We start from the raw sequence: 58,344 nt of genomic DNA, 5'->3' as shown, positions 1-58,344 counted from the left end.
GGAACCAGGACCTCCCATCTCTGGGCCTGACTCTCAATCCACTGAGCCACCTCACTGGCCCCCCTTTTTTTTAATCAATTAGGGACACAAACCTGGTAGTGGTATTGCTGGATCTAAGGGCATGCATTGTTTCAAAGCCCTTTGGGCATAATTCCAAATTGTCTACCAGAATGGTTAGATACATTCACAACTCCATCAGCAATGCATTAATATCCCAATTTTGCCTCATGCCCACCAACATTTATTATTTTCTTTTACTATCATATTGGCCTCTCTGCTACCTATGAGAGGGGGTTTCTCAGAATTGTTTTGATTTGTATTTCTCTATTCAGGAGGGATTTAGAACATGTTTTCAGGTGATTAGTGATGGTTGTGATTTCTTCATCTCAAAACTTCCAATTCCTCTCCTTTGACCATTTGTCATTTGGGAAATGGCTTGGTTTTTCATCAATTTGACTTCTTTGTATATTTGAGAAATTAGATCTTTGTCAGAGAAATTTGTTATAAAATTTTTTCCACAGTTTGTTGCTTCTGTTCTAATTTTATTTCATTGGTTTTGTTTGTACAAAAAAACTTTTTAATTTAATATAGTCAAAATGATTCATTTTACTTCTTGCAATGTTCTCTGTCTCTTTCTTGGTCTTTAATACTTCCCTTCTTCATAGATCTGACAGGTCTATGATTTTTCGTTCACCCAATTTATTTACTTATAATATCCCTCTTCGTGTTAATGCCATATTCCCATTGTGAACTTATGTCGGTATAAGATGTGAGAAATTGATCTAAATCCAATTTTTGCTATGCTGCTTTCTAATTTTCCCAGCAAGTTTTGCCTAATATTGAGTGCTTATCCCAAAAGCTGTGATCCTGGAGTTTATCACACCATAGATTGCTGAGGTCATTTATCCCATGTCTATTCCATAGATCCACCCTTCTATCTCTTAGCTAATATCACATTATTTTGATGATCACTGTTTTATAGTATAGTTTAAGATCTGGTACTGCCAGGCCAGCATCCTTCACATTGTTTTTCAATGTTTCTCTTGACATTCTTAATCTTTTGTCCTTTCAGATCAATTTTGTCATTATTTTTTCCAATTCTATAGAATACTTTTTTCTCTTTTGTTAGGTATGGCACTGAACAAGTAAATTAATTTATGTAGTATTGTCTTTTTTATGATATTTGGTCATCCTACTGTGAAAGGGAATTCTTGGGTCTCTTTGTCTATTCTGAGTCTCCACTTGTGAAAAGGGAATCCTTTATTCTCTTTGCCTAGTTAGAGTTGACACTTTAATTAACATTAACTTAAGTACCCCTACTTAATACCTCACTAAACTGAAGACAGGATTAACTCTCCTTTGCCTACCTTTTAAGTGGAATCAACAAAAGATTGAACACCCTACCTAGTGCTAGATGAGAAGCCAGCAAGATATTTAGAGAATTCCATCTTTTTTTTTAACTCAATTAGTCAGAAACTTGTGAATTCTTTTAAGAACCCAAGAATTCACACCCTCAGAAACTGTTCAATCAGGAAACTGTGAACCTTTTTTATTAGAAATTGACCTTCATAAGGTGAGAAATAGATTCCATAGACACTAACAATTTGAAAACTGTGATTAGCCTCCTCCTCAGAGTAGATGGTCTTTGAGAAGGTAGTCTGAAGAGATTGTCTTCTGGAGACAGTTTTCTAACTGGGGAGAGTCTTCAAGGGAGCTTTGTTGGAGACTTTGGTTTGGATCCTTGGCTTGGAGTTCAGCTTCAACTTAGACTCTGAATCTTGGATTACTTTATTGGTTGAGTGAAAGGCTGACAACTTTCCTAGTTTCTTAAGAGATTAGCTTCCATCTTGCAGGAGGCCATGTGATTTCTCAACTCCAGGCTTCCTGGTTAAAAGCTAATTAATCTCTGCCTGGATTAAGATAGGACAGATAACTTTTCTATCCCCTTCACATTTCTCTACTTTATTTTTTCCTCTCTATTTTGTAAATAAATTTCTGACTTGGAAATATAATATTGGTGACTACATGATTTTATAAAACTATTGTCCAACCATTAATTTTCACCTTTACACTACCCAATAGGAATTAATATTTTTTCGTTTATTTAGATATAGTTCTATTTGTGTGAAAAGTGTTTTGTAGTTGTGTTCATATAATTCCTATGCTTCTTTTGGCAGATAGATTCTCAAATATTTTATATTGTCTAGAGTGACCATATAAAATACTTGGAAATTATAAGTTCTTGAAAAATTAGAAAACCATATCACAAAAATTACGTATAGACCAATAGCTCACACCCTGTACCAAGATGTAGTTGAAATGGGCATATGATTTTGACATAAAGAGTGATATTATATGTGAATTCAGGGAACATAGAATTGTTTTCCTGGCAGATCTATGGAGAAAGGAAGAATTTATGACCAAACAAGAGACAGAGAAGATTATAAGATGTTAACTATTTTTAACAAATGAAACCAATTTAACCAAGATTAAAAGAGAAACAACAAAGTGGGAGATATTATTTTATAACAGATTTCTCTGATCTCATTTTTCAAACATATAAATATGTAGGTCAAATTTATCCAAGAATGTAAGTTATTCCCCAGGTGACAAATGGCCATAGGTTATGAATAAGCAGTTTTCAGACGAAGAAATCAAAGGTGTTAATGATCATATGAAGAAATGTTGTAAATGTCCCTTGAGTGGAGAAGTTAATTAAAGTATCACTTCACTGCAAACTAATTAGCCAATATGACAGTAAAGAAAAGTGACACAGATTGGGGGGGGGGGATGTGGCAAAATTGGGATACTTGATACCTTGCTGTTGGATTTGTGAACTGATCCATCCTTTCTGGAGAGCAATTTGGAATGACTCCGAAAGCACTAAACAATGCATACCTTTTGATGTAGTAAAAACACTAGTAGGTCTGTGCCCCAAATATATCAGAAAAAAGGGAAAGGACCTACTTGTAGGAAAATATTTGCAACTGCTCTTTTGGTGGTAGCAAAGAATTAGAAATTGAAGGGATATCTATCAGTTGACAAATGGCTGAACAAATTGCCATATATGAGGGTGATGGAATACTATTGTGCTATAAGAAATGACAAACAGGATGATATCAGAAAGTGCTTGGATGACCCCCATGAACTGATGCAGAGGGAACTAAGCAGAATCAGGAGAATATTATACACTATAACAGTAATATTATGGAATGTTCAACTGTGACAGCTTTGGCTACTCTCAGCAGTACAATGATCCAGTACTATTCTGAGGGACTTGTGACAAAGAATGCCTCCAGAGAAAGAACTGTTGGAGTTGGAATGCAGATGAGAACATACAATTTTTCACTTGTTAATTTGTTTTTGTTTTGAGGTTGTGATTATTACTTCTAAAAAGAAACAATATGGAAATAAAATTTAAAGTATGAAACTAGCTCACAGCCCAATTCTACCTAGCCTAGCACGTTTATCCTTATTCTTCAATCTTCCTTCAAGTAACAGGCCTGGTGATAGGAATGAAAGGGAAGGCCATAAGGATTTAAAAATACTTGCTCTTTGGGCCAATCCTTCTAGTACAATCAAGATAGAATTTTCTGATTAGAAATGTGTTACATGATCTCTGCCCTGCTGTAAATGGCCAAACAATGAATATGACAGAAACCATTCTATAGGCCTTGTTTGTCTGCCCCCTTTTTATTAAGACCACCAAATTTTTTATTTTTCTCTTCTGATCCCTTCATTCTTTCTAAGGGCTTCCAGTTCCAAGAGTAAATTTTATCTCTGTTTTCCAGTGGGGGGGTGGGGGGAATCACCATGGCTGATAGGGAAAAAAGGCTCAAAGATTTCCTGTTCAGGGGAGTGAGGTGAAAGCGGGTATGTAAGGGCTGTTACCCCAAAAGACTTATCTGTTGTAGCAAAGGGAGGGCTAGACTTGGGGGGTTGGCAAACCAACCCTGAATTATACTGTTCATTTCCTGAGAGATGCATGATGGACTCAGTATAGAGTACGAGACATAATATATGAATGGCATATCTTTGCATCTTTAGAGAAAAGAAGAAAACATCTTGCACTTTGAAAACTCCTGTCTGAGAGTTAAAAAAGAAGTTGTTTCTCAGCTTAGCATATAAAATTTACCAAGAATGACCATGTGATAATGCATCCAAAATGTTGGGAAAGAAATATCTGAAGGTTCCCCAAGATTGACAAAATGATAAGATTAATCAATGAGTGACTTTAAAAGGAAAGACAGAAAATGCAATGGACAAAGATTGTTTAGTACTGTGAACAAAGCATGCTTAGCACAGGGTTTGAGTAGTAGTCTATTTGCAAGGAAGTTGGTCTGGTCACTTCTCCAATTTTTACATATGACATGAGTTGTGAAGTATGATGAGAATCTTGGTCTTGTCTATATCACAGATCTGGTGTGAGATTTCATTGTTATCGTATGGGAAAGTATTTCTAAAATCTTCCATCTTGCAGTTATAATCAAATGGTGTATCAAAAGCCTCGTTCTGCTAATTTAAATTTGAAAATTCCTTTTGGCCTTGGGACAATCAAATAAAAATCAGTTTACTTATTGCCTTTAGAGGAAAGAACTTATATTCTGTGTGTGTGTTTCCCTTTTTGGTTTGTGCTTATGTCATTATTTTTTTCTTCAGAAGCAGAGATTAATTTTGAAGTGAAGGAGATGTCTACAAAGCAGAGCCTTTTTGTCGAAGGATCTGGCCCTCCAAGAGTCATGAACAAGCATCCCTGTGACTTCATTTTGAGAGACATTTGTGATGCCAATATCAATGTAAATAATCCAAAGAATGACTGTGAATTTGATGAAGATCCAGAGAAATGCAGCCAACATTCAGTCTTAAATCAGTATAGGAGATTGACCTCAGGAGATGACTGTTGTCTGGACAGTGAATACACCACATGCTTTCCTAAAAAAGGAGGATTTAATCAATCACATGAGAAGCCTCCAGAAATGCCCATATATCAAGATAACCTAGGGCAAAACGTCTATGCCTCAAGTTTAGATCTCACAAAACATCCAAAAAGTAAACATGTAGAGATGCTTTGTATGAGCAATAAAGGTGGGAGACCTTTCAGTCAGAACTCTGAGTTTGGTTCATATGAAATAATCCACTCTGGAAAGAGACCTTATCAACATAAGGAATATGGAAAAGGTTTCCCACAGAGGGGAGATCTTGTTAGACATCAAAGAATCCACACTGGAGAGAAACCTTATAAATGTCCACAGTGTGGAAAGGCTTTCACACAGAGGGACCGTCTTGCTACATATCAGAGAATCCACTCTGGACAGAAACCTTATGGATGTACACAGTATGGCAAGGCTTTCACACACAGAATGAGTCTTGCTGCACATCAGAGGATCCACACTGGAGAGAAACCTTATGAATATACACAGTGTGGAAAGGCTTTCACGGTAAGAAGTAATCTTATTAGACATCAGAGAATCCACATTGGAGAGAAACCTTATGAATTTAATGAAATTGGAGAACCATTCTCTTAATGTTCCACAGTTCTTTCATGTCAGTAAATCCCCACTGTAGAGAAACCTCATAAGTCAGGCTGAGCTTATAGTTGCCACTCTTAGCTTTTATTAACAGAAGAGGATACATACTAGAGAGAAACTTTAGGAATATGATCAATGTGGTAAGGCCTTCAGGCAACTATATCATCTCTTATGCCCAAGCGAGAATTCCTTTTGGATAGAAATCTTATTCCAATCATGAATGAAGAGAGACACTGAAAATGGAGGATCCAGAGATTTTTCAGTAGGAGAAAATGTCTTCTGAACAGATTATTTCCAGATGGATTCTCTGTAGAAAGGCTTTCAACCAGAGATCATCTCTTATTTCATGTCAGAGGATTCATAATGCAACAAAACCTAATGACTGTGCTTGAGTTTGTTTTTTCCTTAGGAGGTGAGTGATTATTATGACCGAAAAGGAAAGTGACAAAACATGGAGGAGATGTGAGAAGATTGAAAAAGGAATGAACTTTTCAGGTTGTTGTGAACTAATTCAACCACTCTGGAGAAGGCAATTTGAACTATGTCCTAAGCACATTAAAAAACAAAAAGGAAAAAAGATTACATATATATACAAAACACTTAAAGATCCTCTTTTGGGGGTGACAGAAATATTGGAAATTAAGAGGAATCTCATCCATTGGAAAATGGCTGAGCAAATGGTAGCATATGATTGTAGTAGAATCTATTTTGCCATTAGTGAGGAGGAACTCCGAAAAACCTGGAAAGACTTGACAACTGATACAGACTTTTAAATTTAATATAATCATAATTATTCATTTTACATTTCGAAATGTTCCCTGTCTCTTGTTTGGTCTTAAATTTCCTTCCTTTCCCATAGATCTGAGTGGTATACTATTTCATGTTCCTCTAATTTATTTATAATATCACTCTTCATTTTTAATTCATAATGAGAAATTAATCTAAATCTAATTTTTCCCATACTGTTTTCCAATTTTCTCAGCAGTTTATAGTGATTGTGAGTTCATGTCCCCAAAGCTGGGATCATTCGTTTTATCCAGAGACCAAGCTATCACTCTTTGCAGATGATATGATGGTCTACTTAAAGAATTTTAGAGAACCAATTAAAAAGCTAGTGGAAATAATCAACAACTTTAGCAGCATTGGTTTTATTTTACATTTGTGTTTGTCTTGGTGGGTAGATTCCTAAGTATTTTATATTGTCTAGGGTTGTTTTAAGTGGAATTTCTCTTTCTAATTCTTGCTGCTGAGATGTGTTAGAAATATATAGAAATGCTGATGATTTATGTGGGTTTATTTTGTATCCTGCAATTTTGCTGAAGTTATATACAAAAGAAATGCATTCAACTCCACACAGTTCAAATCACTACATCCCAAAGTACACTCTGGATCTTCTGGTGCAGTGTGTGGTCTGTGGAGGCATCTTTTAGAATAATTATACATTCCCTCCTGAAGAGGGTGTTGAAAAACACAGGGATCACTTAGGAATACATGGCTGGAGTTATGAGGTGTATGACTCAATTGGCAAGAGAAATAAAAAACATTTTAAAAATCCAAATAAAAAAGATAATTTCTAGATGAAATATAGACTGTCAGAGTCTTATGTGTAAAATTTTTAAGTAAACAAAAAATAAATTTATAACAGGTCCTTGAATCAGGGCCCAATTAAAGTAATGTCTATCCCACAAGTCTGTAGGACAAAATGTAGTAATATTTCACTTACCCATCTGCAGCCAAGACCACAAGAAGTTGCCATACTATAAGAAAGAAAAAATGACTGATAGGGAAGTGTCATTCCCTGGTCTAATTTTACCTTTACTCTCAGGGATAGGGGAGCCAGAATGGCCAATTGTTAGACACTTTCATATTTTTCACAATGGGTGTGGTTCAAGGAGTCCTGTGTCTTAACATGTCAAGTACCTCAACCTCAAGTCTTACATTAGGTCCAAGTCCTTGCACTCTTTGTGCAGGATGTCATCAATCCACATAGAATTGGTTTGGTCTCTTTGACCTTATGCTCTATTGGCACTATGCAAGTAGCTTTGTGCTTCTTTGGCACTGTTCAATGGCTCTTTTTGTATTCTCTTCTCCTGGAATCAGACAGAATCATTAAACAAAGTTCCATAAATTTTTTTAAACAATCAATGCCATCATGTTTATAGTCTAAAGCTTTTGGGGTATGCATTGACATTATAGCAAATATATTTTAAACTTATATTACTGCAAAATCAAAAAAGTTAAAGATAATCTCAAAAGTGGTGACATGTGCTTCAAATACAAAAAGGAGAGAAAAAAAACTGAAACAGTATATTGCACATTCAGGCAAAAACAATAATGAGAGTTTTAAAAATAAAAAATATATAGCTTATTGAAACACTTTGTCAGCTAAGGATAGGTAGACTATAATGATTTCTCACCACAAATGAGATCCATTTCCTCTTCATACCTGGCCATGATCCACTGTGAGTGCAAAGCAAATGATTTTCACAAAGTACCAGTTGTTGTTTTTTTTTTTTATATTAAGAACAGTAGTACGCATGTAATGCACATTCAAAAAGTATCAATATCCCCAAAGTTATAATAGCCCATTTATTGACAATAGCAAACAAACCCACTCATATTTTACATGAGTCTGCTTACTTAGAAGTACTTAGAAAATGTTATAGGTACAAGATGATTATGTTTAGTGATCAATTGGGAGACTAGTCGCTCAAACTTCATGGGGGGGGGGTTGTGAATTTTAGTTTTACTCCACCCTGCTTAGTCTTTAGAATTCTAGCAACCAGGAATGTATGCACCCCCACTTAAGGATTAAGTGTGGGGGAGGAAGGTCTATGACCCACTTGTGCTAGCAAGTGGCAAATCAGAAACAACTGACTGACCCCTGGGCTGTCCAAAGCCAAGTTTAAGCCACCATTGGTACATGTAAGACACAGGAAGTGATGTAAAGAACTGCCTTTATATTTTGCGTTACTTCCTGTGAGAGGGATTTGGCCATGGAATTCAACCCTGGAGGAGACTTCAGACTGCTTCCCTTAGACGATCACATGGTAAGTGATAAAGCTGACTCCCTTTTCCTTGGCTTTTCTGGAGGCAACAGCCTCTAGAAAGGCCCATCTCTTGGGACTCCCTTTACCTTGGCTTTTTTGGAAAGACCCCTTGGCTGAGGCCTTTGAACTCTTGCCTGGCTCACACCAAGCCAGAGCAGATCTTCTTCCCTTTTTCTTATCTAATTCCTAATTTCTTCCTTCTATTGTAAATAACTCACCATGAAATTCCATTCTGACTTGAGTATTTCATTGGGATTTTGGAATTTAAAGTATCTGGTGACCAACTAAAAATATATATATTCTGTCCAACAATAATTAGTATTTTTATTCTGATTTTGAATTTTTTTCTTTCTCCCAAAAGTTTAACTTTCTTACATTTTTCCCTTATGTTTTTAGTTTTGTTTTTCTCTTCTTTTGATAATTGACCCATACACCCCCATAACTCAACATTGTATCCTGAGCTGAACTGGATGTTTTTTAACACCCACTTCAGGGGGGATTGTATTTTAATAAAAATCCAAGATTGTAAAATTCTGTTCAAGAAAAGATCTTCAAGGAAGTAGTTTGCTAACTCCTAAATCCAGAGAATGAACTGTTGCTGAAAGATGCCAGAAAACCTACACTACATCAAGAAGATCAAGAATGAACTTTGGGTGTGGTTGATTGAACTGAAGTGTGATTGAACATTTATTTGAATGTATACACTTATGCCAAAAGGGTACTGCCCCCTAATTGGTTTTTTGTCAATGCACCCAGCAAACATTGGTTTTGCTATCTGTCTTCTATTTCCCTCTTCTATCTAACTATTGTAATTTCCTCTTAGAAACTGAATATTGTATACATCTGTAGTTAGAAATGCTTTAGGACTACAAAATGATTATGTTAAATGATCAATGGGGAGACTAGTCTCCTAATGATCATGGGGGGGGGTGGGATTTGAAGATTGGATTTAGCTATCTCCTGATTTTAACAATGATAATACTTAGTCTAACAAAATCAGGAATGTCTTGGGAACTTTAGATTACTCCACCCTACTTAGTCTAACAAAATCAGGAATGTCTATACTCATACTTAAGGATTAAGTATTTAGGAGGATGGCCTTCAACAGACATGCACAGAAACAGCTGGCAGACCCCTGGGCTGTCCTAAGTCAAGCTTAATCTACCATTGGTACAGATGAGACACAGGAGAGTGATGTAAAACCGTCTATATAGGGCGCGTCACTTCCTCTCTTCAGTCTCTTTCCCCGGACAGGTGGCTCTGGCTGGTCACTTCCTGTGAGCAGTCCTGGGTGCCAGTTTGATCCTGGAACTCAAGCCTGGAGGAGCTCCCTCAGACAGCTTCCTTGAGATGGTCACGTGATGAGTGATAAGATTTGACTCCCTTTTCCCTTGGCTCTCAAAGGAGGCCCCCTTGGCCAAGACCTTGAACTCCTGCCTGGCTCAGCCTGAGCTGGAGCAATTTAAATTAGCTCTTCCCCCCCCCCTTCTTTCCTCTATATTAATTAAAATCACCATAAATTTCCAGCTGACTTGGGTATTTTATTTGTGATATCCCCTGGCGACCAACAATTAATTTAGTTTAGGTCACAAACATAAAATTATCATTACACTAGCTTCTTGGTGGCAGCAATCAGCAGCACCAAAAGGATTAGGAACAGGGGAAGCTACCAGGGGCAGGCCCAAAGACGGAGCAAGAGCAGGACTAGGAGCAAGCAGCAGCAGCAGCAGCAAGGAATAAGGAACATGAACATGGGCTCAAACAGATGGGCAAGAGTCCTCAAACTGAAAACAGCCAGGCCCATAAGGAGGGCAACCAGGCAAAAAGTAGGGACTGAAAAAGGCAGCAGTTCCAGTAAAGAGTTCGGAGTTTGTGAGGAAGGGTGGGTGGGGGTGGGCAAAAAGCCTTGACAGGAGAAACGTGTCATAAAATTGATCTAGGCTATCTTTAAAAAATTGAGAAATTTTCATCTGACTAATGGTTGCCAAAAATTGTAAAAATTAAAATTAAATCTCAATAATGTTATATTTTAGGAGATTTATTAATGATCATTAGAAATCAAGGAATAAAGAGTATACAAAATAAAGACCACCATGGCTGATCAGTCAGTTCAAACTCCTGCCTTACCACCACCAAGCTTCCTGCCTAATATCCCCTGTCTATAGGAAGTGCATAATGACAGGAAGTCAGTGGGCTCCTGGGAAATGTTCTTTTTTAAGGGTAACAGATTTTCAATTATATACTAACATGACAGCAAAGGAAAATAATAAATGTTGGAGGGGATGTGACTGCCAGTAGCCACAAATTAATATATTCATGGGTGAGTGCCCAGAAGGAAGTGGCATGCCAGGCCTATTTAACTTATTCTATAACTTATTCACTTACTACCTAACTCCCTAAAATAATAGATAACCACCACTCATTCACCCCTTCAATCAGTTTTCTATAGCAGTCCCTTGCCCCAGAGACAGACCTCCTGCTCTTTTGAGATCCCAGAGGCAAAAGACCTCCAACAGTCCCTGGCTGCTTCCTTTATCTCCTCACTGAGGAACTCTCCCACCTAACTTCCTGTCAGAGGGCGGCTACTTCCTCTCCTCAGGCTGGTCTCCCTGGTAACGGAATCTTCAGCTCTGGCTCACTGACTCCTGTCAGTTCTGATCTACTTAGAAACCTGCTCTCTGGCCTCTGAGGGAGACACAGGGAGAGACTAAGAAAATCCTTTTAACACAAACTTCCAAGGAAAGGTATTTTGTTGAAACAATCTCTAACTGGAATCGAGGAAAGTGTGACAAAATAGCCAAAATTCAATGAAGAAAATTATGATAATAAGTAAAAAAAAATTAAATTCAGCAATAGTTATATATCACAAGTGAGGTATAAAATCAATTTTGCATTTAAATGTAGCATCACATGTATAGAGTAAATTATATTAAGCGATAGTGCACAAAATGAAAACCTTTTCTGCCAGCATCTTCACCTGTCCTTGAAGGTAAATAACATTTCAAAAGCTAGTTGACTTTTTTACATTATTTCTATTTATCTATGAATATATTTATGTTATATATAAAGTACACCTTTTATTTAAAAACAAAAAATGTATGTTGGGGGGAGGGGGGCAGAACAGATTCTCAGATTCTTAAATAACCATTGAAAAGGGGGACTTGGGAAATCCTCCCTCATTACTTCTTTACAACAGAAGCAGGTCCTTGTCCATACAAAGAAGGTTTCAGTCCAAGCTTTCCCCAGCCTTGTGGCTGGTCCAGCACATTCTCAAAATGGGTCAACGTTCACCATGGCTTGCCAGTCTTACCCATAACCCATTTCTCACAACAATAAAAGGGAGGCTCCCCCTTAATTTAATAACCTCAGGGGAAGGACACAGCAAGTCTGGTGTTTTGACCTTGGCCAGGTTAAAAGGAAATTTATTCCACAAAAGTATCAGAATTTAACATTAGTTTTCAAAGTTTATTTATGAAAAAAAAAACACAAATGATCTAAGCCTGGCCCTGGAAACCTGGAAACCTGGGGAACAAGGGTCAAGAGAAGAAGTGAAGAGGCCAATAAGGAATAACTGGCTGTCGGCCTATAGCGCACAGCACCCAGGCAATGGCTGGCTGTCACCACTCACACAGAGCTAGGCTATGAGCAGGCTCAACGAGCCAGCACAACCCTCACAGCCAGGACCGGTGCTGGCCTCGCCTCGATGCCCGCACAGGGAGCTCCAGGCCGCTCCTCTCTCCAACAGCCCACCTCGCCTAAGCTAAGGCCAGGGCCTCGGGAGGACAATCTTACCCAAAGCCCAGCAGTGGGGAGAGCAAGGGCAGCAACAGAGCAAATGTCGAGAGGGGCCTTCTATTCTAGAACTTTTAAAAAAAGGCTTAAAAAGAGGGAGGATTCTTCTCCAAACTGGGATGCAGTGCACTCAGCACAGGGACACAGCTAAGACCAGGGGATTGCTGGGTGCAGGGCTTCCCTTTAAGAGAGAGAAAATGTAAGGGTTTCCATAAGGTCAAATGGCAAATATTCCTACATGGAAAGATGCTATCTGTAAGTCTTCAAAGATGTTCTCATTATCCTAGTAGCTAGAGGTCCACATAGGGGGTACAGGGGGAGCTGTTTAGGATATGCCAAAAAAATAATACTAAACAAGGGGTCAAAAAAAAAGGATAATACTAAGAGAAATAGGAAAAAAGGGGTAAAACAGGGTAAAATATATCACATAAATAAGCACCCAGGGTGGGAGGGGAGAAGACCAGAACAATGGAAGGGAGGAAGAGGATGGGGACAAGTAATACCTACACCTTCCTCTCACTAGAATTGCCTCAAAGAGGGAAAAACAAGCAGACCCATGGGTGGGGAGGGGAACAGAAATGTCTCTTGCCCTATAGAGAAAGCAATAAGAAATTGGGGGGGGGGGATACCAAAAAAATAAATAAGAAGAAAAGGAAGTGAATGAAATTCTACAAAAATAGAGCTAACATATCTGGAGAAAACTGAACAGGGTAACAAGGAATATTCCTTCTTTTCAGCAGCACGTGGTACCTGCACAAAGACTGGCCATGCACTAGGCCATAGAGGCCGTCTCAACAAAAGCCTTTCCTGGGGAAGGTTGTTTCTTCCTCCTTTTCAGAACATTTTGATAATGTGCGAAACAAGTGTCGTCTCAGCTCCAACCAGGACCTGCTGCAGCTTTTTCTGGCTGTCTCTCTTTTCTAATCACCAAACGTTATTTGGGTTGTTAGTGTTACACAAGGCTGCCACCTAAAGCACTGTGGGACAAACCTCCCCTTCCCCCACCCCCGTTAGCCTTCCTTGCAAGCCCCATGAGAGCAGACAAAGCATCTCTCCCTTCTGGCCTCCCTTCGTGTCTTCCTCTTCCTCTTTGGGGCCTGCTCCTACCTCCAGTTCCTCGTGACTGCAGGTGCTCCTGACCAGGGACCCCTGGATGGCTCCAGAGGTAGGAAATCGGGCTGACAGGCTCTTTGACTTAAGCCTGTGGCCCAAAGTTCCTACCAAGCCCACCACCCCGGGCTGCACGTAGGACAGAAGACAGTCAGGCAGCAATACAGGACGCCCATCTCCCAGGCGCGATGGCTTAGGTCAGGCCTCCTGAGCTGTGGGAGGTGACTGACGCTGACCTGGATAGGGATTGTCAGCAGAAGATCAGACCCGGAAGTCATTGCAGAGGCGTGGAAAGGTCAGTCATAATACCGGATATTGGCTACCCCTCATCGTGAGGATTCCTGCACTTCCGGCTCATTCAGCACTTGGTCAGCAATTCAGACCTGCCATGTGGAAGATTTCTGTTCATCCTATTTTCATTTGACCTCTTTCCTCTGACAGGGAGAGGCCGGCCCTCTCCCAGTAAACCTATTTCTTCTTGGCTTGCAGATTCTGACTCGCTATTAGTGTTTCTGCTGATGGAATTTTCCTCACAAGGGTGATCTCACCTCTGATGAAGAAGCATTTCAGGTAATTATTAAGAGCTTCTTTGCCCAACTACATGGTAATAAATAGGACAATCTAGGTGAAATGGGTGAATATTTAGAAAAATATAAATTGTCCAGATTAACAAAAGAGGAAACAGAATACTTAACCCCATATCAGAAAAAGAAATTGAACAAGCCATCAAATAAGTCCCTAAGAAAAATTCCCCAGGGCCAAATGGATTCACAAGTGAATTCTATCAAACATTTGAAGAACAGCTAACCCCAATACTATACAAATTATTTGACAAAATAAGCAAAGAAGGAGTCTCACCAAATTCTTTTTATGGCACAAAGAGGGTACTGATTCCAAAGCCAGGCACACCAGAAACAGAGAAAGGAAACTACAGACCAATCTCCTTTATGAACATAGATGAAAATACCTTAAATAAAATATTAGCAAAGAGACTACAGTAAGTCATCACAAGGATTATTCACTATGATCAGGTAGGATTTATACCAGGAATGCAAGGATGGTTTAATATTAGGAAAACCATCCACATAACTGACTATCTCACTATACAAACCAATAGAAATCACATGTTTATCTCAAAAGATACAGAAAAGGACTGACAAAATACAACACTCATTCCTACTGAGAAGGTATAGGAGGTACTAGGTATACTAGAAGGTATAGGAATAGCTGAGGCCTTCCTCACAATAATGAACAATATATATTTAAAACCATTAGCGAGTATCATTAGTAAAATTAGGTTGAAATCAACATATCACTCCCTACACCAAGATAAATTCAAAATGGATAAAAGACTTAAATATAAAGAGTCAAATGATAAATAAATGAGGAGAATATAGAATAGTATACCTGACAGATATACACAAAGGAAGGAATTTATGTCCAAATAAGAGATAGAGAAAATTACAAAATATAAAATGAATCATTTTGATTATATTCAGTGGATGAACATCAAATTCTAAATATGCCCTATGAGCAGGGCTATCGATTTATTCAATGGATTTGATTATATTCAATTAAAAAGATTTTTGTACAAACAAAACCAAAGAAGAAAACTCTCTGACCAAGGTCTAATTTCCAAAATATATAAGGAAAGACATCAACTGTACAAGAAATCAAGTCTTCCCCAACTGACAAATGGTCAAGGGACATGAATAGGCTGTTTTTGGATGAAGAATTCAAAATAATCAGTAATCCCTTGAAAAAGTGTTCTAAATCTCCCCTAATGTGAGAAATGCAAATCAAAACAATTCTGAGATACCATCTCACACTTAGCAGATTGGCCAATATGACAATAAAGGAAAATGATAAATCCTGGAGGAGATGTGACAAAATTGGGACACTAATACATTGTTGGTGGAGTTATGAAGTGATCCAACCATTCTGGAAGTCAATGTGAAATTATGCCCAATGAGCTTTAAAAGACTGTATGCCAGGGACAGCTGGTTGGCTCAGTGGATTGAGAGCCAGGCCTAGAGACAGGAGGTCCTAGGTTCAAATCTGGCCTCAGACACTTCCCAGCTGGGTGGCCCTGGGCAAGTCACTTGACCCCCATTGCCTAGCCCTTACCACTCTTCTGCCTTGGAACCAATACACAGTATTGACTCCAAGACGGAAGGTGAGGGTTTAAAAAAAAAAAGACTGCATACCCTCTGATCCAGCTATAACACTTCTGGGTTTGTATCCCAAAGAGGAACTATTGGAAAATACTTGTACACAAAATATTTATAGCTGTGCTTTTTGTGGTGGCAAAAAATTGGAAAATGAGATGGCGCCCCACCATTGGTGAATTTTGGTATATGATGGTGATGGAATACTATTGTGCTGTAAGGATTGATGATCTGGAGACTTTCCATATGAACTGGAAGAACATCAATGAACTGTTGCAGTGAAATGAGCAGAACAAGAAGAACACTGTACACAGAAAGTAAAACACTGGAAAAATCCAATATAATGGACTTTGCTGCTAGTAGGAATGCAACAAGCCAGGATACTTCTAAAGGACTTATGTAAAACAATGCCGTATACCCTGAGAGAAAGAGCTATGAGAATAGAAACGCAAAAGGAAAATATATGGCATCACACATAACATGTATATATGGGATGTGATTTGAGGTTTAGGCCTTAAATAATTGCTCTATAGCAAAAATGAATAATATGGAAATAGGTATCAAGTGACAAGATTTGTACAACTCAGTGGAATTGCTTGTTGATTCTGGGAGGGGTAAGAAAGAGGAGAGGGAAAGAAAATGAATCATATAAACATGGGGAAAAATTTTAAATTAAGTAATTAATTTTTTAAAAGATCTCTCTATTACAAATATTGAAATAGGTTTTGAGCGATAATACATGCACAACGCAGTGGAACTCTTTGTCAGCTCCAGGGCAAGGAATAGGGGTGGGGGGAGAGAATATAAATCATATGACCATGGAAAAATATTCTAAATATTTTTTTATTTAAAAAATAAAAAAATAAAGGAACCAAAATGAAAAATATTAAGAAAGCAACAGGATAATCCTGTTAGGTTCAAGGTAAATGATTTGAATAGTAAAAGGAAAGATGTAAAGCTTCTGTATATTAATTAAGTGCACTTGAAGTTCCTGACATTTTAATATTTGAAAATCTTTTATTCCCTCCCCTGGAATTCCCATCCTTTTTCTCCTACTAAAACCATGCCTTTTCCTGTCTGTGTTCTTACTTGGTATCACCCCAAACTTCTTCCAAAGGCTCCCTGGCAGGCCTGACTGACCTGGCCAAACCCCAGAACCTGGAGGTCAGGAGCAGAGACTGTCCCTGGGCCATCCCTGGATGGTGGGACACCTGGCCATCCCCTCTGATGGAGGGTGTCACACTGGAGGGTGGATGAATAAATGACTGCACTTGGGCTTGTCTGTCTGGAACCTGGGCTGGCTCACTGGACTGGTGCTACAGAAGCCCTGGAAAACCCCAGAACACATTTGGCGATTGTGGGTGACCTTTGAGGTCACCCTGACAGCAAGCAGAGATGGTGCCCCTGGAGGCTGGGTAAGACAAGTCTGAGTTCCTGGGGGAGCTTTGCCAGGGCTGGGGATGGACTGCACTCATCTGGAAAGCGGGCCTCGGGGGCCTGGGGGCCATCCCTTTTGGCTCCAGGGTCTCTGCTTGGGCCAGACTATAATAATCCCTCAGGAGGTGGGAGCCCCAGGGTGGGGAGACTTCCTCTTGTGCACCTGTGGGGAATTGGAGAGGGAAAGGGCTCAGAGGGGCTCCCAGGGCCCTTCCCCTGGCCTCAAGGGAGACTCCTAGGAGGAGAGGTTACTGGGTAATGCAGGGGTAGGAGATGCTGGACAGGCATCAGGTAGGAGTTGGGAGAAAACGTGTTGGCATTTGTTCTGAGCCAGAGATAGAGCTCCTTCCATGGCCTGTGGGTACAGGCTCCTCCCACCCCCACCATATTGGCTGCTTCTGTCCTTGGAACTTTGGAGAAGGGCCTTGACCTGCCTCACCCCCGTCTTGTGACTGCTGCACCCCCTCTCCCAACCTGGGGGGAAGAGGGAGAAAAAGGTGGGGACCTGTTCTCTCCTCTGGGGAAGAACAAAGCCCTACCATGGCTCCTGGTACAGACAGTGCCACTCTGGCACTTCTGTACTTGTCCCTTTTCTATGGTATTTTAAAGCAATGAACAGACACCGAGACATAGCAGAGTCCAACTGTCAGTGGCTGCTTCCTTTATCTCCTCACTGAGGAACTCTCCCACCTAACTTCCTGTCAGAGGGCAGCTACTTCCTCTCCTCAGCCTGGTCTCTCTGGTAACGGAATCTTCAGCTCTGCCTCACTGACTCCTGTCAGTTCTGATCTACTTAGAAACCTGCTCTCTGGCCTCTGAGGGAGACACCAGGAGAGACTAAGAAAATCCCTTTAACACAACCTTCCATGGAAAGGTTTTTGTTGAAACAGCCTTTAAGTGAAATCGAGGAAATTGTGGCAAAACTGCCAAAATTCAATGAAGAAATGACGATGAGTAAAAAAATAGCAATTAAGTTTAGCAATAGTTACACATCACAAGTAATATATAAGGTCAATTTTGCATTAAATGTCGCATTACGTGTGCAGAGAGTAAGTTATGTTAGCGAGAGCACATGGCACGGAAACCTTTAGCACCAGCATCCTCACCTGACCTTGAAAGTAAACAATGTTTCATAAGCAAGTTTATTTCTTTCTATTTTTTCTTCTTGTCTATAAATATATTCATTATATATAAAAGTACATTTCTGATTTTAAAATATTGTAAAACAAAAACACAAAAAATTTGCATCATTTTTGGTGTGAGAACAGATTAATTCTCAGATAAGCACTGAAGAGGGGGACTTACTTGACCTCAACTCCCCCCTCATTACTTCTTTACAACAGAAGCAGATCCTTGTCCATACAAGGAAGGTGTCAGTCCAAGCTTTCCCCAACCTTGTGGCTGGCCCAACACTCAAAATAGGTCAATGTTCACCATGGCTTGCCTGTCCAACCCCTAACCCATTTATCACAATAATAAAACAGAAGCTGCCCCTGGTTTTATATCCTCAGGGGAAGGGCAGAGCAAGTCTGGAGTTTTGACCTTGGCCAGGCTAAAGGGAAATTTATTCCACAAAAATACCACAATTCAACATTAATTGTCAAAATGTTTATTCATGAAAAACAAAGGATCTAAGCCTAGGCCTGTAACTATGGAAACCTGGGGAACAAGAGTCAAGAGAAGAAGTCAAGAGGCCGACTGAGGAATAACTGACAAGCCAGTGGTCAGATGTAACAATAACAGACTACTTGGCAGGACTCTTCTCTTTTCCATATTGCTCCATGGAAAAGGTAGGCTGCACCTGCTACTGAATGCTCTTCTGTTTCAGCCCTTCATGACTCCTTTCCTACTTTTTAGCCTGGAATGCCCCTGGCACACCCCAGGGGAGGAATAATCTGAGGAAAGGCTGAGAGTTTCCAAGAATGGGAGGAGACAATTTCTCCGCCTGAAGCTGGATAGGAGTCATTCCACTATCCTCCGCACCCAACCTGGGGGTATTCCATTCCCCTGCAATGGCTTTTTCCAACCCTATGGCTACACTATGTAGACACTTTCAAGTCTTGAGAAGAATGGATCTGAGCTGCAATTCTTTGGGCCATAATCAGCATTCTCTCTCACACAATAAAACTCTCTCCCACAACAGTAGGAGGGGCAGAGAGCAGCCCCTGGAGCCAGATCTGGGAGGGAGAATTGCTCCTGATCTATCTGAAGGACATTCAAAGAGTTCTGACAGGAAAGATGAGGCCCAGAGAAAGGGCAGCCACCACCACTACTAGCAAGGCAGCCAAAGGCCCTCATTCAGATATACCTAGAACCAGAAGGCAGAAAGATCTCAGCCCCAAAGGAAAGCAGAGAAATCTGGACTCAAGTAGAAGAATGCAGAGAGACCTCAGTTCCAAGGAGAGCAGACAGCTTCTTTTGAACTCTTCTACATGGGATGGGTCCTAGTAGTCCACTTTACAGCACCTGTCCTGCCTCTGAAGTCCCAAGATCACAGCTGTTCTCCAATGGCATCCAAGGTCAGGACTTCAGAACACTGCCTGCCTCTCCATCTCAAGCTCTGCCCTCTATTATCTGGAATGCCACTTGCCAGCAGAATGAAACCTCTTCACCCAAGACTCTGTAAAATTAAAATTAACATATAATAACTCCAAATGCTATATTTTATAAGATGTATTAATAATCACTAGAAGTAATGGAATTAAAAGGTAATTATCTAACAAAAATAAAACCACATGCCTAAGGTAATCTACCTGCTCAAGAGTCCCGATCTGCCAAAGCTATGACAGCAAGGAAGGAGAAAGAGTGGTGAAAAAAGGGAGAATTTATATCCTACCTATGTTAGTACCTAACAAAGGAGGTGAGTTAGATACTGGCTAATATAGTCCAAAGGTACAAGATTTGTAATTACACATTGCCCACTGTGATCTGTGAATCTTAAAATTTCTCAGACTTGTGAATCTTAAAAATTCTCAGACTCTACTTCAGAAGATTTGATTAAGCTAAATCCATTTTAAACAATGAAGGTACTTGATCAGGAATGTGAGAACTCTAACATTACTCCACCCATACTTAGGCATACTTTAGGGGAAGATAAAGTTGTGAACTCCTTACTGAACAATGGAAAGGTACCCAGCCCATACTTAATGTAAAGCTAAAACCCTTAAGCTAGGTCTATTTTTAGATCTAATATAAAAGGGTGCTAAGTACCTATGAAGGTCAAATTAATCACTAAAAGTTCAAGCAAGCTTAGCAAGAAGTGTGAAGTTTTAGTCTACTCAGAGAAGGTGATAACAAGATGTGAATTAAGAATGGTCAGTCCTTTGGAAAACGTCTACTGTGATTGGTAGATGTGAAAACTTAGGGGATGTGACATAGGAGAAAATTCTCTTTAAAAGGAGGTCAGAAGGCCTCTGAAAAGGAAATTCAACTTTGGAGCTGAATTGGAGGCTGGAGCTCTCTCTCTCTCACTGGAAGGCTGAACTGGAGGGTGTCTCTGAACACTAGAATCTTGCTTGGGACAAATCTTGTGGTGAATGATTAAAGACTGACTGTCTCTCTTGAGGCTCAGGCCTAGGCCATGTTGGCCTAGGCCCTTCATACTATATTTCTCTTATTCTCTCCTTTTTCTTAATTCCTTCATTTGTATTAATTAAAATCTCCATAAACCCAGCTGACTTGGGTATTTTATATTTTGGAAATTTTCCCATGGTGACCACTTTGTTTTTTAATAATAAATCAAGACACTAAAAATTATCTTTACAGTTTTGGCAATTCAAAGTAACCATATTTTTGTGGTCACAGTTTATGACAGCCACTCTTTTGTCTGTAACAGATCATTTGGGAGACCAATCTCCCCAAGGGATCATTTTAAACATAATCAACTTAAAAGATTTTAACTAAAGGTATATGCAATACTGCAGTTTCTAAAGGGAAATTACAATAACTTGGGGATAAAAGGAAATAAAAGAGAAAAAGAACAAAACCAATGGTAGATGTATTGACAAAAAGCCAAATAGGGGAAAGTTTCCTTTGGCATAAGAGTGTACATTCAACCCCCCATTGTTCAAAATCACCACATGCCAATGTTCCCTCTGGATCTTCTGGTGCAGCCTGTGGTCTCTACAAGAACCTTAATGGTGCCTTCTCCAAAAAGTTCACTTTTTGGATTTCGAGAGACAGAAAGTTGTTTTTTTTTTATCCTAAAATTACTATCAAAGGAATTTAAATTTTGCGTTATAGGATAATAATACACACACACCCCTCCTAATGAGGATGGTGACAAACACAGGGATCACTCAGAGAAGCATCACTCAGTTGCGAGGTATATGAATCAATTGGCAAAAGAAAATCAAAACATCCAAAAAATCCAAATAAAAGAGAAAAATAACTTCTGGATAAAATATAAAATGTCGGTCTTATGTGTAAAAATTCAAAATAAGGAAAAATAAACCTAGAATAATTCCTTGAATCAGGACCCAATTAAAGTATTATATGTCCCACAATCCTGTAGTAGCAATTATGCACTTACCCAATCAGCAGCCAGAACTACAGAAAATTGCCACACTATGAAAGACAGAAAAAAGGGACTAGATTTTGAAGCAGATGGGAAATAGCATCCGTTGGTCTGACTTTATCTTTTTGCTCAGGTCTATTAGAGTCATGATGTCAGCCAAAGTGCGGTGCTTCATAGAATGTGGGACAGGGAAGACCTGCCTCTGATATATGTCAAATAACCAAAACTTTGAACCCCAAACAAGTTTAAGTCCTCTTGTCATGGCACAATGTCATCAATCCCACTGGGATTGGTTTGTCTCTTTGACTTTGTGCTTAATTGGCACTATGCAGGTTAGCTTTGGGCTTCATTGGCACTGTGCAGTGGCTCTTTTTGTGTGACTGCCCACTATATCCCCCTTGCATGACTTCTTTCATCAATTCCCCTTACCTATGAATTGACATGATTATTATTCCCCCTAGTATCAAAATAAATAATTGTAATAATTAAAATGGTTGATGTCATAAACTGTGGCATTTAAAAGAGTGGATGCAATAAACTGTAAGAGTTAAAAGAGTTGAGGTCATAAACTGTAGTGAGTTAAAATAGTAGAAGATATAAATTGTAGTAGATATAAGAGTGGGTGAGTAAATTTTGACTGCAGAAAATGTTTCCACTACAGTGTCTTGTTTTAAATCAAATATAAGGTGGTCGCCAGGGAAATATTCCCAATTATGAATATGCCCAAGTCAACTGGGTTTTATAGAGAATTTAATTAATAATACAATGAGGAATTAAAGAAAGAGAAAAAGAGAGAAAAAGAGGGAATAATGAGAAAGGAACAAGCCAGCCCTGGCCAGTCCTTGCCAACCCAGGCCTAAGCCCCAAGAGAAAAGATCAGTCAGTCCTTAATCACTCACCAAAGATCTGTCCAAGCAAAGATTCTAGTGACACCAGGCCAGCTCCATCTCAGCTGACTTCACCAGCTCAAGCTTCAATCTGAAATGTCCCCGAGAGAGTCTTGAGAGAGACCCTTCAAGGCAGTCTTTCCCAGCTGACTCTCCTTTAATTCAGCCTTTCCCAGCTGACTGTTCCTTAGAGCCTGTCTCTCAAGAGCTCCTTCTCAAGTGATCCTCATAACAGCTTTTTTCCTCAAGAGAATCTCTTTCTTATATAGGGGGTTTTCTCCTATGTCACCTCCCCTAAGTTCTTCCATCTACCAATCACTGTAGACGTTTTCCAAAGGACAGCCCATTCTGAATTCACAGCTGAGTAGATTAGAATCTCTGAGTAAGTTTCTCACCTTTTTGTCCTGGCAAGTTTACAAGTTGCCTGACCTTTACGTAAAGATGAAAATTTAGGGGAGACTATGGGGAGACTGAGGCAGTTAGAAATTAGTTTCTCTCTGCAAGGAGTATTATATTTTATGAGGTTTATTAAAGTTAAGGATTAAAGAAAATACAGGATAAGGAAAACGTGCCTAGGCCAGAGGCCTAAACAAGACCTCACCTACATTATGGAAAGAGCCATGTCTGCTCCAAATAGAAGTCCAAAAGGAGAGAGAGAGAGAGAGAGAGAGAGAGAGAGAGAGAGAGAGAGAGAGAGAGAGAGAGAGAGAGACACAGAGAGAGAGAGAGAGAGAGAGAGAGAGAGACAGAGAGAGAGAGAGAGAGAGAGAGAGAGAGACAGAGAGAGAGAGAGAGAGAGAGAGAGAGAGAGAGAGAGAGAGAGAGAGAGAGAGAGAGAGCTCGAAAGCCTTTGTAATCAGCTTAAATACCTTCTCAATCTCGCCCACCTCAATTCCATGGGATTACAAAGCATTTTGGGGAAGTGGAGCAAGGACTTGTGGGGATTGAAGTCCAGAGTTCAAATCTCAATTTTACATTTAATAGGTACTTAGCACCCCATTGTATCAATTCTAAAAATAGGCATGGCTTAAAGAACTTTTTGCCTCATTATAAGCATGGGTTTAAGTACTTTCATTGTTTAGCAAGGAGTTTTCTCCCCTAAAGCAGTCTTAAATACGGGTGGAGTAGAGGTCTTCTCATTTCTAATCTAAATAGAATTCTCACTGTCCAAATGGGGAATTTTCCCAGTAGGGAATTGTTCCAATGGAGAATTCCCCAATGTGGAAATTTTTAACATTCACAAGTCTGAGAAATTTCAAGATTCACATAATGCAAGAACAAAACACATGTACCCTAATTCTCCAAAACATCACCAAAAGATCAGACCCTCAAACCCAATCCCAAAAGACTATCGTGGGTTAACTTTTACTTAGGTACATAATTCCCAGCAAAACTGCAGCTACAGGCCAAGCCCAAAACTTTCTCATGAAGCCAGCACACAAATCAATCATAGAGGCCCATATAATATGTACAGGTACAATACAGGTACACTAAGCTTCAATATGCCTCAGTGACTCAATTACACAAATCAGTAACTCAAACTCCCTAGTAAGCCACCTGTGATGAAATCATTTATCTTGTGTGCAACCTTTACTCTGTCTGTAATCACAATACAAAAATATAGAATGTTAATCAAGTGATTTGTTAAAAGTTAATGTATCACTTTTCCAATTATCTCTCTTTGATTTTGTATTCTGCATGCCAAGAATATGGATATAAAAATAAATCCCAAGCCTGGGAATGTCAGAGTAGCTATCAGATGCAAAGCAATCTCATGGCTGTTATGATTAAGCTGTCTTCCATTTGTTATTTTTGTTGACTGATCGTTCACCACCAGTCGGGATACCCTGGAGTCTCAGGCAAGGGTGGACTTTGCCCGTGACATTATCAGGTCAGGAATGTCTGCACCCATACTCAAGGATTAAGTATCTAGGAAAATGGCTTTAAACAGAAATGTGCAGAAACAGCTGACAGACCCCTGGGCTATCCTAAGTCAGGCTAAGCTACCATTGGTATAGATGAGACACAGGAAAATGATGTAAAACCCTCTATATAGGGCACATCACTTCCTCTCTTTGCTCTCTTTCCCCAGAAAGGTGGATCTGGCTGATCACTTCCTGTGAGAAGCCTGGGCACCAGTTCGATCCTGGAACTCGAGCCTGGAGGAGCTCCCTCAGACAGTTTCCTTGAGATGGTCTTGTGGTGAGTGATAAAACTGACTCCCTTTGCCCTTGGGCTCAGAGGAGGCCCCTTTGGCCAAGGCCTTTAACTTCTGCCTGGCTCAGTCTGAACTGGAGCAGTTTAAATTAACCCTTTCCTCTCTCTCTTCTCCTTAATTCCTTCTCTCTATATTAATTAAAATCACCATAATTTCCAGTTGACTTGGATATTTTATTATTTGGTATATCCCATGGTGACCAATTAATTTATATTTTAAGTCACAACTATAAAATTATCCTTTACAAAAGGAGAGTGTTAGACATGCATTCTGGGAATCATTTCTATCAATTTTGATCTTCATAACAACACTGGAAGAGAGGTGCTAATATTACAATCATAATTTTTCTTTTTTTAAAGGGGCCATTTATTTCCCAGATAATCTATTGACAAAGGCCTAGAAGTAGCAGTCTTATATAGGGTTTAACTTTATCCAAACATCCCACTCAAGAGTACTTTTAAATTTTGTTTAAATCTAGGTTTTACAATTTCTAATTTAAAATCCCAGAAAAACTTCTTGATTTCAATGTAGTTCTGACTGTCTATAGTATCTTCCCATTTACTTGAATTTTGTTATAGTTCTCATTAAAATAATCAATGAAGTTTCACATTACCTTCCTATTTAAACAAAGTCCTAACTTCCTTCTAACCTTACAATGTACCCAAACCTTTTCCTCTTTATACATCTCACTTTTCTTATTATCTGTAACCCCAAAAATGTGGGTTTTGAGACTGTGAATTGCCAAAACTGTAAAGATAATTTTTAGTTTCTTGTTTTAAATAAAAAATAAGTGGTCGCCATGGGAAAAAATTCCCAACTATGAAATACCCAAGTCAGCTGGGTTTTATGGAGATTTTAATTAATACAACTGAAGGAATTAAGGGAAGAGAGAGAGTAGAGAGTAAGAGAAAATAGTAGAAAGGGCCTAGACCAAATGGCCTCAGCCTGAGCCTTAAGAGAGACTAATCAGTCTTTTATTACTCACCACAAGATTTGTCCCAAGCAAAACTCCAGTCCTTCACTGAAATCTTCAACTCCTGAATTGAGTTCAGAGACCCAGATCCTCCAACTAACTCCAACCTCCATGGTGAACTCCCAAACTGAACTATGAACTCCAACTAATCTGAACTCCAACTACTCAATTTTGAACTCTCCTTCCTTTTAAAGAAAGTTTCTCTTGTGTCACCTACCCTAAATTTTCACATCTACCAATCACAGTAGATGTTTTCCCCAGGACTGATCATTCTTAGTTCACATCTCTCTTTTGTTATCACCTTCTCTGATTAGATTATATCTTCTGAGTATTTCACATTTCTTTGCTTGGCTTGCTCTTTGTAAGTTGCTTGACCTTTTGGTGATTAATTTAACCTTTATAGGTACTTAGAACCCTTTTGTATTAGATCTAAAATAGGCCTAGATTAAGGTTCTAGCTTTACTATGAGTATGAGTTAGGGACTTTTCATTGTTCCATCAGGAGTTTACAACTTTATCTTCCCCTAAGGTACTGTCTGAGCAGGGTGGAGTAATTTCAAAGTTTTCAATACATTCATGATCAAGTAGCTGCATTGTTTAAAATGGGGAATAGCTTAACTAAATCTTCTAAGGTATAGTCTGAGCAATTTTAAGATTCACATATCTTCATGTTATCCCTGTAAATTTTCTTTTAATTTGTTCACTTCCTAATATCCTACACCTAATAGCTTTTCAAACGAATTGATAAATCTTCAGTCTTCAGTTTATTCAATTTCTTCCTTATAATTTTTAGCATACATTGTTGTTAAACAAAACTAAAGACTTATTAAAAACTTTAAAAGTTTTAATCACCAAAGTGTCCTCTTGGCTCTTAAACTATTGAATTATTGCCAATTGTGTTATTCACTAACAAATGGAAAAACCAAAAATCCCTTAAGATGCTTTAGCAATTATTAAGAATCTGAAACAGAACAATCAAGACCTGGTAATTATTCACAGAAGAAACAAAGAATTTTTCCAAATAAATTTTGTGTACATTTCAAGTTACTTTCTTAAATAAATTTCTCTGGTGTGGGTAACAAATAAGGCAATTCTTAAGAATTTAAATACTTAATATATTCTGGAAATGGGTAGGAGTCTCATATAACTTAGAGCACAATTAATGATTACAAAATACAGCTCAATTTAAAAGTTATTTCCAAACAGATTTCTACATTACTTCAATTTGTAAGACACTCAAGCATCCAATTAGATCTTCTGCAAAATTTTATTTTTAAGATGGTTTTCAATTCACACTAATTTTTCCATTATTCCTTCCAAGCTGCTCACTACTCAGAATGATCTTCCTTTCTTGGCTGTTGAAACAAGAAATCTTTCCATCTGAAGGGTGCTCTTATTGAAGAAACATAATGTTGTCATGGGAACTTGCCCTCCAGATAATGCCCTAATAGGTCCCTTATCCCAAGGACTAAAACTACCATTTCCTTATTTATGTACTACCATGAGGATATGTTAGCTCAAGGCTTCAGGTTTCACTGACCTAGGTCACTGGCCAGACCATATGTTAAAAGGAAACATCTGGGACTAAGACTGATGTGTCTTCACTTTTGGTGACCCCCACCCCTATCTCCTCTATATAAACCAGACCCATTCAATGCTTGGGGTCTTCCGCTCCTTGTGGAGGCCCAAGCCATAGCTTGAATAAAGTACCTCTTGTGTATTGCATTACCATGTGTGTCTACTCCTTGGAATCTGGACCAGAACTTGACCGAACATTTGGGGGCTTGTCCAGGATTCCAAAAGTTTGGACCGCACAGTGGTAAGGTACTTATATCCCTGAAGGGAAATCTGAGTGCATCTGTCAGTGTGAATGTGTATGGGGAAGGGAGAGTCTGGATCGCAGCATACAGCTAAGTGGCTGGCAGATTCCATGCTCTGTGGATTATATGGAGATAGCCTATTGCCAAGTCGGATCTATTAAGACCCCTTTCACCTGTTTCTGAGTGAGGACCTTCCAAGTACGTGGTTCCTGAGTCCTGCAAGGGGCCAGGGTGGAATATCTGGGAAAACAGAAGTTGTTGTTTCGAGAGATTGAGAGATTTCCCTCCTAGAGGATTTGTTAAGAGTGCTCAATAGGTACTTTGGGATGGTTAGAGGCCCCCACCCAAGTTGGACTTGGCACAGGGACCAGGTCCCTGCAACAGAGGTTTGAGTCCTCTGAGGACCCAATGCATCCTAAGGAGCACCTTTAGATGATGAGTGTGAAAAATTTCCACTCTGGCAGATGTGCCAATGAATAGGACCTCTAAGATAAGCCCCTGGGGTCAAGGGAGTGTGCTCTTGCCAGCCCTGAAACCTAGTGACAGTCTGTATCTCTGTTGTTCATTTTCCACATCTATTTGTTGTCTGGATTTTACTGTTGTCTCATATGTCTTTCTATATTTGGCCTCATGGGCCAACAAACATCTCGTCTCTGTGTATTCTTAAATTGGACACTCACAAAAAAGAAAAATGGAGGAGTTGCAAGATTGAACTTCCCACAATCAAAAATCCTTAGCAGAGGAGAAAAGCAAATATCTATTCAATGAATTCTTCCTCTTTCTTCCTTTGGATGGGCTCCCAAAGGAGAGAAAAAGAGAAAAATTCAGAGCAGAAAAGGGAGATTTTTACTCCACAGTTAGAGGCACTTTTAACTTAAGATTAATTCTAAGGGTTTATGCATGAATCTTGGGAGGATAGCTAATGATTTTGACATGTGTTAAAGGCAGGTCTTCCTTGTCCCCCATTCTACCAAGTATCTCAAATTTGGCTCCTACCTGGCTCCTATAATCTAGTCCCTTTTCTGTCTTTCATGGTGTGGCAAACTTTCTATAGTTCTGACTACTGATTGGGTAAATGCATAATTGCTTAAATCATTTTAATTGGGCCCTGATTCAAGGACCTGTTATGGATTTATTTTTCCTTTACTTAGAATTTTTACACATAAGACTTTGATAGTCTATATTTCATCCAATATACTTTTTTAATTTGGATTTTTAAAATATTTTTATTTCTCTTGCGAATTGATTCATATACCTCATAACTCAGCCATGCATCCCTAAGTGAACCCTGTGTTTTTCAACACCCTCTTCAGGAGGGAATGTATTATTATCATTATTATTCTAAATTGCAAACTTTAAATTCTTTTTGAGAGTAATTTAAGGATGAGAAACAGGTTACCTCTCCAAATCCAGAAAGAGAACTGTTTGGAGAAGGCACCATTAAGATGCCTGCACAGACAAGATGCTGCACCAGAAGATCCAGAGTGAACTTTGGGATGTGGTGATTTGAACTGTGTGGGGTTGAATGAATTTGCTTTGTATGTATACTCTTATGCCAAAGGGGACTTCCCCCTAACTGGCTTTTTGTCCATGCACCTAGCAATCATTGGTTTTGTTCTCTTTTCCTTTTATCCCAAAATTATTGTAATTTCAAAGTTGGTTATTTTTACAAGATCCATTGGAGAGACCAGTCTTCCATGGATCTCAGGAGAAATATACAATTGAAAATCTGTTACGCTAAAAATGAACTACATTTCCCGGGAGCCCACTGACTTCCTGTCATTGAGTACTTCCTGTAGATAGGGGATATTAGGTGGCGATGTGGAAGGTCCCACCTCTTTAATTCCTGTCCCAATATTGGTGGTGGTAAGGTGTGTGTTTGGACAGGTTGATCAGCCATGGGCATGTGGTCTTTATTTTGAAGCTTCTTTATTCCTTGATTTATAATGATCTTTAATAAACCTCAAAAAATATAATATTTTTATTATGAGAGATATAATTTTAAATTATTACAAGGAAATGTTTATTTTTCATGCTTTAAGTCATCTGATTATGCTCTTATTAGAAGAAGTTAACAACAGTCAAATCATCATGTGAATCACCTGAACCTCTTATAATCAATAGAATAACACCAGTGAGATTGGCAAAGAAATACAAGGGAATGGAATGTTGAATGAACTGACAATCAATGAGACAGAAGGAAAATTCCAAAAAGAATCTGAGGAGGAGAAGGTAGTTGGAAAGTCAACAGCTGAAGAAAATAACTTCTGCCCTGGAAGACTAACAGGCTTGCTCTGGATTCCTGACTATTGGTTGACTCAATATTGAAAAGAGTAGCGCTTAGCTTTGAAGAACAGTTTAGCTCTGAAGAGGCTTTTCAGTTCATCAATGATATCCCCTCTTAGACAATTAATTTCATTTCCCCTGTATTGAACTTCATAGGAGGTTAGGGAGACCTGATATTCTCTCTTTCCTTCTTTCACTTCCCTAAATTTCCTTATTCAAGAATAAACCCTATTTTCAGAAAAGAACTATAGTGTGAGATTAGCCTTTTGAAATTGCTAATAACTTACCATCTGAGGAGAGCTATTAGGATCAACTGTGAGGGGAAGAGGAAGTGAGGTGGGAGAGAAGGAGTGCAGATCCTGGCCTTTCCTCTATCTTATTTTCTGGTGCTATTGCTCCAACTCATATCTACTACCATAAATATCTTAAATGGGAGTGTCTATTACAACTTGGAAGAACAAAAGATCAAGAACATCAAGAAAAATTATGAAAAAAATGTGAAAGGTGGCCTAGCAGTACCAGATCTCAAAATGTACTATAAAGCAGTGGTCATCAAAACAATATGGTATTGGCTAAGAGACAGGAGGGAGGATCAGTGGAATAGACATGGTGTAAGTGACATCAGTAAAACAGTCTATGATAAACCCAAAGATCCCAGGAATCCTGAGGAAAACACATAAACTTGAGCACAGTCATTTGGTTTTGTTGTACTATGAATCCTCCAACATGAAATAAGAGATGATCTCTGGATGAAAGCCTTCCTACAGGGAATCCATCTGGAACTGATCTGTTCAGAAGACATTTTCTCCTACTGAAAGAGCTCTGGACTCTCCATTCCAATGTCTTTTTTCATTCATGACAGGAGTAAGATTTCTATCCAAAATAAATTCTCACGTGGGAATAAGAGATGATGATTGCCTGAAGGCCTTACCACACTGATCATATTCCTAAAGTTTCTCTCTTATGTTAAATAAGAGTGGCAACTATATGCTTGACCTGACTTATGAGGTTTCTCTCCAGTGGGGATTTTCTGACATGAAGCAACTGTGGATCATTAAGAGAAAGATTCTCCAATTTTATTTCATTCATAAGGTTTCTTTCCAGTGTGAATTCTCTGATGTATAACAAGATAACTCCTCCGTGTGAAAGCCTTTCTACACAGTGTACATAGGGTTTCTCTTCAGTGTGGATTCTCTGATGTGCAGCAAGAGCTCTTCCCTGTGAAAGCCTTTCCACATTGGTTACATTCATAAGGTTTCTCTCCAGTGTGGACTCTCTGATGTATAGTAAGACTCACCCTGTGTATGAAAGGTTTTCCACACTGCGTATATTCATACGGTTTCTTTCCAGTGTGGATTCTCTGATGAATAACAAGATAACTCCTCCGTGTGAAAGCCTTTCCACATTGTGTACATTCATAGGGTTTCTCTCCAGTGTGGATTCTCTGATGTGCAGCAAGAGAGCCCTTCTCTGTAAAAGCCTTTCCACACTGTGGACATTCATAAGGTTTCTCTCCACTGTGGATTCTCTGATGTCTAACAAGATTACCCCTCTGTGTGAAAGCCTTTCCACACTGTGTACATTCATAAGGTTTCTCTCCAGTGTGGATTCTCTGATGTGCAGCAAGAGAGCCACTCTCTGTGAAAGTCTTTCCACACTGTGGACATTCATAAGGCTTCTCTCCACTGTGGATTCTCTGATGCTTAGCAAGAGAGCCACTCTCTGTGAAAGCCTTTCCACACTGTGTACATTCATAAGGTTTCTCACCAGTGTGGATTCTCTTATGTGCAGCAAGAGAGCCCTTCTCTGTGAAAGCCTTTCCACATTGGTTACATTCATATGGTTTATTTCCAGTGTGGATTCTCTGATGTGCAGCAAGATTATCACTCCATGTGAAAACCTTTCCACACTGTGTACATTCATAAGGTTTCTCTCCAGTGTGAATCCTCTGATGTGCAGCAAGAGAGCCCTTCTCTGTGAATGCCTTTCCACACTGTGTACATTCATAAGGTTTCTCTCCAGTGTGGATTCTCTGATGCTCAGGAAGATTATTGCTCATTGTGAATGCCTTTCCACACTGTGTACATTCATAAGGTTTCTCTCTAGTGTGAATCCTCTGATGTGCAGCAAGACTCACACTGTGTGTGAAAGCCTTTCCACACTGTGTACATTTATAAGGTTTCTGACCAGAGTGGATTCTCTGATGTGTAGCAAGATTATCCCTCCGTGTGAAAGCCTTTCCACACTGAGTACATTGATAAGGTTTCTGTCCAGAATGGATTCTCTGATGTGTAACAAGTTGGTCGCTCCATGTGAAAGCCTTTCCACACTGTGTACATTCATAAGGTTTCTCTCCACTGTGGATTCTCTGATGTCTAATAAGATTACCTCTCTGTGTGAAAGCCTTTCCACACTGTGCACATTCATAAGGTTTCTCTCTAGTGTGGATTCTCCGATGTGCAGCAAGAGAGCCACTCTCTGTGAAAGTCTTTCCACACTGTGGACATTGATAAGGTTTCTCTCCAGTGTGGATTCTCTGATGTTTAGCAAGAGAGCCACTCTCTGTGAAAGCCTTTCCACACTGTGTACATTCATATGGTTTCTCACCAGTGTGGATTCTCTTATGTGCAGCAAGGTGACTCCTCTCTGTGAAAGCTTTTCCACACTGTGTACATTTATAAAGTTTCTCTCCAGTATGGATTCTTTTATGTGCAGCAAGATTACGTCTCTGTGTGAAGGCCTTTTCACACTGTGTACATTCATACGGTTTCTCTTTACTGTGTCCAGTAAGAGAGCTACTCTCTGCAAAAGGCTTTCCACACTGTGAACATTCACAAGGTTTCTCTCTAGTGTGGATTCTCTGATGTCTAATAAGATGAGCCCTCTGTGTGAAGCCTTTTCCATGTTCCTTATGTTGATGTCTCTCTCCAGAGTGGATTATTTCATATGAACCAAACTCAGAGTTCTGACTGAAAGGTCTCCCACCTTTATTACTCATAGAAGGCATCTCTACATGTTTATTTTTTGAATGTCTTTCAAGCTCTAAACTCGAGTCATATGTGACTGTCCCTAGGTTACCTTGATACATGGGCATTTCTGGAGGCTTCTCATGTGACTGATTAAATCCTACTTTTTCAGGAAAGCGTTTGGTATATTCACTATCAAGACAACAGTCATCTCCTGAGGTCAGTTTTCTATACTGATTTAAGACTGAATGTTGGCTGCATTTCTCTGGATCTTCATTAAATTCACAGTCACTCTTTGGGTTTTTATTTACCTTGATATTAGAGTCACAGTTTTCTCTCAAAAGGAAGTCACAGGGACCCTTATTCTTGCCTCTTGGAGGGCCAGATCCTTCTACAAAAAGGCTCTGCTTTGTAGATATCTCCTTCACTTCAAAATTAGTCTCTGAAGAAAAAAATAATGACATGAGCACAAAACAAAAAGGGACATACACATACATGAAATATAAATTCTTTTCTCTAATGTCAATAAGTAAATTGATTTTTATTTGATGTCCCAAGGCCAAAAGGAGTTTTCAAATTTAAACTAGAAGAACCAGGCTTAGGATACAGCATTTGGTCATAACTGCAAGATGGAAGATTTTAGAAATACTTTCCCAATAACAATGAAACCTCACAATGGATCTGTGATACCGACAAGACCAAGATTCTCATCATACTTCACAACTCATGTCATGTGTGAAAATTGGAGAAGTGACCTGACCAACGTTGAAAGCTGAGCCAGTGGTCTCTCAGAAGTAAGGGTCACTGTCTAAGTGCAGAGGTTAGTTCAAATAATAGATGAGAGATGCTGCAAGCTCTAGCCTGCATAGGCATCACAGTGTTCTGGCATGTCACAAGGTTTTGTTTATTATATAGGATCAGTGAGTACATACTTTTCTGGCATACAATCAATTTTCAACATACATGATCTGCATGTAATTGGATATGTCACACATTAAGAAATCACTTAATCAACATTCTGTGACCATTTACCACGTTGCTACAACAGAGAAATTTGTGATGGATATAAATGACATAGATAGGGTAATCTGGAGGTTAGTTCCTCTTGACCTGCTGAAAATCATTGTTGTTTTTGATCAGCTTTCACAATGAATCACAATTACTTAGGAAATGGGTAACAAAACATTTTGTAGCTAGGTACAGGGTTAAAGGGTAACTTAAAGCAGACCAGAATTGGGGTTTTCCTTAGTTTACAAGTTCTACTTTTCTTGTGTTACTTTAAAGCACCTAGCAATGTTGGCTGGTTTCTGTCTACAAACAGATTCAGTGGAATGAGACTTGGGCTTCAAGGTGATTGCTGTTCTTGGCTTGCCTGGCTTATAATAGGAGTGAATGTATCTCTATGGAGAGGGAAAGGAGGTGGGTAATGGGTAATGATCTTTAGGTTTTAATTCTATGAATATTATGTTCTTGGGGTACTAATCTGGGGGGATTTGGATGGGATGTATATTTATTCTATGAGACTTTGCTAATATAATTTCTTTCGTATTAGAGAGAGAACAGTAATCATCCATTATTGAGGGAAGTTAAAGAGAGAGAGAGAAGTCACAGAGCAGGATCAGTGGGGGCCTCATTTTCTGTGGGGCCTACAAGATAGCCCCCATTTCCCAAACTGTGACTTTGTGGGGGTTTGGCCCCCAGCAAACAACTTCCATGCAAGTAGACTATTACTCAAACTCTGTGCCTAAGCTTTGTTCACAGTATTAACCAATATTTGTCCATTGCCCTTTCTGTCTTTCCTTTTAAAGTCACTCATTGATTAATCTTATCATTTTGTCAGTTTCAGGGAACCTTCCAGATATTTTATTCCCTTTATTTTGGATGTCCTATCACATGGTCATTCTTGGTAAATTTTATATGCTAAACTAAGAAACAACTTCACTCCTTTTAACTCTCAGGCCACAATTTTCAAAGTGCAATATATGTTTTCTTCTTTTCTCTACAGATTCAAATATATTATGCTATTCAGTGCAGACATACTAAATATTCATCTTATTTTACAATCTACCATATATTATGTCTCCTACTCTATACTGAGTCCATCATGCATCTCTCAGAAAATGAACAGTATGAGTCAGGGTTGGTCTGCCAGCCCTGAGTCTAGCCCTACCTTTGCTACAACAGATAAAAGTCTTTTGGGGTAACAGCCATTATACAAGTGCTTTCACCTCACTCCCCTGGACAGGAGATCTTTGAACCTTTTTTCTCTAGCAGCCATGGTGATTCCTCTCACTGAAAACCAGAGATAAAATTTGCTCTTGTAACTGGAAGTCCTGGGCATAAGGAAGAATGAAGGGAACAGTAGAGAAAAATAAAATAAAAAATTGGTCCTCTTAATGGAAAGGAGGCAGGCAAACAAGGCCTATAGAATGGTAACTATTGTTTTCATTGTTTGGCCATTTACAGCAGTAGAGATCATGTAACACATTTGCAATCAGAAAATTCCCATCTTGATTTCCCTCTTATAATCCTAGGCACATAGAGCAGGTATTTTTAAATGCTTATTGCCTTCCCTTCCATTCCTATCACCAGGCCTGGAATTTGAGGGAAGATTCAAGGAAGAATAAGGATAAAATTGCTAAACTAGGCAGAATTAGGGGCCTTGAGCTATAGTTTCATGCTTCTTTTTAAATTTTATTTCCATATTGTTTATTTTTAGAAGTGAATAATCATACAAAACCACAACCTCAAAACAAAAACCCAAATAAGTGAAAAATTGTATGCTCTCATCTGCATTCCAACTCCAATAGTTCTTTCTCTGGAGACATTATTTGTCACAAGTCCTTCAGAATTGTACTGGATCACTGTATTGCTGAGAGTAGCCAAAGTGGTCACACTCAAGCATTCCATAATATTAGTGTTATAGTGTATAATGTTCTCCTGGTTCTGCTTATTTCCCTCTGCATAAGTTCCTGGGGGTCATCCCAGCACTTTCTGAAATCATCCTGTTTGTCATTTCTTATAGCACAATAGAATTCCATCACCTTCATATATGGCAATTTGTTCAGCCATTCGTCAACTGATAGACATCCCTTCAATTTCTAATTCTTTGCTACCACTAAAAGAGCAGTTACAAATATTTTCCTATATAAGTAGGTCCTTTCCCTTTTATTCTGATTTCTTTGGGGCACAGACCTACTAGTGTTTTTACTGGATCAAAAGGTATGCATTGTTTTGTAGTGCTTTGGGGAATTATTCCAAATTGTTCTTCAGAAAGGATGGATCAGTTGACAAATCCAACAGCAAGGTATTAAGTGTCCCAATTTTGCCACATCCCCTTCCATCTGTGTCACTTCTCTTTAATGTCATATTGGCCAATCAGTTAGGGGTAAAGTGATACTTTAATTGACTTCTCTAATCATGAGACATTTACAACATTTCTTCATATAATTATTGTCAGCTTTGGTTTCTTCACCTGAAAATTGATTATTCATAACCTATGGCCATCTGTCAATGGGAAATAACTTGCATTCTTGGATAAATTTGACCTAGATCTTTTTATGTTTTAAAAATGAGATAACAGAAATCTGTTATAAAATAGTATTTCCCAGTTTGTTGTTTCTCTTTTAATCTTGGTTACATTGCTTTCATTTGTTGAAAACAGTTTAAAGTGATTATAGTCAAAATTATTCACTTTATATCTTATAATGTTCTCTGTTACTTGTTTGGTCATAAATTGGTCAATTACTATTAAAAAGGGTTCACACTTTCCTGATTAAACAGTTTCTGAGGGTGTGAACTCTTGGGCAAACTCTTAAAAGAATTCACAAGTTTCTGACTGAGTTAAAAAAAAAAAAGGTGGAGTTCTCCAAATATCTTGCTGACTTCTCACCTAACACTAAGTAGGGTGTTCAATCTTTTGTTGATTCCACTTAAAAGGTAGACAAAGGAGAGTTAATCCTGTCTTCAGTCTAGTGAGGTACTAAGTAGGGGTACTTAAGTTAATGTTAACCAAAGTGTCAATTCCAACTAGGCAAAGAGAGTAAAGGATTCCCTTTTCACAAGTGTAAACTCAGAATAGACAAGAGACCCAAGAATTCCCTTTCACAGTAGGATGACCTAATATCATAAAAAAGATAATACTACCTAAATTAATTTACTTATTCAGTGCTGTTCCTAACAAAAGAGAAAAAAGTATTCTATAGAATTGGAAAAAATAATGACAAAATTGATCTGAAAGAACAAAAGATCAAGAATGTCAAGAGAAACATTGAAAAACAATGTGAAGGATGTTGGCCTGGCAGTACCAGATGTTAAACTATACTATAAAACAGTGATCATCAAAATAATATGATATTAGCTAAGAGATAGAAGGGTGGATCTATGGAATAGACATGGGATAAATGACCTCAGCAATCTACGGTGTGATAAACTCCTGGATCACAGCTTTTGGGATAAGAACTCAATATTGGATGAAAATTGCTGGGAAAATTAGAAAGCAGCATGGCAAAAATTGGGTTTAGATCAATTTCTCACATCTTATACCGACATAAGTTCACAATGGGAATATGGCATTAACACGAAGAGGGATATTATAAGTAAATAAATTGGGTGAACGAAAACTCATAGACCTGTCAGATCTATGAAGAAGGGAAGTATTAAAGACCAAGAAAGAGACAGAGAACATTGCAAGAAGTAAAATGAATCATTTTTACTATATCAACTTAAAAATGTTTTGTACAAACAAAACCAATGAAATAAAAATTAGAATGGAAGCAAAAAACTGTGGGGGAAAATTGTATAACAAATTTCTCTGACAAAGATCTAATTTCTCAAATATAGAAAGAACTAAGTCAAATTGATGAAAAACCAAGCATTTCCCCAACTGACAAATGGTCAGTGGATAAGATTTGGCAGTTTTGAGATAGAATCACAATAGTCAATAATCACATGAAATAATGTTTTCAATCCCTCCTGAATAGAGAAATAAAAATCAAAAGAATTCTGAGCTACTCCCTCATAGGTAGCAGAGAGGCCAATATGATAATAAATGAAAATACTGAATATTTGTTGGGATGAGGCAAATTTGGGATACTAATGCATTGCTGGTGGATTTGTGAATGGATCCAACCATTCTGGTAGACAATTTGGAATTATGCCCAAAGAGCTTTAAAACAATGCATGCCTTGTCATCCATCAATACCACTACTAGGTTTGTGTCCCTAATTGATTAAAAAAGGGAGGGGGGGCAGTGAGGTGGCTCAGTGGATTGAAAGTAAGGCCCAGAGATGGGAAGTCCTGGGTTCCAATTTGTCCTTAGACACTTCCTAGTTGTGTGACCCTGAGCAAGTCACTTACCCCCCCCCATTGCCTAGACCCATGATGATGATGATCCTATGACATGTGTGTCAGCACTGACACACTTAGTCATTTTTGATGACACAAGGCTGCACACAGAGAAATATGGGGCCACATGCCAAGAAGTATGTTTTTTTTTTTCTCAAAGTGACACACCACCTGAGGTATGCTCATTTTTTGGCACATGTTGACACACTAAGCTCAAAAGTTTGCCTATCACTGCCCTAGCCCTTACCACTTCTGTCTTGGAACCAATATGTGGTATTGGTTCCAATATGGAAAGTAAGAGTTTTAAAAAAAAAAAGGAAAGAGACTTCCGGTTAAGATGGCGGCTTAGAGAAAGCTAAAGCTCAGATCTCCTGAAAACCCTTCCCGACCGATCTCAAACGATAAGCTTCTAAGGCGCCGAAATTCAAAACGATCAACAGCACAGACCCGGGGAACCCTCCTCCTGGACCTGGACCCGGATCAAAAGGTACGGCTCCCCTTAAAAGCCAGAACCCGAGATCACTCGGACCTCAGGGGTAGGAGCGCAGAGTCCAAGGCTCCCGGAAGCCGCAGCCCGGCCGGGCTCAGAGAGCAGAACCCTCAGGGCCTTCTACAGTCCCGGTGAAAGTTACTGCCTGGGGCTTCCGCTGCAGAGAGCTGGTCGAAACAACAGCAACCCTCAGGGCGGGCAAGACAGCCTCACGGGCTGGATCCTGCTATCCAACTCTCAGTGAAAGTCCTTGCCCGGAGCTTGGGAAAGCTGCAGCCCATCCCCCCGCAGGCCGACGAAACAGCCTCACGGCCAGCGATTCTGAAGGCAACTTCCGGAAAGCGAGCCGGGGGGAGAGTGTGGCCTCGTGGTCCGACCCTTCCATTCCAGTTCCAGTGAGGCATATTCAGTTTAACCCAGGGAAAGCTCATAGAACTATCTGTCCAGGACTAAAGCCTCTGAACACCAGAAAGAGACAAGAAAAACTAATCCTCCACATTCAGAAATGGCAAACTCCACAGAACCACAGAAGCCCCAAAATACCAAGAAAAATAAGAAGAAAGGGGCGACTTTGGACACATTCTATGGAGCCAAAATACAAAATACAGAGCAGACAGAAGATAATATAAAAGAAAATGCTCCAAAACCTTCCAAAGGAAATGGAAACTCTCCACAAACCTATGAAGAATTTGAATCAGAAATGACCAAAAAGATGGAAGCCTTCTGGGAGGAAAAGTTGGAAATAATGCAAAAGAAATTCACGCATCTACAAAACCAGTTTGACCAAACTGTAAAAGAAAACCAGGCTTTAAAGGCCAGAATCAGGCAGCTGGAAGACAACGATCGTGTAAAAGAGCAAGAATCAATAAAGCAAAGCCAAAATACCAAGAAATTAGAAGAGAACATAAAATATCTCACCAACAAGGTGATAGATCTGGAAAATACGGGGAGAAGGGATAATTTAAGAATAATTGGACTCCCAGATAAGCCAGAAATAAACACCAAACTGGACATGGTGATACAAGATATAATCAAAGAAAATTGCCCAGAGATTCTAGAACAAGGGGGCAATACAGCCACTGACAGAGCTCACAGAACACCTTCTACACTAAACCCCCAAAAGACAACTCCCAGGAATGTAATTGCCAAATTCCAAAGCTATCAAACAAAAGAAAAAATCCTACAGGAAGCCAGAAAAAGACAATTTAGATATAAAGGAATGCCAATCAGGGTCACCCAAGACCTTGCAAGTTCTACTCTGAATGATCGCAAGGCATGGAACATGATCTTCAGAAAGGCAAGAGAGCTGGGTCTCCAACCAAGAATCAGCTACCCAGCAAAACTGACTATATACTTCCAAGGGAAAGTATGGGCATTCAACAAAATAGAAGACTTCCAACTTTTTGCAAAGAAAAGACCAGAGCTCTGTGGAAAGTTTGATACCGAAAATCAAAGAGCAAGGAATGCCTGAAAAGGTAAATATTAAGGAAAGGGGAAAATGTTATCTTCTTCTTTTACTCAAACTCTCTTCTATAAGGACTACATTTATATCAACCTATGTATACTAACATGTGGGGAAAATGTAATGTATAAATAGGGGGTAAAGAAAGACCAAATAGAATAATCATTCTCACACAAAGATTCACATGGGAAGGGGAGGGGAAGAAAACTCCTATAAGAAGGAGAGGAAGAGGGGGGGGGGTTACTTAAACCTCAATCTCAGGGAAATCAGCTCTGAGAGGGAAAAACATCCAGATCCATTGGGATCTTGAATTCTATCTTACCCAACAAGGGTAAGGAGAAGGGAAAATCAAGGGGGGGAGGGGGAGAGGGAGAACAAAAAGGGAGGGAAAGAGAGGGGGGAGGGGGAGGGAACAAAAAGGGAGGGACTAAAAAGGGAAACATCAAGGGAGGGGACAAGGGGGACTGTTTCAAAGTAAATCACTGGACTAAAAGGTAGAGCCGAAAAAGAAAAGCTCAGAATTAGGGAAGGCAATCAAAATGCCAGGGAGTCCACAAATGACAATCATAACTTTGAACGTGAATGGGATGAACTCACCCATAAAACGTAGACGAATAGCAGAATGGATTAGAATCCAAAACCCTACCATATGTTGTCTTCAAGAAACACACATGAGGCGGGTTGACACCCACAAGGTCAGAATTAAAGGATGGAGTAAGACCTTCTGGGCTTCAACTGATAGAAAGAAGGCAGGAGTGGTAATCATGATATCTGATAAAGCCAATGCAAAAATAGACCTGATCAAAAGGGATAGGGAAGGTAATTATATTTTGTTAAAAGGGACTATAGACAATGAGGAAATATCATTAATCAATATGTATGCACCAAATAATATAGCACCCAAATTTCTAATGGAGAAACTAGGAGAATTGAAGGAAGAAATAGACAATAAAACCATACTAGTGGGAGACTTAAACCAACCATTATCAAATTTAGATAAATCAAATCAAAAAATAAATAAGAAAGAGGTAAAAGAAGTGAATGAAATCTTAGAAAAATTAGAATTAATAGACATATGGAGAAAAATAAATAGGGATAAAAAGGAATACACCTTCTTCTCAGCACCACATGGCACATTCACAAAAATTGACCATACATTAGGTCACAGAAACATAGCACACAAATGCAGAAAAGCAGAAATAATGAATGCAGCCTTCTCAGATCACAAGGCAATAAAAATAATGATTAGTAATGGTACATGGAAAACCAAATCTAAAACCAATTAGAAATTAAACAATATGATACTCCAAAACCGTTTAGTTAAAGAAGAAATCATAGAAACAATTAATAATTTCATCGAGGAAAATGACAATGGCGAAACATCCTTTCAAACCTTTTGGGATGCAGCCAAAGCGGTAATCAGAGGTAAATTCATATCCCTGAATGCTTATATTAACAAACAAGGGAGAGCAGAGATCAATCAATTGGAAATGCAAATGAAAAAAACTGGAAAGCGATCAAATTAAAAACCCCCAGCAGAAAACCAAATTAGAAATCCTAAAAATTAAGGGAGAAATTAATAAAATCGAAAGTGATAGAACTATTGATTTAATAAATGAGACAAGAAGCTGGTACTTTGAAAAAACAAACAAAATAGACAAGGTACTGGTCAATCTAGTTAAAAAAAGGAAGGAAGAAAAGCAAATTCACAGCATTAAAGATGAAAAGGGGGACAGCACCTCCAATGAGGAGGAAATTAAGGCAATCATTAGAAATTACTTTGCCCAATTATATGGCAATAAATACACCAATTTAGGAGAAATGGATGAATATATACAAAAATACAAACTGCCTAGACTAACAGAAGAGGAAATAGAATTCTTAAATAATCCCATATCAGAAATTGAAATCCAACAAGCCATCAAAGAACTTCCTAAGAAAAAGTCCCCAGGGCCTGATGGATTCACCTGTGAATTCTATCAAACATTCAGAGAACAGTTAATCCCAATACTATACAAACTATTTGACATAATAAGCAAAGAGGGAGTTCTACCAAACTCCTTTTACGACACAAACATGGTACTGATTCCAAAACCAGGCAGGTCAAAAACAGAGAAAGAAAACTATAGGCCAATCTCCCTAATGAATATAGATGCAAAAATCTTAAATAGGATACTAGCAAAAAGACTCCAGCAAGTGATCAGAAGGATCATTCACCATGATCAAGTAGGATTCATACCAGGGATGCAGGGCTGGTTCAACATTAGGAAAACCATCCACATAATTGACCACATCAACAAGCAAACTAGCAAGAATCACATGATTATTTCAATAGATGCAGAAAAAGCCTTTGATAAAATACAACACCCATTCCTATTAAAAACACTAGAAAGCATAGGAATAGAAGGGTCATTCCTAAAAATAATAAACAGTATATATCTAAAACCAACAGCTAATATCATCTGCAATGGGGATAAACTAGATGCATTCCCAATAAGATCAGGAGTGAAACAAGGATGCCCATTATCACCTCTACTATTTGACATTGTACTAGAAACACTAGCAGTAGCAATTAGAGAAGATAAAGGAATTGAAGGCATCAAAATAGGCAAGGAGGAGACCAAGTTATCACTCTTTGCGGATGACATGATGGTCTACTTAAAGAATCCTAGAGATTCAACCAAAAAGCTAATTGAAATAATCAACAACTTTAGCAAAGTTGCAGGATACAAAATAAACCCACATAAGTCATCAGCATTTCTATATATCTCCAACACAGCTCAGCAGCAAGAACTAGAAAGAGAAATCCCATTCAAAATCACCTTAGACAAAATAAAATACCTAGGAATCTATCTCCCTAGACAAACAAAAGAACTATATGAACACAACTACAAAACACTCGCCACACAACTAAAACTAGACTTGAACAAATGGAAAAACATTGACTGCTCATGGATAGGATGAGCCAATATAATAAAAATGACCATCCTACCCAAACTTATTTATCTATTTAGTGCCATACCCATTGAACTACCAAAATACTTCTTCACTGATTTAGAAAAAACCATAACAAAGTTCATTTGGAAGAACAAAAGATCAAGGATATCCAGGGAAATAATGAAAAAAAACACATATGATGGGGGCCTTGCAGTCCCTGACCTAAAACTATATTACAAAGCAGCAGTCATCAAAACAATTTGGTACTGGCTAAGAAACAGAAAGGAAGATCAGTGGAATAGACTGGGGGAAAGCGACCTCAGCAAGACAGTATACGATAAACCCAAAGATCCCAGCTTTTGGGACAAAAATCCACTATTTGATAAAAACTGCTGGGAAAATTGGAAGACAGTGTGGGAGAGACTAGGAATAGATCAACACCTCACACCCTACACCAAGATAAATTCAAAATGGGTGAGTGACTTAAACATAAAGAAGGAAACCATAAGTAAATTGGGTAAACACAGAATAGTATACATGTCAGACCTTTGGGAGGGGAAAGGCTTTAAAACCAAGCAAGATATAGAAAGAATCACAAAATGTAAAATAAATAATTTTGACTACATCAAACTAAAAAGCTTTTGTACAAACAAAACCAATATAACTAAAATCAGAAGGGAAACAACAAATTGGGAAAAAATCTTCATAGAAACCTCTGACAAAGGTTTAATTACTCATATTTATAAAGAGCTAAATCAATTGTACACAAAATCAAGTCATTCTCCAATTGATAAATGGGCAAGGGAAATGGATAGGCAGTTCTCAGATAAAGAAATCAAAACTATTAACAAGCACATGAAGAAGTGTTCTACATCTCTTATAATCAGAGAGATGCAAATCAAAACAACTCTGAGGTATCACCTCACACCTAGCAGATTGGCTAACATAACAGCAAAGGAAAGTAATGAATGCTGGAGGGGATGTGGCAAAATAGGGACATTAATTCATTGCTGGTGGAGCTGTGAACTGATCCAACCATTCTGGAGGGCAATTTGGAACTATGCCCAAAGGGTGCTAAAAGAATATCTACCCTTTGACCCAGCCATAGCACTGCTGGGTCTGTACCCCAAAGAGATAATGGACACAAAGACTTGTACAAAAATATTCATAGCTGCGCTCTTTGTGGTGGCCCAAAACTGGAAAATGAGGGGATGCCCATCAATTGGGGAATGGCTGAACAAACTGTGGTATATGTTGGTGATGGAGTACTATTGTGCTAAAAGGAATAATAAAGTGGAGAAGTTCCATGGAGACTGGAACAACCTCCAGGAAGTGATGCAGAGCGAGAGGAGCAGAACCAGGAGAACATTGTACACAGAGACAAACACACTGTGGTATCATCGAACGTAATGGACTTCTCCATTAGTGGTGGTGTAATGTCCCTGAACAATTTGCAGGGACCCAGGAGAAAAAAAACACCATTCATAAGCAAAGGATAAACTATGGGAGTGGAAACACCGAGAAAAAGCAACTGCCTGAATACAGAGGTTGAGGGGACATGACAGAGGATAGACTCTAAATGAACACTCTAATGCAAATACTATCAACAAAGCAATGGGTTCAAATCAAGAAAACATCTAATGCCCAGTGGACTTACGCGTCGGCTATGGGGGGTGGGGGGGGGAGGAAAAGAAAATGATCTATGTCTTTAATGAATAATGCTTGGAAATGACCAAATAAAATATATTTAAAAAAAAAAAAAGGAAAGCACCTATTTGTACAAAAATATTTATAGCTGGGCTTTTTCTGGTAGCAGACAATTGGAAAATGAGGGAGCTCTCTCCACTGGGGAATGGCTGAACAAATTGTGGCTTATGATGATGATAGAATATTACTGTGCTATAAGGAATAATTAATAGACTGGTGGAGACTGAAATAAGCAGATCCAGCAGAACATTGTACACAGAAACTGAATTGCTACTAAAAGGAATGCAATGATCCAGGACATTCAGAGGGACTCATGACAAGGAATGCTATCCACATCTAGAAAAAGAACTGTGGGAGTAGAAATCTAGAACAAAACATGACATCACTGGTTTATATGGGTTTGGTTTTAAAAGATTGGTCTATTACAAAATTCAATAATATAGAAATATGTTTTGAGTGACAATATGGGTATAATAACACTGTGGAATTTCCGAAGATTAAATTAACTCTCCTGTGCCCATTTTTAGATTTAATCACCAAAAGCGTAAACAACCCACTCATACTTGAGAATGGGAGCTCTGTGACCCCCATGTGCAATAGTGGGTGACGAATCAGAATCGACTTATTGCCTCCCTGGGCAGTCCGAAGCAAAGCTTTAGCTGTAATTCATATACGTAAAATGGAAGAAAGTCACAGGAAGTGACAAAAAGAAAAGATCATTAAAAATGCCAAGGACTTCCCGTGAGCTCTTTTGTCATTTGTCTTTTGCGGGACTTGACTATGGAGGAGTTCTGACTGAAGATCTCAGACTGCTTCTGCTTTCTTTAAAATTACCATGTGTGGTGAGTAAAAAAGGCTGACTCCTTCTCTTGGATTTTCTGAAGGGACTGGCCTCAGGAGAGACCTACCCTATTGAGAGAGGTCTCCGGCATCCCCAGGTCCTCTGCTCAAGGCCTCCTTGTCTAAGGACTAATTAGCCCTGCCTGGGTTGAGCCAGGGGCTGGAGCAAATACTTAGTGTATAGGCTAGATATCTTACCCTATCCTCTCTGATTTTCTTGCTTTCACTCTTTCTATATTTTATAAATAAATTTCTAAAATAAATCTCTGTGGAATTTGACTAAATTCCCAGCAACCCTAATCCTTAATAATCCAGCCCAACCTTTTATATTAACCCCTCACAAATTGCTTCTGACCTACTGGATGGAGGAGGGAAGAGCAGAGGGAGACATCATGAATCATGCAATTATGGAAAGAAATTTAAAAAGAAAATTAAATTTAAAAACCTGACACCCAGCTCTCACTTGTGGCTCCCAGTAGCTGCTAGCATGCGGCAGTGGCCACACCCCGGGCAACAGCTTCGACAGGCCAGCTAAACCTTGTGAGGGTAGCCATCGGGTTGTCGACTCCTGGTGAACCAGGGCTTTGCTCACCCAGCATGTGAAGACTGCTTCGGCGGAACAGATGGAAGAAACCAACAAGAAGGTTCAACGACTGAGAGGGCGACGCAGCAAAGCACTGTGGAGTGCTTAGGGCGTGTTGGAGCACAAAGGACAACACGGCCATCCAATGCAGCTGAGGAAGTCTCCAGGTGTAACGATTTTTCATGCCAATGGACCCAGGCTTCCAACGCCGAGAGAGTGGGACTGTCTCTGTGCAACGACTTTTCCACTTAAATCTCCTTCACACACAAGTATTTTTGTGCACACTCATCTACACACCATAGATGAAAACTCACAAAGACAATTGTCATCCTCGGGTACCGAGAGAGTACTACCATAATCATGCGTGTATAACCTGGATCAAATTGCTTAGCATCAGAGGGAGGAGAGAAGGAAACCGTTTGGATCTCAAAACTTTGGAAAACATGTTTAAATTGTTATTTCTTGCAATTACAAAAAATAGAACAGCTTATTGATTAAGCTTACTAGTTTCTAGTATAATATTAAATTATACTGGTGATATGCATCCTGGCTGTAGTCTTGATCTTACCGGGAAGGCTTCTAACTGATCCCCATTGCATATAATACTTGCTGACGGTTTTATTACGGATACTATTTATTATTTTAAAAGATGGCCATTTATTGCTTTGTTTTCTTGTGTTATTAAGAGGAATGGGTATTGTATATTGTCAAAGATGTTTTCTTCATCTATGGAGATAATTGTGTGATTTCTATTAGATTGCTTACTGATATGGTCAATTATGCTGATAGTTTTCCTAATATTAAACTAGCCTTGCATCCCTGGTAGAAATTCCACCTGGTTATAGAGTATAAACTTTATGAGCTAAGATTTTTGCATCACTATTCAATAAGGGAAATTTGCCTATAGTTTAATTTCTGTGTTTTTCTTCCTCCTGATTCATCCATCAGCATCCAATTTGCATCACACTAAAAATTTTGTAGGACTGCTTTTCCTATTTTGCAAAATCATTTAAATATTAGATTAGTGCTCTAGTGCCCTTTTTTCCCTTTAAGAACAAACTCCTAATCTTATTTATTAGTTCAAAAGTTCTTTTACTTTCAATTTTGTTCATTTCTCCTTTGATTTTTTATTTACATTTTAGTCTTTATTTGGATTTTAAATTGTCCTGTTTCACTTTTCCCCCTACTTTATTTATATAAATACTCATGGATAATAAATTTCCCCCCAAGTACTGCTTTGGTTACATTCCACAACTTTTGATATGTTGTTTCCTCATTGTCATTCATTTTATGACATCATTGATTGTTTCCATCATTTGTTTGTTGACCCACCCCTTTTCACCAATTAGATTATTCAGTTTCCAATTAATTTTAAACTTTTCTTTACATTCTTATTGAGAATACTTTTATTGTATTATAATCTGAAAAGGTTGCACTTATTACTTCTGCTTTTTCACATTTCATATGAAAGTTTTTATACCCTGGTACATCATCTTTTGTGTATTTTCAATGTGCACCTGAAAGGAAAATATATTCCTTTTTCAATTTCATTCTCTTTGCTTCAGATATCCAGAACTGTAACTTGTCTAAAATTTCATATACTTTCTTTATTCGTTTCTTGTTTATTTTTTTGGTGAGAGTTCTGATAAAGGATGGTTGAGATTCCCTACCAGTATAGTTTTATTAGCAATTTTCTCCTTATTTTCCTTTAGTTTCTATTTTAAAATCTGGAGGCTATATCATTTGGTGCATATATATTAAGAACTAATATCTAAATGACCTTTTTTATCAAGATGTAATTACCAACCTTGTCACTTTTAATAAGATCTTTTTTTGGTCTAGTTTTGTCTGAGTTCATAATTGCTACTCCTGCTTTTCTTATTTGAGTTGAAGTCCAATAGTTTCTTCTTCATGCCCTTCCCTTTACTCTCTGTTTCTCTACCTTGAAGGAAGGAGCATGGGAGGCACTAATAAAGGCTTAAAAAGGGTCCAGGGTCTTGAGGTTGCCTTCTGCCCTGGTACAGGGTATAGAGCAGTACATAGAGAGTGAATTTTTTGCACTCATCTTTGTGCAGTTTTACATCCAATTCTTCTTTGTCCCCAGAAATAGACCCCTTCTGTCTACCTTTCAAGACCTTACTCTGACCCTTGTTCATTCTGTGATTCCAGCATTTTAGAAGCACTCTTTTAAGGTTCATTTGAGATTTTCAAGATAATTCCAGCTTTTGCTTCTCCTCTTCTGCCTTCTTGGCACTGCCTCCTTCGTTAATACTTCTTTAAAAAATCCTTTCTAAATACCACTCATCCCACATGGGAAGGGGCTGCCTTGACAGGTAGATGTCCCCTTCAATGGCCATCTGCAAGGAAAATCTGCCTTGGTATTAACATCGAATTTCCACACAAAATCAAATTAGAAGGTCGACTAGATGACTTCTGTGATTAGCTTCAGGAATGTAAATCTGTAACAATGTTTTAAGTTTTCACCAGAATCTACCTAAAATAAAAGAGAGACAATTCAAAGTTAAAGAAATGGTCCTTACCCACGAAGAGTAGATTCTGCACATTCTCCAGCATCACCTCCCTGTACAGCTCTTTCTGAGAAGGGTCCAACAGGCACCACTCCTCCTGGGTGAAGTCCACAGCCACATCCTTGAATGTTATTGACCCCTAAACCAGCAAAAGTCACAAGATTTAGAGCTGAGCCTGCAGAATTCATTCAATCTAGTCTTCATCAACTAACTTGAAGAAAGTGAAGCACACAAGGGACTCACCCCAAACTCTTCACCTTGAAGAGTGTCTGAACCAGCTCTGGAGACCAGTCATTCAGAGCCCAATGGAACACTGACAAAGGCATTTTGTGTCTGAAGTCAGAATCATGTTGGAAGAGTAAAGACGGTAGAAGTGTCTCACTATGAAATGCTTTTCCCTATGGATTAGGGAGAGGGTATGTGCTCTCTGAGGGAGGCAGGAGATTCCGTGGAGAAGAGAGATGATCTGAAATCCCTCCTCATCACAACTGTCAGAATTCATCTAATAAGAACCTTTTTTTCAAGTTTGTGAGAAGGAAACAATTATTAAGTATTCTGGGAGAAAATATTACCAATGATTAATGAGGACAAATAAAAAAAAAAAGGATTTCTTTACTTAAGTTCCTAAAAGTCTGAAAGACTCTTATCTAGCTGAAAGCATAAAGAGGACTCCACAGTTATATGGAATCAGACTGATTCTAGCTAAGTGACGAAGAGAAAGTTTTTGTTGTTATATTGAGAATTTGACAAAACACTGGGTATGATGTGTAGAAACACTAACAGTAGTAATTAGAGAAGAAAAAGAAATTAAGTTAGGCAATGAGGAAACTAAATCATCACTCTTTGCAGATGATATGATGGTATGCTTAAAGAATTTTAGAAAATCAACTAAAAAGGTAGTGGAAATAGTAATAACTTTAGCAAATTGGCAGGGTACAAAATAAACCCACATAAAACATCAGTATTTCTATATATTTCCAACAACACTCAGCAGCAAGAGTTAGAAAGAGAAATGCCATTTAAAATTACTCTAAAGAATATAAAATATTTGGGAATTTATTTACCAAAGCAAACACAGGAATTGTATGAAAGCAATTACAAAAAGTTTTTCACACAATTAAAATAAGATCTAAACAATTAGAAAAACATGAATTGCTCATGGGTAGGACAAACTAATATAATAATGGTATTCTGACTGAAATAAATTTATAACACAGTTCATTTGGAAAAACAAAAGATCAAGAATATCAAGGAAACAAATGAAAAAAATGTGAAGAAACCTGAACTATCAGTACAAGATTTTAAACTGTGCTATGAAGCAGTGATCATCAAAATAATCTGCTACTGCCTAAGAGAAAGACAGGTCAGTGGATCAGTGGAATAGACTTGGGGTAAATGACCTCAGTAAGCCAGTGTTCCATAAACCCAAAGATTCCAGCTTTTGGGACAATCTGACAAAACTATATGACTATCTGAAAAAAACTGCTGGAAAAATTGGAAAACAGTATGGGAAAAATCAGGTTGAGATGAACATGTCACACCCTATACCAAGATAAATTCAAAATGGGTAAAAGACTTAAATATCAACAGTGAAATCATAAATGAATGAGAACATAGAATAGTTTACCTGAAAATTCTACACAAAGGAAGGAATTTAAGCCTAAACATGAGATAGAGGACATTACAAAATGTAAAATGAATCATTTTGATTATATTCAGTTAAAAAGGTTTTGTACAAACAAAACCAATGTAACCAAAGTCAGAAGAAAAGCATCAAACTGAGAAATTTTTTTACAACAAAACTCTCTGACAAAGCTCTAATATTAGGAAAGAAGTCAACTGTAAAAGAAATCAAGCCATTCCCCAACTGATCAATGGTCAAGGACATGAATAGGCAGTTTTCAGATGAAAAAATCAAAACAATCAATAATCACTTGAAAAAGTGTTCTAAATCTCTCCTAATCAGAAAAATACAAATCAAAACAATTCTGAGGTACCATCTCACACTTAGCATATTGGTCAATACGATAATAAATGCTGGAGATGAGGCAAATTTGGGGCACTAATACATTGTTGGTGGAGTTGTGAAGTGATCCAACCATTCTGGAAGGCAATGTGAAATTATGCCCAATGAGCTTTAAAAGACTGCAAGCCCTCTGATCCAGCTATAACACTGCTGGGTTTGTATCCCAAAGAGGAAATAATGAAAAATACTTGTACAAAAAATATTTATAGCTGTGTTTTTTGTGGTGGCAAACAATTGGAAAATGAGGGGGTGTCTCTTGATTGGGAATAGCTGACCAAATTTTGGTATATGTTGGGGATGGAAGACTATTGTGCTGATTGATGACCTGGAAGCTTTTCATATGAACTGGGAGAACCTCAGTAAACTGATGCAGAGTGAAAAGAGCAGAACCAGCAGAACATTGTACACAGGAAGTAAAACATTGTGGAACAATCCAGTGTATTGGACTTTGCTACTAACAGCAATGCAACAAGCCAGGACACTCCTGAAGGACTTATGTAAAACTGTGCTATTTACCCTGAGAGAAAGAACTATGGGAGTAAAAATGCAAAAGGAAAACATATGACATCACTTACCACATGCTTATATGGGATTATGATTTGGGGTTTAGGCCTTAAAAAATCGCTCTAGAGCAAAAATGAATAATATGGAAATAGGTATCAAGTGACAGCATTTGTACAACTCAGTGGAATGAATTGTCAGCTTTGGAAGGGGGGAAAAATAGGGGCAGGAAAGAAAATGATTCATATAAACATGGGGAAAAATTGAAAAATAATTAACAAGTTAATTGATTTTTAAAAGATCACTCTATTACAAATATGAATAATATGGAAATAGGTTTTGAGCAATAATACATGCACAACCCAGTGGAACTCTTTGTCCGCTCCAGGGCAAGGAAGAGGGGTGGGGGGAGAGAATATAAATCATATGACCATGGAAAAATATTCTAAATAATTTTTTTAGTTAAAAAACAAAAATAATAAAGGAACCAAAATGAAAAATACTGAGAAAGCAACAGGATAGATAATCCTGTTAGGGTCAAGGTAAATGATTTGAATAGAAAAGAAAGATCTAACGTTTCTATGTGTTAAATGTTAAATTAAACTCTTAAGTTCCTGACAGTTTAATAATATTTGAAAAGCAGATCTTTTACCCTCCCTTGGAATTTCCATCCTTTTTACTTATACTAAAAACACGCCTTTTCCTGTCTGTGCTCTCACCTGATCTCACCCCAAACCTCTTCCAAAGCCTCCCTGGCAGGCCTGACTGACCTGGCCAAACCCAGAATCTGGAGGTCAGGAGCAGAGACTGTCCCTGGATCATCCCTGGATGGTGGGACACCCTGCAAACCCCCTCTGATGGAGGGTGTCACAGTGGAGGGTGAATGAATAAATGTCTGCATTTGGGTCTGGAACCTGGGGTGCCTCATCCAGGCAGGAGCTACAGAGGCCCTGGAAACCCCCAGAAGACAGCTGGTGATTGTGGGTAACCTTTGAGGTCACACTGACAGCAAGCAGTGATGGCGCCCCTGGAGGCTGGGAAAGACAGAGGTCTGAGTTCTGCTGGATTCCACCTTGGGATGGACTGCACTCACCTGGGAAGGGGGCCTCGGGGTCCCGGGGGCCATTCCCTCTGGCTCCAGGGCCTCTGCTTGGGCCAGTAGTCCCTCAGGAGGTGGGAGCCCCAAGGAGGGGAGACTTCCTCTTTGTGCACCTGTGGGGAATTAGAGGGGGGAGGGCTCAGAGGAGATCCCAGGGCCCTTGCCCTGGCCTCAAGGGAGACTCCTAGGAGGAGAGGTTACTGGGTAAGGAGACCTGGACAGGGAGACAGGCATCAGGTGAAGGTTGGGGGGAAATGTGTTGGCATTTGTTCTGTGGAGAGATCAGAGCTCCTTCCATGGCGTGTGGGTACAGGCATCCCCCCCCCACTCTAACCAGGATCAGATTGGCTCATTCTGCCCGTAGACCTTTGGGGAGGGGCCCAGACAAGCCTTTCCCCCATCTTGTGACTGTACCCCCTCCTCAAATCTTGGGGGAAGAAGGAGAAGAAGGTAGGGGCCTGTTCTGTCCTCTGTGGGAGGCCAAAGGCCTGCTATGGGTCCTGGTCCAGACAGGGCCTCCCACTCCTGACACGGGCACTTCTGTATTTGTCCCTTTTCTATGGTAGTTTAAAGTGATGAACAGACACAGAGACACAGAAGAGCCCCAACTGTCAGCGGCTGCTTCCTTTATCTCCTCACTGAGGAACTCTCCCACCTAACTTCCTGTCAGAGGGCAGCTACTTCCTCTCCTCAGGCTGGTCTCCCTGGTAATGGAATTTTCAGCTCTGCCTCATTGACTCCTGTCAGTTCTGATCTACTTAGAAACCAGCTCTCTGGCCTCTGAGAGAGACACAGGGAGAGACTAAGAAAATCCCTTTAACAGAAACTTCCATGCAAAGGTTTTTGTTGAAACAGCCTCCAAGTGAACTCGAGGAAAGTGTGGCAAAACAGCCAAAATTCATTGAAGAAAATGATGATAAGTAAAAAAATACCAATTAAGTTTAGCAATAGTTACACATCACAAGTAATGTGTAAGGTCAATTTTGTGTTTAAATGCAGGATTATGTGTGTAGAGAGTAAGTTATGTTACGCGAGAGCACATGGCATGGAAACCTTTAGCACCAGCATCTTCACCTGACCTTGAAAGTAAATAATGTTTCATAAGCAAGTTTATTTCTTTATATTTTTTCTTATTCTCTATAAATATATTTGTTTGTTGTATATAAAGTACATTTTTCATTTAAAAACATTATAAAAGAAAAACTATGTGGTTTTGGGGGTTATCAATTGGCAAAAGAAAATCAAAAACATCCCCAAAATCCAAATAAAAGAGAAAAAGTAACTTCTGGATGAAATATAAAATGTCAAAGTCTTGTGTGTAAAAATTCAAAGTAAGGAAAAATAAACCTAGAACTAGTCCTTGAATCAGGGTCCAATTGAAGTGATATATGTCCCACAATCCTGTAGTAGCAATTATGCGCTTACCCAATCAGCAAGCAGGACTACAGAAAATTGCCACACTATGAAAGACAGAAAAAAGGGACTAGATTTTGAAGCAGATGGGAAATAGCATCCCTTTGTCTGATTTTACCTTTTTGCTCAGGGATACTGGAGCCAGGATGTCAGCCAAAGGGAGGAGCTTGATAGAATGTGGGACAGGGAAGACCTGCATCTGACATATGTCATGCAGCCACAACCTTGAACCCCAAAGAAGTTTAAGTCCTCTTGCCTTGACACAGAATGTCATCAATCCCACTGGCATTGCTTGGTCTCTTTGATCTTGTGCTCGATTGGCATTATGCAGGTTAGCTTTGTGCTTCTTTGGCACTGTGCAGTGGCTCATTTTGTCTTCCCTTCTCCTGGAATCAGACAGAATCATTAAGCAAAGTCCCATAATTTTAAGCAATGAATAGAAGGTTTCTATAGGCGAAAGCTTTTGTATATGCATTGATTCTAGAGCTAATGGACCTTTTAAATTTACACTAGTTGAAAAACAAAAGAAAAACTTAATACTGGTAACATATGCTTCAAGTTCAAAAAATGAGAGAAAAAACCTCAAAGACTATATTGCACATACAAGAAAAAACAATAATAAAAATGTTTTAAAAATCAAAATATATAGCTTGCAATCAGTGACAGACTGTGTCACCCAGAGAGGTAGAATACAAAGGTTCTTCACCAAAAATGAGATCCATTTCCTTTTTAATTTGGCCATGATCCAGAGTGTGAGTGCAAATTATTTTTACAAAGTAACAGCTTTATAAAACAGTAGTACAGTAGGTAATGCAAATTCAAGGAAGCAACAAAATTCCCCAAATCATAACAACTTGGATACTTGTCACAAATTTCTACAGATGTAGCAAATCTTTCAACCTTAACTGAGATATTTTTAACAACATTTATTACTGTCATCATTCCAAAATATGACAGAGGGGCCCAGAAAAAAACAAATCTCTGTAATGCTGATGAAAACCTTTTTTGGGGGGTCTAAAATGTAACCAAGAATCTATATCATTCTCATAGAGGTAGATTAAGCTGAAGAGTTAAAAATCATCCAAAAGCTACTTAGAATTCATGAGAAATGTTCCCCATTGGGAGCCATCCAAGAGTACCACTTCCCTAGGAAAACCTTCCAAGCTTCTCTGGTATGAGACTGTGATATGTCTCACCCATTATATTTTTATAAATGCAGAGATGGGGAATATAATAATGCTATAGCACCTCACTTCATCTATTAAATAGACCCATCACCTCTTTTTACAAAGAACTCAAAGGAAGGCAAAATTATCAGTCAGAGCTGTTGAAAATCACTTCTGAAGACCCCTTAAAATCAATTTAAATTTTTAAGTCATTATATTCTCCAAAGGTTGTTAACCAGGTTGTAACCTGTTTTGATGGAGTCAATCCATCATCTATGTGACAATTAATAAAGTCAAAATGGAAGAAAAGGCTGTATAAGCAACATGTAACCTCGATGGATCAAGTGACAAACCCAGAATACATAAGAAGTTATGGTTTTGCCACTGAAAAGGGTTTGTGCAAGGTGTTTATGGGCTTTTACAATGATGTTTTCTTCAGTACAGTCATAGGGGAAAGGTACAAATAAAAATAATGTAACAGATAATATCCAATAGCCAAAACAGTGGATTAAAATGATTCAGTGTAACAGAATAGTATTGATCAGATTAATATATGAACCTTAAAAACAAAATTAAATCTTCAGCAAACAATCAGCCAATTATAATAAGGACGACAGGATACCCATTCTGAATTCAAAACTCCTTTTTCCAATTCTTCTACAGAGACTTCCATAAAACAATGGAGTCTGAAAAGGCTTAAAATTCACCTCCAGACTCTTTAAGGTTCCTTCCTCTCCCCATGATCATTAGGCATTTAGGTTCTTTTTGTCATACCTGTGAGATCTCCCATAGTGAGGGAGAATTCTTTGCTGAACATAGTGTGGAGGAATCCGACATTGGATGTATTGTAGAGACTGAGCAGGCCAGAATGTCAATAGGGTGTAGGGAAATGACTCTCTCTTTGTACTCTCAAGGACCAATGCACCCAGAAAAGTAGGAAGAAAAGACACCCCAAAACTGGGAACTATAGGTAATGTACTGCTCTTTCATACAGTGAGTCATGCTTTCGATTCTACTTCCTGTTTGGAAGAGTAACCTTCCTTTCCCTTCCCTCAGGAGTCAAACACCAGGGAACAGCTTTCTTCCCTTACCACATGCACAAGGAGTTAAGAGGGATTGCCTAAGGGAGACAGACCTGGGCTTCCAAGGCAAGCAGCTAGAAAGCATTCAGTTGTTGGTAATGTAAGAGAAAGAGGGATTTATACTTTCCAAGCCTCTGGAGAGAGACTCCAATCAGCAGTAACAGCAGCAGCAGGAGGACAAGGAAGAGGAGAAGGAGGAGGAAGAGGAGCAGGAACAAGAGGAGCAGGAACAGGCAGCTGGGACCACCCAGGGAGTTAGCAGCAGGAGTCTGTATCGGCAGCAATGAGGAGCACTGGCTCAAGAAGATGGCAGCAAGAAGCAGCTTATCCCTTCTCTGCCAAGAGCTCCGGACTAGGTCACTCAAACAAAAGCAGAAGCATATATGCTTAAATGGGGGGATATCTGCAACCTACATGATAAAAATGGGTAACAACTCAGAAACAACGGACTACCTCTTGGGCAGTCCTAAGAAAATTATAAAACTGTGATTAGTCCCCATTAAGTAGGGGTGTATATTTTTCTGGTGATTAAATCTAAAAGTAGGCAGGGGAGAGTTAATCCCTTCTTCACACATAGCATTCAGAGTTTAACCAATAAAAAAATATGAGGGCACTTCTCCAAGGGTATCATGGTTTATTAATGAGGGCATGAGATTTCCATGAACAAAAAATGAGCCTCCTTCATCAGCCCCCTGAGGAAGAAGCTTGTATTTTGCCTCTTGTTTTCAAGGGAGTTGTGTCCTGTGTCTGACTGATCTGACAGCTCAAACTTACGACCTCTACTGTGAGTCCTCGTTGGTCCATCCTACCAGAGACCAAGTGGACTTGGAGAACTCAAATCCTCTCTCATTACTTCATCACAGAAGGGCTGAACCTCAGCTCAGACCCAGAAATCAGCCAGCTGCCTTGTGAGACTCAGTCATTGCATAAAATGGACTGAGCAGCAGGGATCGGGGCCTCTGTCCATTCCATATCTTCCCCATATATTGCTATTTTGTTTGTTTGTAAAATCCTATGTCCTAGAAAACCTCAAAAAACAAAGCAAGTATCAATTCACTGAGGAACTGCTGAAGAAATTATAATAGATGAATGCCATGAAATAGTGAGGAAGCATGACAAACATCAGGATTCCAGAGAAAAATCCATATCATAGTATTTTATGCACAATATGAAATTTGGACTGTTGGATGAGGCCTCCTCTGTGGGGCAGTCTAGGGAAGTTGTGTTACAGGAAGAGGCCTTTCTGGGGAATGAGATTTACTGAGTATTCTCTCCAGAATGATGTGTCCAGTGTAGAGTCAAGGATGAGCTTGAAGGAAAGCCTCTCCTGCAGCTAATGCTTATAGACCCTTTTATTCTGGAAAAGACATTGTTCTATACTGAGCATACCTCTGTTCTCCTCCCAACACTGGATGTTTTGTTTTTCACTACAATTACATGCTACAACAATATCCAACACTTAAAAAATATTTGGTTTGGGATTTTCTCCCAGCCCAAGGGATGGTAAGCAATCTGATATAAAACCTTTCCTCATATTGATCTTTTTTTAGAAGGAAACTAAAAAAAATTAAGAAAGACATTTTTCTTTGGTCTGCATTCAGACTACTTCAGTTCTTTCTCTGGAAGCAGATGAAATTTTTTTTATTATGAGTCTTGGGGAATGTTTTGGATCATTGCATTGTCGAGAAAGGCTAAATATATAATTGTTCTTCATACAATATTGCTCTCTTTTTGTACAGTTTCTTTGTAGTGTTTCTGCTTACTTCACCTTGCATCAGTTCTTGTAAGTCTTTCTAGGTTATTCTGAACTCCTCCTACTTGAAAGTAATTGTAACAGAATAATATCCTACCAGAGTCATATGCCACAAGTTACTCAGCCATTTTCCAATGGATAGGTTTCTCCTTACTTTCTAAGTTTTGCAATACAAAACAAGAACTGCTTTAAGTGATTTTTTAGTCATATAGGTCCTTTTCCTTGTTCTTTTTTTGATGCCCTTTGAACATAGTTCCAAATTGCTCTCTCCAGAATGTTTGAATCAATTCACAGCTCCCCCAATAGTTCAATAGTATCTCAATTTTTTCCACATCTCCTCCAACTTTTCTCACTTTCTTTTTCCATCATAATAGCTAATCTTCTAAATGTGAGCTAATCCTTCAGACTTGTTTTAGTTTGCATTTCTCTAATTAATAGTACTCACAGTCCACTTAAGGAAAGCACATCCATGTAGAGCCCATTCATAAGGCTTCTCTGCACTACAAATACTCTGATATAAAGTGATCATCTCTGGCTGAAAGTCTTCCCACTGGGAATTCATCTGGAATTGGTTTTCTCAGAAAGCATTTTCTCCTTCTGGATGAGCTCTAAACTCTCCATTTGAATGTCTTCCCTCATTCACAGTGACAAGACTTCTATC

At 38.9% G+C, this 58,344-nt stretch overlaps 1 protein-coding gene across 2 annotated transcripts; it reads right to left on the bottom strand.

The window, feature by feature from the left end:
- Nucleotides 1-28,680: 28,680 nt before the first annotated feature.
- Nucleotides 28,681-52,954, bottom strand: LOC107649198 (zinc finger protein 420-like). Of its 2 annotated transcripts, none has more exons than XM_056825841.1 (4): nt 52,855-52,954; nt 52,264-52,382; nt 48,656-48,782; nt 28,681-33,192 (listed from the first exon to the last, which is right to left on the bottom strand). In XM_056825841.1, exons 2-4 carry the CDS (start codon nt 52,294-52,296, stop codon nt 30,965-30,967), a joined length of 2,388 nt encoding a protein of 795 aa, XP_056681819.1. In that variant the 5' UTR covers nt 52,297-52,382; nt 52,855-52,954; the 3' UTR covers nt 28,681-30,964. The 2 variants fall into 2 exon arrangements, with proteins under 2 accessions (XP_056681819.1, XP_056681818.1); XM_056825840.1 differs by having other exon boundaries at nt 52,684-52,940.
- Between the last annotated feature and the right edge of the window lie 5,390 nt (nt 52,955-58,344).

The sequence above is a fragment of the Monodelphis domestica genome, chromosome 4 (assembly GCF_027887165.1).
Source record: "Monodelphis domestica isolate mMonDom1 chromosome 4, mMonDom1.pri, whole genome shotgun sequence".
Lineage (NCBI taxonomy): Eukaryota > Metazoa > Chordata > Mammalia > Didelphimorphia > Didelphidae > Monodelphis > Monodelphis domestica.
Note: the sequence above shows the minus strand (reverse complement) of the source record. Positions and strands in the feature narration are given on the sequence as shown.

What these genes read in the sequence shown, in the direction of transcription:
- LOC107649198 (XM_056825841.1), bottom strand. Translation starts at nt 52,296, where the DNA reads ATGGCCCCCGGGACCCCGAGGCCCCCTTCCCAG. An exon ending in CCCCGAGGCCCCCTTCCCAG is followed by an intron (nt 48,783 to 52,263) that starts GTGAGTGCAGTC and finishes TTGCTGGTTTAG; the next exon opens with GGGTCAATAACATTCAAGGA. An exon ending in GCAGAATCTACTCTTCGTGG is followed by an intron (nt 33,193 to 48,655) that starts GTAAGGACCATT and finishes TTTTTTCTTCAG; the next exon opens with AGACTAATTTTGAAGTGAAG.